The 68,198-nt window shown below is 34.1% G+C and overlaps 1 protein-coding gene across 1 annotated transcript; it reads left to right on the top strand.

Annotated features, from left to right (window-relative positions):
* The first annotated feature begins 7,469 nt into the window (after positions 1 to 7,469).
* Positions 7,470 to 58,957, top strand: Caap1 (caspase activity and apoptosis inhibitor 1). Its single transcript, XM_027931066.2, has 6 exons — positions 7,470 to 7,868; positions 9,490 to 9,690; positions 10,471 to 10,555; positions 11,928 to 12,003; positions 38,032 to 38,105; positions 56,981 to 58,957. The coding sequence occupies exons 1-6, from the start codon at positions 7,554 to 7,556 to the stop codon at positions 57,325 to 57,327; spliced, it is 1,098 nt and encodes a 365-aa protein (XP_027786867.2). The 5' UTR covers positions 7,470 to 7,553; the 3' UTR covers positions 57,328 to 58,957.
* Positions 58,958 to 68,198: the final 9,241 nt, after the last annotated feature.

Genomic DNA, 68,198 nt, shown 5'->3' with positions numbered 1-68,198 from the left:
TTTATGGCACCTTTGTCTAATATGATATAACTATATGTATTTAAGTTTGTCTCTGTATCGTCTATTCTGTACCATTGGTCTTCGTGTTTGTTTTGGTGCCAATGCCATGCTGTTTTTGTTACTGTAGGTCTGTAGTATAGTTTAAGTCTGGTATTGATGCCTCCAAGAATCAGGGCATTTTTAATAACATTCTTTATAATTGTAATATCATTGCACTTAAGAAAATTACTAATTTCATAATATCTAATATCTAGTTCATATTTCAGATGTTCTTGTTTGCCCGAAGAATGCCTTTTGCAACTTATGCTTTGAAAGGATCTAACCTAAATAATCAAGACTTATTTATTGTATTAGTTATATAGTCATATGTCTCTTTAGTCTCAATCTAGAACAGCCCATCTTGTTTTTAAAATATTATCTTTGAAGAGCCTAGGCTACTCTAGAATGTGAAGCCCCACAGTTTTTATTTATACTATATACTTCTAAAATCCTTACGTATTATCTATTTTTGCTTAATCAATCACTCCAAAAATTAATGGCTTAAAAAATATGGACTGGGAGGTATAGTTCAGCCACAGGCTACTTGCCGTACACACACAAATCCCTGGGTTTGATCTTGAACACTTAAAAAAAAAAATTCCCCCCACTTATCTCACAGCTGCTAGCCGAATCCTCTCATTTGTTTCACATGACACTAAATCAAGGCATCAGTTAAGGCTGATAAGTCACTTTTAAAGGCTCTGGGGACAGATTTATTTTGAAGCTCACATGAAGCTGATGTTCATGTCTTCTTGGGTCCTTGGACTGAGTTCCCAGCTAACTGTTGGCCAGAAGGGTTGTCCTTGTGTTTTGTTTTTCTTTTTCTTTGGTCAACACGACAGTTTGCTTTATCAGAGCCAATAAGAGAGAGTCTGCTAGCAGGACCAAAGTTGGAATCTTTAAAACCTAATCAAAAAGTCATATCTCAGTATTAAGTATTCTGTTGGTTGGAAACAGGTTACTCAAAGAGGGTGGATTACTAAAGGCTCTGAATACCAGAGATAGGATCCTTGGACACCATCTTAAGAGTCTGCATATGAAAACTGTTTCCTATAAACTGAACTGAAAGCTACAGCCAGAGACTTGGTTAGATTAAGAGGAAATTATTTTGGCAAGAAATTCTATAGGTGATATGTATTCTTTTTATTATTATTTTTATTTATATGTGACAGCGGAATGTATTACAATTCTTGCTACACATATAGAGCACAATTTTTCATATCTCTGGTTGTATACAAATATATTCACACCAATTCGTGTCTTTATACATTTACTTTGGATAATAATGTCCATCACATTCCACCATCATTTCCAACTCCATGCCCCCTCCCTTCCCCTCCAACCCGTCTGCCCTATCTAGAGTTCCTCTATTCCTCCCACGCTCCCTCTCCCTATCCCACTATGAATCAGCCTCCTTAAGGCCCTTCTGTAAAACAGATATTACCTGGTATTCATCCTAGCATTAAAATGAGTTGCTGGGGCTTCACATTTTTCCCTAAAGGAATATTTTAGGGACTTTTAACACAAAAGAGCCAAAATTGACTCAAGGGACACCTTGAGGAGTTAAGCTCATGAGCAGAACGTTTGACTCACATTCCCTTTGGTCACAATCAAAAGACTATAGGAAACTGCTCATGGGAGCATGGGCTTTCTCTTAAAGAACATCACCACTCCCCCACCCCCGCCAAAACTCCAGGTGGATTTATGTAGCATACTTAGGACAATGGGCCCACAAGATGTGGGACAACCCCAAATCACAATTGCCCAAATGGGGTCTTTTGAACCCAAAATTGATATATTTGTGCAGTCAATTGCAAAAAGTTAGTTTTAAAAACAGTGGGAAAATTACTTTTAGTGGTACCTAGAAGTATCCAAAAGAAATTCAAAGAATAGTCCTTCTCCAGGAAATGAAAAAGAAATTGTCAGAATTTATTTCAGAACCAAAAAAGGGAGATACCTGGATTTTAAAAAGTTCCAGAAACTTCTACCACCTTCGATGCTCCTCTTGCTCCCCTCCCAGCTGCTCCTTAAGCACCCCTTTTACATCTCTTGTTAAAACTTTCCATACCAAATCTACCCTGTTCTCCATCTCTTCCTGAGGTAATACTTCCTTCTTTTTATCCTCTTCCTCTTCCAGACAAAACCCAATCTGCTAGAGTCAGCCAACCAAGACTTGTGTTCTGGCTGTTCCTTTCAGGAAAAGTCAGTAACTGGTAGAGGAGCACCAACCTTAATATTATGAACTCTGGAATAAATCTGAATTTGAAAGAACTGTCAGACTAGGTGTGATGGCATATACCTGTAATTGAAGCTACTTACAAAACTGATGTAGACGGATCACAAGTTCAAGTCCACTTGGACAAATTAGCAAGATTCTGACTAAAAATAAAAAGGGCTGGAGATGTAGCTCAGTATTAGAGTGTTTGCCTAGCATGCACTAAGGCCCTGGGTACAATACCCAATACAAAAAAAAAAAAAAGAAAAGAAAAGAAGAGTATTGTTAGGGATTTTCCTGATCCAACCAAGGCCCCCATAGGATTTGCTAGAGAATTTGACCTAAATATCCAAACTTTTGATCCAACCTTTATGGGTTGGTTCACATGTTAGTTTCTGAAGGAAGAGCTAAAGAATGGTTAAAAAGGCAAACTGGTATAATCCATTAGAGGATTTTAACAATGTAGATGCAAAAAGCTGTAACCAATCTTGCACTTTAACTTTTCCAAAAGGTGGTAAATTGAAAGAGAGAATGAGAGAGCAATGACAACAAAATGCAGACAAATCTGTGCTTATTACAAACTTTCTTTGGGAAAAAAACTTTCAAAGGCTATTTTGGAATGGCTGATGGTCAAGTTTTAGACCAATTAGAAACAATAAAAAAATCATTGACTATTATACATTCCTGGACATTCAAAAGTAGATTCCCCTGAAAAGAAAAGCAGCCATCTAGTAGATGTTATGCATCCTCGATCTAAAGGACAAATTTATTGAACAGCCTTCATAGTTACTATTAAAAGAGGTACAAAAGTCCCTGAGAAGCACTTACAAATACAGAATAGTAAAGGAACAACTATCCCCTTTAAAATTACTGTATGGTACCCCAAATGACAGACCAATTCTCCCCGTGGGATTTTAGTTACACTTCTTACAACATATCCATGAGTGAACTCATTGGAATCCTGACATAATGATAACCTGGGTATAACAATATTATTGGAAAACATCTATTATAGTTGCTCAAAGGGTGTATTCCCATTGCACTGTCTGTCCCAAATGTAACCCTGGAAAGCTATTTATGGGTCACAAGGACAATTCCTTTGCACCTGGGACCTTTTGAGATATGACAATCAAAATTTGTTCATTTGCTACCATATCAGGGATATGAATACACTTTGGTAATGATTTGCACTTTTTCTCATTGGGTTGAAGTACTTCTATGCTACAGAGTCATGGCCCAAATGGTAGGAAAAATCCTACTAGAAAAGAATATTTCTTCTTGGGGAGTCCCTTCTGAATTCCACTCTTAATGGCAAATACATTCCTTTAGCTAAATAATTCAGCCTATTTGTAGGCGAATGGCCAATGTTTCAACATTTTCATTATGCTTATCATCTTCAGTCATCGGACATGGTAGAATACATAAATGGAATAGCGGAATTGGTAGAATAGATAAATGAAATAGCAACAATCCAACAGGCAGAATTGACAGTTTTAAAAAATGTTTTATTAAGACATTGTACATAATTGTGGGGTTCATTTTGACATTTTCATACATGCATGGAATATAATTTGCTCCATTTTAGTCCCCAGTAATTCCTCTCTTCCACCCCCCACGTTCCCAATGTTCCCCTTCCTCTACTTCACTGGTCTTCTATTTTTTTAAATTGATGCTTTATAGATATGCATAACGGTGGAATTACTGTGGTATATTCACATATGAATGTAGCATAATTTGCTCTTTTTCATTCTGCAGTTCCTCCCCATCAAACCCCTTCCTATACCCCTTTGATCTCTCTTCTGTTTTCATGGAATTCCTGCCCTTTCTTCTCATATTTTGCTTTGGTTTCCTCATGTGAAAGAAAACATTTGACCTTTGACTTTGAGTCTGATTTATTTCACTTAGCATGACATTCTCCAGTTCCATCCATTTTTCAGCAAGTGACATAATTTCATTCTTTTTGGTGCCTGAGAAAACTTCATTTTGTGTTTGTGTATGTGTGTGTGTGTTTATGTATGTGTGTGCATTACATTTTCTTCATCCATTCTTCTGTTGATGGGCACCTACACTGGTTCCCTAACTTGTGAATTGTGCTGCTATAATCATTGATATGCCTGTTATCACTACAGTATGCTGTTCTAGTTCTTTTGGATAAATACCAAGGAGTAGGATAAATAGGTCCGCTTCTGTCAAGGTCATACTAAAATTCTTGCAAAAAAAATTCAAAGTTGAGTAGTTCCATTCCTAGTCTTTTGAGGAATGTGTATACTGCTTTCCACAGTAGTTGTACTACTTTGCAGTTCCACCAACAATGTATGTGTACCTTTTCTCCCATATTCTTACCAGCATTTATTTGTATTTGTGATGATTGTCATTCAAACTGATGTGAGGTGAAATCTCAGTGTTTTTTTTTAATCTTTTTCTTTTTTTAATATTTTATTTATTTTTTAGTTTTTGGCTGACACAACCCGGGCCGCACGCATGCCAGGCGAGCGTGCTACCGCTTGAGCCACATGCCCAGCCCCCTCAGCGTGGTTTTGATTTGCATTTCTGTGTTTGCTAGGGGTGTTGAACATTTTTTTTTTTTTTGTATATTTGTTGGCCATTTGTGTTTCTTCTTTTGAGAAATTTGACAGAGGTTTCTAACCTTCCCTGACCAAAGACTATCCTGCTGAATTTATTCAACCTTTGTTCCACTCCATTTGGAAAACACCAACTTTCTCTTTGAAATAGCAGGGAACCTCACGAACCTACCTTAATATATCCAGGTCTTCTCAAAAGAGAAATTCTCCATTACTGTCAAGGTCTTACAAAACTTCTTACAAAAAAATTGCAAGTTAACTAAGGATTGTTTTAACAGACAGTTCCTGGGAGACAAAGATATTATGAAAGATCACAATTTTCAACCTGGAGAGGTTTTCTACTGGAAGTGAAATCAAAAGACTCTGTATCCAACTTTTTAAGAAGGGACACAATCAGGTATGGTTATACAGTTCCTGTGTAGCAAAATTAAAGGGCATGGACTGGATTTATCTTTCTCATATAAAAAATGGACCTCCTTTGGAGTGGACCTCCATACTCACCAGAGACAATGAAAATTAACTCCTAGCAGAGTACTTTTAAAATTAAAATAATGTACAATTTAAAATTGTTTAATTGAACATATTAATTGTAATGTGAGGTTTCTACACAGGTATATATTGTGTGGTATTTAAATCAGGTTAAGCATATCTGTCTGTCACAGGTGAGTGGGGTGCTGAAGCTCCAAACTTTAGTTCTTGTCCGGATGAAAGAAAATCTAGAGTCAGACACTAAAAACCAAGCACGAGAATTTTATTTTAAATGAAAGTAAAGCTCAGCAAAGATTACTCTCAAGAAAGGAAAAGAGTGGGTTGCCTCTGAGCAGAGAACCCAAAGCAAACTAAATACTACTTCCAAATGTATTACTTATTTGTTGCCCTGAGAACTGAGGTCTGCCTTCTGCAGCTTTCTGCAGCAGTCACCAATCAGATGTCTAACTCCTCCTTCACATCAAGCAGTGGAATTTTTTACTCTAGTTGATCCTTTCTGGAACTATCATCGCAAGCATCCCATTCAGGGGGGCTTCATCTACAAGCAATTAAATGTTAATGTGGGCTCTGGGGTCAATAACTGGGCAAATTTCATCTTAGTACATCTGTGCTACTGAAGAAATTTTCCTCTGATACACACTGATAAACCTATGGCCATAAATCCTAACTGTACAATGATCCCAGTTAACCCTGTCAGGAGTTATCCCCATCACGTTTCTTTCTTGACGTATTTCTTAATTGACTCCCCTCTTTTGCACCTGCCCCTGGCTCCAGGTTAGTATTTCTGTTGTTTTTCTACAAGTTGTTTGATTATTCATTAGTCTTCAAAACAATTTAAAGAAAACCGTGATCTTATGTTGTAGGTTTGCTTCTAATGCTGATTACTAATTACTACCTAACACCTTCAAACAGTTATCATTTCTTCCTGGTAGATTATGATTAGCTCTACACGAGGTGAAACTGCAATCATCTGGTATATTCTGACCTAATTTGCATGTTTCTACAGACTCCATGATACTTTTTTCCTTCTTACCATAATTCTTAAAAGGAATGTATAACATAAGTGAACAACCACCAATTGATGTCCTGTGTTATTTTTGTCAATCAGTGCAATATTTGAACAACCTGTTTGCTGTAACCTTTTTGTTGTTGGTCTATAAAAACCCAGGCTTCACTGGGTGTGGTGCCTGCCTGTTGTCACACTCCTTGGGAGGCTGAGGACAGATAGTTTGAGTTCAGGAGTTAGAAGCTAGCCTGGGCAACACTGTGATACCTCTCAAACACAAAAACAAGCAGCAAAAACCCAGACCTCTCTTACGCCATTTTGGGAATACTTACTCTAGATAACTAGAATTCACCGCCACAGGTGGCCATCCTAATTTTGGTCTCTAATAAAACTCTCCGTTCTTACTTTCAGTGTGCCTCAACTTAACCTTTAGGTTGAAATACTATAATCAAATGTCTTGCCTTTTGAATGTCTTTTTTCTAAATGCCTCCCCACCCCCACCCCTGGTACTGGGGATTGAACCAGGGACACTGAGCTTCATCTGCAGCACCTTCGGCCCCATCTTCTTAAATTGCCCGTAATGGCTTTGGAACTTGCAATCCTCCTACCTCAGCCTCCTGAGTAGCTGGGATTACAGGCATGCGCCAACCCACCCGGCTCTGGGCACCTTTCGAAGTAACGTGATAATATGCCTAGAAATGACTCCTAATGAAGAAAAAGAAAGGAAAACAAGAGGCCCAAGATTCCCATTCTTCTACAATTCCCTGAAGTACACTTTCTAAAAAAAATTTGCACCAGTGACGGCAACAAGATGAAACTATTTTTCCCTAAAATTTGTTATACCGTTATTAGTGTACAATTTAGAGACCAATGGGGAGCCAGCAACTACACCGTTGCTTTGTACTAACACCGAAAAGAGGTATCCAAAAGGCAGAGCAGCTGCAAAGCTCCACCTTCTGTCCTTTGTAGACGCAGAAACTCAAAAATAATCCCAACGAGGTCGCAAATACTGCGCCTAACCCGCACCAGTTTATCACCGCAATTGGCGTGGGCAGCGCGTCAGGTCGCGACACCGCCTCCAGGAACAACACACCACGGTCTGCGCCAAGGCCGGAAGTGACGCAAACCCGCGACGCCAGCGCTCGCCGTCCGCTGCTGCTGGAGTCAGATTCAGTAGCTCCGGAGACGGCGGGCTTTCCCGGATGGTTGCAGCGAAGGGATCATGACGGGGAAGAAATCTTCCCGGGAGAAGCGGCGCAAACGAAGCGGCCAGGATGCGTCCGCGGCACTCGCGGCCCCCGCGGCCCCGGACCTCGTACCGGTCCTTGCCAGCAGCGGCAGTGGAAGCACCAGCGGCTGCGGGAGCACCAGCGGTTGCGGGAGCGTCAGCTGCTGCGGCAACGCCAGCTTCAGTGGAAGTGTCACCGGCGCCGGGAGCGGAGGCAGCTGCTGGGGCGCTAGCGGCGCGGATCGCGGCGAGCGCCGGAAACGGAGGAGCACCGACTCTTCTTCCAGTGTCTCGGGCTCTCTGCAGCAGGTGCGTGCTCTCCCCTCTCGCCGCTTCCCGCAGCTGCCGCTGCTTCGGAAGAGGGAGGGCTACTAGACCCGGTGGGGCTGAAAGCCCTAGGGTCCACTGGTTCCCGAAGTTCACGGTCCTGAGCCATGGTGAACCCACTCCGATGTCTTGAACTTCCAAGTTTCCGGGTTTAGTGAAACAGTTAACTTTGTTATTTTTTGAACTTTAGGTTCTTTCCACTCGTGGTTTCCTTTTTTTCCCTAAAGAGTATGTATGGGTCAGGAGCTTGGTGGCCTTCAATGCCCTTGTGAGCCAGACGATTTATTTCTCTATCTTCACCTTTTGGGTTAAGATTAACTCCACATGAGAAAAATTGAGGCCCAGAGAGGTTAAGGAGCAGGAGTCGTTAGTAGCTCCTAGATTTGAATCCAATGTCTGGCTCCACAAAAGCCATGTTTTTATGCACCATATTTTATGCAGGTTTACTAACATACCGCCATTTTTAAATTAATTTATAATTTATTAAAGAACAAATGAATTCATACTTAAAGAAAAAATATGCAAGGCTCTCTTTGTGCCTCCACTATAATAGTTGATAGGCAGCCTGTATGAGCTGAAGGAAGAACAGGTTATATTTGAGTAATTCAAAGGCCATTTTTCTGAACGGGCCAAATAAATAGTCTGTATGATCCCAAGGGCAATGTGAAGTCATTGATTTTGTTTTGTTTTGGAATTGGGTATTGAACCCCAGGGGTCTTTTATCACTGAGCTACAACCCCAGTACTTTATTTTATTTATTTAGTTTTGTTTACATGGTGCTGGGGTTTGAACCCAGTGCCTCTCGAATGCTAGGCAAGAGCTTTACCACTGAGCCCCAGCCCTTAATTATTACTTTGAGATAGGGTCTTGATTATTTGCTGGGACTAGCTACCAATTTACAGTCCTCCTACCTTAGCCTCCTAAGTAGCTGGGATTACAGCCTGCTTCACCTGTAACTCTTGAGACTCTGGAGGCTGACACTGGAAGATGGCAAGTTCAAGGCCAGCCTAAACAACTTAAGGAGACTCTGTCTCAAATTTTTAAAAATATTTTTGAAAAAGGGCTAAGATTGTAGTCAGTGGTAGAGCACCCCTGGGTTCAATCCTCAGTGGTGTCCCTTCAACAGAAAAGAAAATGAGTGTTTTAAATTACTGAAATTACTTGGTTGCTTGGAATATGATTAAATTATGTAACACTTTTAGAAATAGTGGCTTATGGTAAATTTACTGCTTATGATATTTATGATTCCTAACATTGTATTGCTATTTTATTTATGTGCATTTAAGGAGAATGACAATGCTTACATGAAACTTTTGAGTAATAGCTACTTGAAGGAATATCCTGATTCACCAAAAGTCTAAAAGTATACTAAATGTTGACTGTGTTTTCATTTGTGTGTCCTGCTATATGTTTCCTTCATAGCTATTTCTTGAATTAATTGTGCAATAATACTGAATATTTAAATATTCTTTCCTGTTTTACATAAATGTGCAAAGAGGAATTTGGAAATGTTTAATAAACAGTTAAAGTGTTATGATGTTATGTACATGTTCTACATATTTTAAGTAGTATTATTGAGAGTTGTATATTCTTTTAATTTTAGGAAACCAAGTATCTTTTGCCAACTTTGGAAAAAGAATTATTCTTGGCAGAGCACAGTGACCTTGAAGAAGGTGGACTGGATCTGACTGTGTCATTAAAACCAGTTAGTTTCTATATATCAGACAAAAAAGAAATGCTCCAGCAATGCTTTTGCATTATAGGAGAGAAGAAGTTACAGAAGATGCTTCCTGATGTGTTAAAGGTACCTCATTTCATTATCAGACTGTACTCATACATAGATAAACTTTGTAGCAATCATGTTACTGAATACAATTTATAATTGGGTGATACCATTTAAAACAAGCTACTAGAAGAGGTATAAGAAAAGGAATTTGGAGAGCCATTGATGGCCTTGTATATTTAAAAATGTGCTGAGAAAAAATATTTTAGAAAAATTTTGACACTATGGAAATAATTCTGTTAAATGCAGGCAATGGTAGTAACTACATAAGAAGTAAACAAATCTTTGTGGTACTTCAAGAAATACTATTGTATGACAGTATACAATGATTTTTGTAATAACTTACATTTCATTAAATTTTCAAGAGTTTCCATATATTTGTTTTTTAATATTTTTTAGGAAATATGTTATTTTGATTTTGCAGTTATAAAAGAGGATTTGAACAAGTTAAGCCCAAGATCATGTATCTAAAGTATATAAAGAATTGAATATTTAAACCTTTAGAACAATTAGACGTAACATAAATAGGCTATGATTAAGAATATCTAGAAACTGAATCACACTTTAGTTTCTTTAACAAACATGGTTTTATTACCATCAGGTGTCTCAAATGCATGAGTTAACTGACAGTTTTTCAGATTTCCTCCTATAAAAAGATATATGTGAATCTACTTGGGGCTTTAATAATTTGTTTTATTTTAATATTTCGTTGAACAAAAATTTTCTCACGATAGCGGTTTTCCTGTTGATATTGGACCTATAGTACGTAAATGCAATTTTTTAAAATGTCATTTTCTTTAGAACTGTTCAATAGAAGAAATTAAAAAACTATGCCAAGAACAATTAGAACTCCTGTCTGAAAAAAAAATCTTGAAGATTCTTGAGGGTAAGAATGCATATTTCTACATTCTGGTAACTTTTTATACTATTTTCAGCATAAGTCTTGGGTATTCTTTCTCATAAATGTAACCGTAAATTCATTTTTGGGGAATCACTGAAAAATATCTTCTGTTTGTACTGAGAAATATAATTTACAGGGATGTGGCTCAGTGGAAGAGCACTTGCCTAGCATGTGTGAGGCACTGGGTTTGATTCTCAGCATTACATAAAAATATATAAAAAAAGGTATTGTGTCCATCTACAACTAAAATTAAAAAAAAATATATAATTTATATATCAGAATAGAATTTCAAGAATAAATTTGATATTTTTTTCTAAATCTCACATAGATAAGAGCATAAATTTGTACACTGTAATAGATAAAATTTAAAATGTCTGTAAAAATACCATTAAAAATTACTGAGAAGATAAAGATTTTCCTTAAAATAATTTTTAATTCCACTTTATATTCTTTATAACTTTTCGTGACATATTGCATGTTATTTCTGCTCTGATAAGACCCAGATGCAGAATTAGAAGAATTCATTGTGATTTGCCAATACTTGTATATCCCCTTGAAGTATGACTACTCTTTGTGATGCTGATTCTTCTAGAATTTTGGATTTTCAGGCATTTTTTTTTTCTTTTGGAACATCAAAGATTTTAATATTGGCATCGCAGAAAAATAAACAAAAAATGGATGTGCAATTTTAGACAGAACAACTTTTTAAATGTAAAACGTTTAACTGTGTGTGGTGGCACACTCTTATAATCCCAACAACTCAAGAAGCTGAGGCAGGAGCATTGCAAGTTGGAGGCTAGCTTAGACAACCTAGCAAATGAGACCTTGTCCCAAAATAAAATTTTAAAAAGGGCTGGGGAGGGCTGGGATTGTAGATCAGTGGTAGAGTGCTTGCCTTGCACATCTGAGGCACTGGGTTCGATCCTCAGCACCACATAAAAAAATAAAATAAAATAAAGGCATTTTGTCATGTACAACTAAAAAAACTTATGAAAAGGGCTGGGGATGTAGCTCAGTGGTAGAGTGCTTGCTTAGTGTGCATGAGGCCCTGTGTTCAATCCATTGTACTGCCAAAAAAAAGAAAAAAAGGTTTAATGGATTTTATAGCTCTGGAAATAGATGTATAGGTAAGTATGTAGTCTTTAAGTAAATAAAAATATGTTATTGTGTGTATGTGGTGAAGGGAAGGAAATGAGAAAAAAAAGCATCCAGATTCATTTTAAATACAAATAATTGAAAATGTAAACTTGTAACAACTATAAAGTTTTAAAACATGCATCACTTTTAAAGGTGACACTTCTGTGTAAATGATTCTGACATTTTAAACAAGTTTTCAATAGTGTATTTCATTTACAAGGTGACAATGGTATGGACTCTGATATGGAAGAAGAGGCAGATGATGGCTCTAAGATGGGATCTGACTTAGTCAGTCAGTAAGTTAAAAAACTTTCATTTTCATTTCAAAATTTATTCTTTTGGCAGTTCCTAACATCAAGGATATGAATAATTTTCTGTGTTTTATTTATATTAAAATAATTCAATAATGCAATTGTTTACTTGTAATAATTGAGTATTTTAGTATATATGAAGATTTACCTAATTGCTTGTCAGGATTATAGTAATTTTTCATTAACTATTATACATAGATATAGAACAACAGTGATGCTAATCTGAAGCAGAATCACATCTCTTGTTTGGATTTTGAGTATACTATTCACGTTACTCGCGATTTATTAAATACCTACCCTACCAAACACTGTAATGTCTATTAATTTTGGGTGACAATAGTCTGATTTCAGAGATGAGCTTGTAAGGTTTATTTTACATATGTTTACGTAATCTTTTACATATAGGTTTGTGTGTATACATACATATTCATATTTACATATATACATGCATATATTTACTTATAAGTATGTGTAATTTGATTATTATGATGACAAAAGTGCCAGAAGTCTTGGGAAGCTTACTAATCAAGAAGCAATGTGCTGATTTTTTTTTTTTTTTATTATTCTGCTTTATTACAGCATATCAAACTTTCATTCACTAACTTTAATATCTGTTGATGATTACTTCCTAAAAATCAATTATTGTCTGGTAATTGCCAAAGACCAACATGTATCTCTCTTTGCAAAGCCTGACATTTTCCCAGAAGTGTAAGAAAAGCTTTGTTGTACAGGCAGTATCACAAATACAAGATTACCAGAAGCAGTGATATAAATAAGTAGTACATACTTAAGCTGAAATCTAGAATTTTTTGATTTTTAATAGAAGACTGGTAAGCATCACCAAAAAGAACAGTTTCATGTTAAAACTTAGCATCAAATTATTTACTTTTCCTAAAGGATTAAAAAGGTGTTACTATATTGTTTGATTGCCTCATAATTAATTGATGGCTTTTGGTCATCACATGCATCTTGCTTAGGGTGTTCCATGGTGATTTATACTTAAATAGAAAATGTGCACATTTTTAATAGGTCTTATTATTGGTTTTCCTTTAAAATACGCATGTCTGTAATCCCATTTACTTGACTGAATCAAGAGGTTTGCAAGTTTGAGATCAGCCTCTGCAGCCTATGGAGACCCTGTCTCAAAAAAAAAAAAAAAATTGTGCTGGGATGTGGTTCATTGGTTAAGCACTCCTGGGTTCAATCCTCAGTACCAAAGAAATAAATGAAATACTTAGCTGGGAATACTTTATATAATATACTAAGCTTCATCAGTTAGTAGCATTTTACAAGGCCTGTTACTTTTTAGTACTTTTGAGTTTCCTTTTTCTCTTTTGTGGAGATGGGGATAGAACCCAGGGCCTCATGCATGTTAGGCAAGTGCTCTACCACAAGCTACATCCCCAGCCCTAAGTTTCTTAAATCATCTTCATCATTTTGTTTCTTGATGTTGCTTATAGAATTCTAAATTGAATTTTTATTTGGCTGCATTAATTTTTCCCTTTATTCAAATCTATTTTTCCAGTTTGGGGATATTAATATTTAATACCTTTTTTTTCCCCATACTTGAGCACTCATGCCACCTTTTCTACTGTTGAAAGCCATTGAATGGATGCCTAGTTAGAATAGAATCTAATTCTCTTAAACATTACAACAAAGTACAGTACAGTGCTTGACTTTTGAATTATTGTAATAAAAATCATTTCTGTCTGTCTGTCTCTCTCTCTTTAAAAAAAACCATAAAGGTATTCAGCTATTTCAACAAAATTTATGGGCTGGGGATATGGCTCAAGCGGTAGCGCACTCGCCTGGCATGCGCAGGGCGCTGGGTTCGAATCTCAGCATCACATTAAAATAAAAATGTTGTGTCTACCGAAAACTAAAAAAATTCTCTCTCTTTAAAAAAAAAAATCATGAATTAATTCAAAATGACTGTTGAGAAGAACTCATTCATGCAATGTAGTTATAAGACAGGTCACATGAACTTTTTTTTTTTTTTTTTTTTAATGTGGTACTAGGCATTGAACCCAGGAGCTCTCTACTACTGAGCTAAATCTGTGCCCCATTTTATCCTTTGTGTGTGTGTGTGCGAGTGTGGTATTGGAGATAGAACCCAGGGCCTACCCCCATCCCCATTTTTTTTTATTAGTGTATTATACATAATAGTTGGGTTCATTTTGATAAAATCGTACATGCATGGAATTTGATCCACTTCATTTCAGGGCCCAGTGCCCCCTCTTTTTCTTCCCTCCCTCCCTCTATTTTCCTTCCTTTACTGGTCTTCATTTTACTCATTTATTTATTTTTCTATTTATTTTTGGTACCTTATAGATGTACATAAAGGTGAAATTCACTATGGTATGTTTATACATTTACATAGTATAATTTTGTTAAATTTATTTCGCATTTCCTCAGCCCTTTTTATTTCTTATTGTGAGACAAGGGTCTCGCTAAGTTGCCCAGGCTGGCCATGAACTTGCAATCTTCCTGCTTCAGCCCCCTAAATTGCAGGGATTACAGGCATGCACCATTGCACCCAGTGACATTAAGTTTTTGAGTGCTATAGTGAGTGGGTTGAACAGTCATAAATACAGGTTGAGCATCCCTAATCCAAAAATCTGGACTGCAGAATCCAGACTTCCTGAATGTCACATCAGTGCTCAAAAAGCTTTGAATTTTGGATTTTGAATTTTCAGATTAGGGATGTTCAACTGGTAAAGTTTATGTAAATATCACCAAATCTGAAATACTCTGAAACTTGAAACACTTCTTGTCACAAGCAATTTGGATAAGGGATACTCAAACTATATTTCCAAAAGCTTATGGAGCTCCTACAAGCCAGATCATTGAGATTCTTCTGAATGACCTGAGAATATATATATATATATTTTAAATCAAACTTCTAAGCTACAGATTATTAAGAAAACAACACTAATAGCTAACATTGAGCATTGTGTGCCAGGCACTATTTTAATTCTTTTGTATGCCTTCATTCATTGAATTTGTTACAACAACCTTACAAGGTGGGGAAGTATCATCATCATTCTACAGAAGGAAAAAAGAGGCCCTATTTGATTTGTGTGCCTTAGATTCTACAGTTGCTTGTGAAAGGTGGAGGCAGTGTTATTCATTTGTAAAGTGAAGATAACCCTTGTTTCTTAGAATTATAGAGATTAAGTGAGCTAACTTGACTAGTTTGTTCTTATTAATAATATGTTAATTATGAATGAGGGAAATGTTCTGCAAAGTGAAGCAAAGAAAATGGTAAAAGGAGATGATATGGAAATATAATGCCTTTAACCTGACTTTTCTTTTCCTCCTACTTCCTGGAGTAGGAAAATTACCTAAATGCAGCCAAAAAAGGAAACATGAGTTTTTCAGTTGTCCTAAGACATCTTAGAACAAGTTTAGGCAGGGAACTTCATTTACCTTGGCATTGAGCAAAATCTGAGGCATGGGGTAAAGGCAGGTTTTTTTTCTTAAAGCCTTAGAAGCCTGCTTAAGAGGCCTTAGCTGGCAGAATCCTTTGAATCCTCTTGGAATGTATGACACTTTCCTGTTTGCTTTTGTGCTTAGAGGGACAATTCAGTCCTCAAACCTCCTTCCTGTACTTCAACAGAAGATTCAGTTTAACAAGTTTTGTGCTTAAAATTCCCATGTTTTCCATAACCTGATGCTTTTCCACTCAAAACAGTAGTCTGACCTATCTGGATGCTGAGGGAACAGTCAGTCTTAAATAGGCAAAAAATTAATTAAAGGAATTGAATAACTTGGGTGTGGAAAACTAAACTGAATAGCTAGAACAGGCAACTTCTGTTGGGCCCTGAATTGATAGAATATAGGAAAGAAAACTTTAATAAGGTAATGAAAACCTTCAAGAAAATAAGAACACAAATATAATTTCAGAAACTAAAGAAATTCTGATTTCTAAATTTAGTAGACAGACTGATAAAGAGATTAGTGATGATTAGGAACTGAAGCATTGTCCTGTAAGATCAAATTGTTTAAATAGATACAGGGTGATAGAAAAACCTCAAGGAAAAAAAAAAAAGAATGTAAATCATTATGTGTAGTTCATGGGAGCCTGGAAAATAATTTTAGAAGACCTATCACGCAGGTAAAATAGCTTGGAAAGTCATGATGAAATGATAGTAAATGTTTTAAGTTAAATACTTGCCTTTAAGACTGTAAGTGCAGAAATAATGAGGAAAGATCTTGTTACGGACTAAATTGTGTCCTCTCGAGATTTGGTGTTGAAGTCCTGTCCCCCGGCAACTCAGAATGTAACCTTATTTGGAGATTAAAAGGAAAAGATGAAATTAAAATGTGATCTGTAGGGGGGAATGCCAATCCAGTATGACTGGTATGTCCTTATAGAAAATTTGAATACACTGATAAGACACTAGAAACTAATCTGTCTGTCTGTCTGTCTTTCTGAGTGCTTACACTTCTTAATTGGGGGAACTGCCTTGCTGGTGCAGGTGGTCCTATGAAGCTAATAGTGCCACACAGAAGCTTAAGAGAACCAGCTATTGCTGTCAGACTGAAAGAATGTAGCTAGGAAAGCATTGACAGAAATAGCAAGCAGATAGAAAGGAGAAAGTCCCTTCATCTTTTTTCTTCCAAATCTTCTTTGACTATATCTTCAACATTTCAACACAAAGGTAAAAGTTAAATAAAGGAGAATATAAGAATAACAACAAAGGATAAAAATTCTGTAAACTTTATCTTTGTAAAGATCAGAATATAGAGAAACTCCTTTTGGATTTGATGAAAGAAATAGGTAAAGAATAGTTTTAATTGTGATTAAGAAGGAAGGAGACATACCATAGGTATGTGTGAGTTTGAAAGAATAATGAGAATCCACATGTAGAATTGTGTACACAGACATGAAAATAGCAAATAAATGTGTTTTTTTTTAGCAAAATACAATTTAAATTGATCCTTTGCAGAAGTGGAAACTTGAAAAGTTTAATGTAGAAGAAATCAGAAAGGTGGCTACGGACCTGTTGAGAAAAGCACAAAGATGAGAAGGATTCACATCTGAATTAATACTTACATGAGTCAATACACGTAATGTGTTTACAACTAATAAAATGTTTAATAAATGCCAGCTGTTGTTATTTACAAACAGGTCACACGTGTGTCATCTAAAATAGTCCCATTCCTAGGAAAAGATGAAAATGTCTTCAGTTACAGTTTCTGTAGTTTTAATACTAAAAATCTCATAATGTTGTAAACATAGAGAGGATTATAGTCCATCTCTTTGAGAATATAGATTTGTAGATACAAAAACGATAACTTATATAGAATCTAGCAGTGTATCAAGTGAGTGATTACACTGCTAAGTACAATTTACTCCAGGAATTTACAAGGAGACTTAATTAGAAAATTTGTTAGCATAATTTATCAATAAATAAAAGAAAATTACATGATCATAAAAGTAGATGCTATGCCTTTGATAATATTACTTGTTGTTTTATTGTATGTAAAGCGTACATGATATTTTGATATACATTGTGAAATGACTACTCCCATCAAGCAGATTAAATTGTCCATCATCTTGCACAGTTATCTTTTTGTGTATGTGGATATGAGCACCTAAAATTATTAGCAAATTTCTTATATACATTACAATGCAATATTATTAACTGTAATCCCCATGCTGTACATTAAATCTCTAGACACATTCTCCGTAACTGCATCTTTGTACCCTTTGACCTATAGCTCCCCATTTTCCTCTTGTTTCTCCCTGCTATGACCACCATTTTACTGTTTCAATGTATTTGAGATCATGCACTACTTTTTTTCTGTATCTGACTTTTTAAACCTAGCATACTGTCCTTCAAGTTCATATGTTTTCCCAAATGACAGGATCCAATTTTTAAAAGCTGGATAATTCATTATGCAAATATGTATAAATATGTTTATATGAATATATAAGTGTATATTTGTGTAAATGTATATAAATATATATTAATATATATTCCATACTTTTTGTTGTTGTTTGTTTATTTTGGTTCTGGGGATTGAACCCAGGAATACTTAACCACTAAGCCACATCCACAGCCCTATTTTTTGTATTTTATTTAGAGACAAGGTCTCACTGAATTGCTTAGGGCCTCACTAAATTGCTGAGACTGGCTTTGAACTCACGATCCTCTTGTTTCAGCCTCCAGAGCTGCTGGGATTACAGGCGTGCATCACTGCGCCCAGCTCACGTTTTTTTTTTAACCACTCATCTTCCAGTGGACATATAGGTTGTCTCCATATCTTTGTTGTTCTGAATAAGACTGCAATGAGTATGGAAGTAAAGAAATATCTGGGGCTGGGATTGTGGCTCAGCGGTAGAGTGCTCCCCTAGCATGGGCGGGACCAGAGTTCGATCCTCAGCACCACATAAAAATAAAGGCATTGTGTTGTGTCCATCTACACCTAAAAAATAAATATATATATAAAAAAGAAATATCTGAAGTGACAACTTCATTTTCTTTGGATAAATACCCAGAAAATTGGTTTACTGTATCACATGATAGTTCTATTTTTTACATTTAAAAATTTTTTTTCTATAGTTGTGAATGGACAGCCTGCCTTTACATTACCTGTTTTTTTTTTTATGTGGTGCTAAGGATTGAACCCAGTGTCTCACACATGCTAGACAAGCCCTTTACCACTGAGCTAAAGCCTCAGCCTGCTAATTTTAAATTTTTTGAGGAATCTTCATAGTCTTTTCCATAATGACTGTCCTAATTTATATTCCTACTAACAACATACAAGAAAGGGTTATTTTTTTTCCACATCCTTGCCAACACTTACCTTTTGTTTTTTCATAATAACCATCCTATCAAATGTGAGGTGATAACCTCATGGTTTTGATTTGCATTTTTCTGTTAGTGAGGTTGAATACTTTTTCATACGGCTGTTGACCATTTTTATGTTGTCTTTGGAAAAATATTTATTTAGGTCCTTTTTCTTTATTTTATCGTTTATTTTGCTATTGAGTTGTGTGAATTCCTTATATATTTTAGATATTAACCCATTATCAGACATATGATAGCTTTCATTTATTTTTTATTCTAATTTGTTATATATGACAGCAGAATGTATTACAATTCATATTTCACATATAGAGCACAATTTTTCATATCTCACAACATAGAGTCATACCATTGATGTCTTCATGCATATACCTAGAGTAAAGATAGTCATCTCATTCCAACATTTTTTTATCCCCATGCCCCCCCTCCTTTCTTTTCCTCCCCTTTGCCCTATCTAGAGTTCGTTTAATCCTCACATGCTCCCCCTCCCAACCTCACTATGAATCACCCTCCTTATATCAGAGAAACCATTCGGCATTTGGGTTTTGGGGATTGGCTAACTTCACTTAGCATTATATTTTTCCAACTCTGTCCCTTTACCTGCAATTTCATGATTTTATTCTCTTGAATTGCTGAATAATATTCTATTGTATATGTATGCCACATTTTCTTTATCCATTCATCTACTGGAAGGCATCTAGGTTGGTTCCACAGTCTTGCTATTGTGAATTGTGCTGCTATAAACATTGTTGTGGCTGTGTCCCTGTAGTTTATGCTGTTTTTTAAGTTCTTTGGATATACACTGAGGAGTGGGATAGCTGGTTCAAATGATGGTTCCAGTCCCAGCTTTTCAAAGGATGGTTCCTTTCCAAGGAATCTCCATACTGCTTTCCATAAATGCTGCACCGGTTTGCAGTCCCACCAACAATGTATGAGTGTGCCTTTTTACCCACATCCTCGCCAACACTTATTGTTGTTTGTGTTCTTAATAGCTGCCATTCTGACTGGAATGAGATGAAATCTTTGATTTGCATTTCTCTAATTGCTAGAGATGTTGAACATTTTTTTTAAATATATTTGTTGATTGATTGTATATCGTCTTCTGAGAGGTGTCTGTTCAGTTCCTTGACCCATTTATTGATTGGGCTATTTGTCTTTTTGGAGTTTAGCTGTTTGAGTTCTTTAATTACCTTAGAGATTAGTGCTTTATCTGATGTGCAAGTGGTAAAAATTTGCTCCCAAGATACAGGCTCTCTGTTCACCTCACTGATTGTTTCTTTTGCTGAGAAGAAGCTTTTTAGGTTGAATCCATTTCATTTATTGATTCTTGATTGATCTGCCTTGTTCTTAGATAGACAGAATTAATATTGTCAAAATGACCTTACTACCAAAAGCACAATGCAAATTTAATGTAGTTCCAATCAAAATTCTAATGACATTCTTCATAAAAATAGAAAAAGCAGCTATTTCATCTGGAAAAATAAGAGACCAAGAATAGCTAAAGCAATCCTTAGCAAGAAGAGTGAAGCAGATGGCATCACTATACCAGACCTTAAACTACACTACAGAGCAATAGTAACAAAAACAGCATGGTATTGGCACCAAAATAGACCAGTGGTACAGAATAGAGGGCACAGAGACTAACCCACACAATTACAGTCATATTAGACAAAGATGCCCAAAACATGCATTGGAGAAAAGACAGCCTCTTCAACAAATGGTGCTAGGAAAACTGGAAATCCATATGCAACAAAATGAAATTAAACCCCTGTCTCTCACCATGCACAAAACTCAACTCAAAGTGGATCAAAGACCTAGGAATTAAACCAAAGATGCTATACCTATATAAGTAAGCCCAAATCTCCATCATTTTGGATTAGGCCCCAACTTCCTTATTAATAAGATTCCTTTAGCACAAGAATTAAAATCAAGAATCAATAAGTGGGATGGATTCAAAATATATGATAGCCTTTTTATTTTGTTGATTGTTTCTTTTCTTTGTAGAAACTTTTTAGTTTGATAGTCTTATTTGTTAAAATTTGAGCAATAGTTCCTGTAGGTGAAAAAGATGGAATAGAAATGACTTAGAAATGCTAAACACCATCTGTCTAAAACTTTACTACCCACATTTGAATTAAAATGAAGAACCAGATAGGAATCCTGTTACAACCATGATTTCAACAGTTTCTTAGAGATTCTAGTGAATAATTACAGTAATATGATAATTTTTTGAAAAAAAAGAAATAAAAGTATCTTCTTCCAGCTTATAAGATTATAAACCTAGAGTACTTGAGAGTTTTCAGTTTAAAAAAGATTTAGATAAAATGAGCATATACAAAATGTGTGTAAGAGAAAGTAAATGTTACTCTTTTCTAGGAGAAATCAGGAATTGGAAAAATATTCTGTTTATAATAACTATAAAACTATGATATACTTTCAAGTGCATTTAACAGAAACATAGAAAGAAAACCATAAAACCTACTTTAAAACAAAAAATAGTGGTCCTAGTTTGTGGCTCAGTGGTAGAGAGTGCTCGCCTAGCACGTGCTAGGCCCTGGGTTCGATCCTCAGCACCACATAAAAATAAATAAATAAAATAAAAGTATTGTATCCAACTATAACTAAAAAATAAATATTTAGATAAAATAGTTGTCTGAAAAAGTACTTTTCTTATATAATCTATGGCAGGGGTGGAGGAGTGATATTCTTAAACTAAAATCCTAGAAACTATAAAAAAGTATTTGTGTGAAAAATGTTAAAAATGTTTGAATGTCAAAATATGGCATAAAGTTAGTAACCAGAGAGATGATCTTGAAGAAATGTAGACAGTTCCTGACTTAACTATGATTTGACTTTATTATGGTGCAGAAGTGCACCTCATACAATCCTGGTTTTCACTTTTTTCTGAATACTGAGTTATACTTAGGAATTATCTGGTGTGCAGTTGCACAGGAGGGTGACTATATATAACAGTTATATTGTAGGTATTTCAAAAAGCTAGAGAAGAAAGGGTTTTGAATATTTTTTATCATGAAGGTAAATATTTGAGGAGATATGTTTTAATTGATTTAACATTATGTATACATGTATGGAAACATCAATACTCCAGTAATATGTGTAGTATTTATGTTTTTATGTATCAGTTTTACATAAAATCACACGAAAAAATAGTCTTTGTTATAGATGATTTTGCCTAAACATAAGTGGCCCAAGCACAAGTTTAAGGTAGGGTAAGCTCTGATGTGCTGTGATATGTTAGGTGTATTAAATGCATTTTAAACATATTTTCAGCTTACATTGAGTTTGTTGGGAAGTAACACCATCATAAGTCAAAGAGCATCTGTACTTGGCAACAAGAGATAATCAGTAATATTAAGCAGAATTGGATTTGGGAATGGAAACACAAGTTGGAGTAATGTGCTTAGAAGATTCTTTTGGAAGGAGCCATGAACAGTGGAATATAGGCAGCCTTTTAGGAGCTGGAGAAGATAAGGAAATGGATTTTTCCTTGAAGCCTCTAGGAGAAATGCAGCATTATTTCCACTTTCTGGTTCCTTTAGATTTATGACCACCAGAATGTCTCTAGAATTAATTTGTTGTTTTAAGTCACTAAATTATTGTTTGATAAAGGGATAACAGAAAAATAATACAGCATACTTGATTCAGAAAGACCTGGGCAATAAGCCAAAATTATAGATTGGTTTCCTAAATCCATAGGAGTTTTTGTTTGATCTAAACAATGTTTACAACAAACATTTAAAAGCCTAGTGGCATCACACCAAATTCTGGATTTCTGAGTTGCCTGAAAAATCAGATCAAGCAACTTTTCCTTGAAACGCAAAAAAATTATTTGGGGCTAGTACTGCTACTCTTTGTATGATATGTATATTTTAGTATGCTGCATAGTACTTTACTCACCTAAACATTTAATGTATAAAATGTCTAAGATGAAAAGAAAATACACAAAGGTGGAGGTTGGCTTTGGAAATAATTATGTCAGTTCGTCAGTTTCTTGTTTCCTGAAAAATAAACCTTTATTTTCTTGTCCAAGTTTTAGTGAATAAAAATAGTTTTTAAAATGTCTAGATAAAGCAGTCTGTATTATTAATACATAATTTGATTTTTTCTGTTAATAGGCAACCTATATTCCTTTAGTTTTAATCAGAAAGGATATAACATAAATAGAATTGTCCAAGAAGCTGTAAATTGATATCTTTCAATATGAGGTAAACGTATAAGTGTGGAATATTGAGTGTGACCTATATATATTAGTTTCCTTTTAACCCATTAAAGTTTTGTTTGTTTGTTGGTACCTGGGATAGAATTCAGAGGCACTTGACCACATCCCCAGCCCTATTTTGTATTTTATTTTGAGACAGGGTCTCACTGAATTGCATAGTGCCTCACCCGTTGCTGAGGCTGGCTTTGAACTTGGAATCCTCTTGCCTCAACCTCCTGAGCTTCTGGGATTACAGGCATGCGCCATCATACCCAGCCCATTAAAGGTTTTAAGATACAGAAGTACACACAATCGCTTGTGCACAAATTATAAAAATTCTAAAACTGTCTTTGCATTTTTAAGTAATCTTATTACGTTTCCACCTTTATATATTTAAATAGTATTTCTCCTCTGAGGTCAGCTTTCAAATATATTTTCTTCCCAAAGTTCTCTGATCTCTACTACTGTTTAAAAGATTATTTGCTTACTTTTACCTTAATTTTTTTTTTTTTTTTGGCTACCATAAGTAACAACAACAACAAAAAAACAGTTTTTAAGAATAGTTATAAGGAATTTTTGACAGTATGCTACTTAAAACTCAAAATTAGTTATGAATTTTAACTTATAAAAATGTAAAGGAAAATGATATTTAGGAACTGTGAAGAATAATGTTCATAGTTTCTAAATATCATCACTTTTAAAAAGGTGAGTGATGGTATTGTTACCTTAGGGAAGCAAATGAGCTAATTTTTATTGTATTGCACATAGTCTAAAAACTTTAGCATCTCTAATTTTTCATTGTTTTTAAACTATTAGGATTGTGACATGACTTACAAAAGTCACAGACTAAGATGAATTGCTTTAACAAAAATAACATTCTTAAGAAAATAAGATAATACATATCCCTGGATATAGAGTGTTGTATCCTTGGAGATGGGCTGGCAAAGAAGCTTTATTGTAGTTAAAATAGCACTAAAAATGAGAACAGGTATTTGCGCTATAATGTTAGATGATTATGCTCCAAAGAATGTGTTTATAATGAAATTTAAGTCTGGAATAGTGCAATGAACTAATCAGGATTGAGATTTTATAGGTAAAGAATAAAAGTACAAACACTTTAGGGAAATCTTTGCAATGTTTTAGAATTGCCTTCTCTAAATGCCTTTTTATGAATTTTAAATGAATGTGCTTTTGTTGAGTGATATTGAGGGAGATATCAGTGGAAATGAATTTGTATTTCCCAATAGATAGTAAGCAGTGCTGAGATATTATAGTTTTAGATAATAAATTCAAAAATTTAGATTCTCAAAATAAGTTATACTACAGAGTAAGTTACATGTGAGTGTTCCGGAACTGTTGTTTCTGGCTGCTGCTACTTTCTTAGCTAATTTAGAACCTGCCTATTGTCTGCTATCAAATTCAAATTTTGAATGATTACCTTTTTAAAAAATAAGATACTTCCAAATGGGCCTTAAATTTAGGAAATACATATGCCAAATAGAACCATTTTTACTAAACTATTTAAATATCTAGTGAAATTTATAGGAAATTGTTTTGTGAAGTGAAAAGTTCCTTGTAAAAGAATTATTTTAAAATCTCCATTTAGGTTGTTTAGTAAATCTAATATATGGATGCATTGTTTAAAATAGAACACATGGATAGTCTTAAAATACAACAGCTAAAAAGAGCAAGTTACTACTTAAAATTTACAAGCTAATGGTTACTGGTGATACTGGATTAGTTTTGTGTAAAATTTCTTAGATAGTCTATAGTTATTCCACTCTTCAAAAGAAGAATTGTTTCCTGCACATTGTTTATGGTCAGGATAGGTACTCTAGAGAAGGTAGAACAAAAGAAAAACTTACAGGGGATTTGATGACTGATTTGCAGTAAGATGTTTATTCTTGAGAATTGTGCTATTCCTTTGGCTTGGTCAATTGTATTGTCGAAAGCAGCAACTAGAGTTGTTTGTATGACCATTTTCAGTTGCTGAATCCTAGCAGTAACCTGTGGTAGAACTCTATTGCTGTTTATTGGTTTAATAAACTTTCATATATACAATTTATAGTCCATCTAGTTTCATGGCCCAGTTAGTAGCCAAAGATTAACAGCCATGTTAGTTTTCCTATTGAACTTCCATAACACAACTACCACCTTTTGTTTTTAATAATAGGAAGCATCCATGCCTTTTTTCATGAGTTGGAGCTGCCCAGTCATTAGAGTACTGAGTTTGTTTCAGTTTAAGCAATGTGTATTCCTGGACTGTGTATGTATAAATAATTTTAGAAGGACTGTATTATTCAGCCAGGTGCTGTACTTGAATAAAACTTGAACTTGTTGGGAATAAAAGAGTCCTCCATGAATGGCTGTTATTAAAATTAAAGCCAATCCCTAAAAAACAAATGCCAAATGTCTTCTTTGATATAAGGAGAGTAACTAAGAACAGAGTAGGGTCGAAGAGCATGAGAAGATGATTAACATTAAACAGGGATTAGAGGTGGGAGGGAAAGGGAGAGAGAAGGGAAAATGCATGGAAATGGAAGGAGACCCTCAGAGTTATACAAAAGTACATACAAGAGGAAGTGAGGGGAAGGGGAAAAATAATACAAGGGGGACAAACGAATGTCAGTAGAGGGGGCAGAGAGAGAAGAGGGGAGGGGAGGGGAGGGGAGGGGGGATAGTAGAGGATAGGAAAGGCAGCAGAATACAACAGACACTAGTATGGCAATATGTAAATCAATGGATGTGTAACTGATGTGATTCTGCAATCTGTATATGGGGTAAAAATGGGAGCTCATAACCCACTTGAATCAAATTGTGAAATATGATATATCAAGAACTATGTAATGTTTTGAACAGCCAACAATAAAAAATTAAAAAAAAAATTAAATGCAATAAAGTATTTTGAGTATAGTTTGCTGTTCCCCCGGAGAACTGGATTAATCTATAGTACATACTTAATTCATACTTTTACCAATGAATAGAAAAATAAGCTTCAGGTAGACCTGAGACCTGAGACCTGGACTTAATTGGGAATGAGAGACTTGGGAGTTTGACCTGTGGTTAAACAGTCAGCTCATATAACCACTCTGCAATGCATGTGGTTGTTGAGTGGCATTTACTCATTTTGTTTAACTATGATAGAAAAATTTTAACATACAAAAAAGACAGTAATACCATTAATGCTTGCATTTCTATCACCCACTTTATCCCTTCTCATGTTATTAGTTTGTTGTTGTTTTTGGTACCAGGGTCACTTAGCCACTGAGCCACAACCCCAGCCCTTTTTATATTTTATTTTGAGACAGGGTCTTACTAAGTTGCTTAAGACCTCGTTAAGTTGCTGAGGCTCTGGTTTTGAACTTGTGATCCTCCTACCTCAGCCTCCCAAGCCCCTGGGATTACAGGAATGTGACACCATGCCCAGCTCCTTCACATGTTATTTTAAATCCCCACCTCTCAACTTTTTCCCAATGTGATTTTGAAGCAAATTGTGACCTATTTACTTCTAAATGAGAAGCAGGTAGACACCTTTCCAAAGTCTTTGGAGCATACCCTTAGCATAGGAATGAGCTTCCAGAGGCACCAGGTGGGATCTTCATTTTAGTTAAAGTATACAATCTGCCAATGGTGTTCTCTGTGGGAAACTTTGAGGGATGTAGAAAGCAATGTTTTCTGTTTTGGTAGCTACCTGTACACAAAATAGTTACATATTCTTTTTATACAGAAACCTTAATTTTATACTGTGCCTATTGTCATTTTTCATCAATTAATTAATTGAGTCATCCTGCTGCTCAAGCACTGAGTTAGATGATTTACAGGTTATTTCTCTGTTTTTTATTCTTTCTCCATCACTTGTTTTAAAAATTGAAGTTATTCTTAATAACTTACTTATTGTATTTATTGTCCTTTCCATCTCATTTGAAAAATAAACTCAGTGGTATTAAAAATGTTCTAAATTGGATATTAAAGACTGTTCTCTAATATGCTGTGCATTTTTCCTACCATATGAATTGTTTGCTTACCAAGAATCACTCATGTTTCTTTCTAACGCAGTTATTATAATTGTACAGTTTATTTAAATTAAAGAGAAGGAGGTGAAATACTAATATGAAAAGAGTAGTTGATTAATTTGAATGCTTTGGAAATACAAAAAGTTGAGATGTGGAAAAGTAATCAGTGGTGGGGAAATAATAATAAAAGATGGGAAGAGACATTGTACAAATATAAACTATATTTTTTTGCATTCAGATTTTTTCATTTTAAATAAGCCAAAACTAGAAATATGACATTGGTTTATGTGAATTGGATGATATAAAACTATTCTGTGAAATTATGTTAAAGGCAAGGCCATGGCCCCATATCTAAAGATTGGTGAATTTAAGGAGTTTTTCTGTTTGTTTATTTTAACCTAAAACTCTTAAAATTATGTTAAGTAACTTTAAAAATTATTTTCCTGTGTTAATAAATTTTTTTTAGGTTAGTGACATTTCCTTTCTATATTAGGGAGTTTCTGTTTTGCTTTTTGCTTTTTGTTTCAAAAAATGTCAAGCACATAGAAAAGTAGAAAGAATAGTATAATGATTTTTCATATTTCTGTTGCCTAGATCTAATAGTTATTACAACTCTTCATATTCATGTCATCTATTTTGTTGTCTTTTCAATAAATGATAGATATTTTAATTATAAGTATTTTTAATTTTTGGAAAACAAAATTATAATCCCCATATAACCATTACATCTTTATAATACTCAACAAATTTTGCAATATTTCTCTAATATTGTATGATGTCCATTTTATATTTGTATTTTCCCACATGTCCAACAGGTGTTTTACCTATCTTTTCTCCAAAGCAGAGTATAATCAAGGTCTATATTTTGTACTACCTTTGATTTTTATATCTCTTAAGTCTCTCTTAATTCTGAACTGCCTCCTCTTCCTTTTTTTCTATTCTTTTTTTTTCCTGGAAGAGGTGATGGTGCTGGAGATTGAAATCAGGGCCTCCTGTGCTAGGCAAGTGCCCCCTCCCACCTTTAAAAAAAGTTTAGCTTTTTGAGGAAATAAGATAAGTTCTTCCTATTAATATCTTATCTGCTGGCTTTCCCTAATTTCTTCTTCATGATTTTGTTTGTCTTGTTCCTATATACCCTGAATTTTCATATAAAATGGGAATAATTTATTTTAATTAGTAAATGTGTTAGTTTCCTATTTTTTCTGTCAAAAATTACTACAAACTTAATGACTTAACCTGGACACAGATTTATTTTCTTATATTTCTGAAGCTCAGACAGTAAAATCAGTTCTACTTAGCTAAAGTCAAGATGTCAGCAGGATGGTTACTTTGGGAAGCCCCGAGGGGAGAATCCTTTTCCTTGCATTTTACAGCTCCTAGTTGCTGCTTGTATATTTTGGCTTGTGGGCCAGTCTCTTATCTTAAAGTACAAGACTCCAGTCTCTGCTTCCAGTATGACATTGCCTTCTCTAATTCTGAGTCTTCTTGGGGCCGTCTTACAGTGACTGCTGGAATCACAGTGGACTCACCAGAGTTATTAAAAAAAAAAAAAAAAACAACTTCCCAGCTCAAGGTCTTTAACTTAATCACACCTCCTCCCCTTTACCAAATAAACTAACTAACATAGGTTATGGAGATTAGAAGGTGGGGTTATTTGGTGGTCCTATCATTTAGCCTAGCACAGGGAAAATATGAAGCTGAAGTGGGGTGTTGGCACACACCTGTAATCCTAGCTGTATGGGAGACTGAGACAGGAGGATTGCAAGCTGGAGGTCACCCTTGGCAATTTAGCACGATCTTATCTCAAAATTTTAAAAAATTAAAGAGACTGGGTTTGTAACTCATTGATAGAGTGCTTGCCTAGTGTGTGTAAGACCATGGGTTCAGTCTCCAGTAATATAAAGTGAAGCTGAAGATAATAGTTGACCCTTACTGAAAGCAATGGTGTGTGTGTATATATTTTTATGTGTTTCTGTGTACATTTGTGTCTATTATATATATGTACACACATACACATATACTCACATTAAACAAAGGTCTAAAATGAAAAAAAAACCTTTGTGTTTTACCTTCCCATCCCATTCTATCCTCCTTCTATCCTTGTCTTTTCTCCAAAGTAGTACTTCTAAACCTTTTGCATGTCAGGAATCCTTTTGAGATCCTTCCTCAAAATAATGTTTCTTTAAAAAATTTTAATTTACAGATTAAAATATAACCACAAAGGAGGGCTGGGTCGTGGCTCAGTGGTAGAGCGCTTGCCTAACATGTGTGAGGCATTGGGCACAATTTTTAGCATCACATATAAATAGATAAAGTAAAGGTCCATCAACAACTTAAATTATATATATACACACACACACACACACACACATATATATATATTTATATTATACACACACACAAAGGAAATCAATTATTGAAATGGTTAATAATATTAAGATATTTTATAGTATAGTAATAATGTATGTACTTATAAACGTGTTAATAAGACATGGCAGCAGTTCTAGTAACTTTTGTAATTTAAAGTAGTTAGGACTATTTTGGATATCTGTGACAGCTATATACGTGAAGGGATCTATGATTTCTGTTGGTGACAGTGTCATAGGCACTGGTATTGCTTAAAAAAAATGCTTAGTTTCAGTTAGATCTTAGTGAAAGTGTAGATTAATTTCCGTCATCTCTGCCTGGCTGACTAAAGTCCCAAAGATATCTACATTCTAATCCATAGAATCTGTAGATGTTAGTACAGTCAGCAAAAAGGAACTTTGCAGATGTGATTTAAATGTTATGCTGAGGTGGGGAGGTTTTCCAGGATTATCTGGGTGGGCTCTAAATGCATTCCTGTGTATTATATGAGGAGGGCAGAAGTAAATTTGATACAAAGGAAAATACTATATGGTAAAAGCATAGGAAGGCAGAGTCAGGAGAGATGTTGACTTCGGAAAAACTCCTGGAATTTTAATTAATGCTATTTTATGAATGAAATTGATCATCTTACCACAGAGCTGTTTGAATGTTCTTTTCTGTGAACTCTGTCATTTGTTTACCATTTGTGTATGTGGGTTGGGGGACTTTGGGTGTGGGACTTTGGGTATTTGTAGTTTTTCTTTTATGGTTCAGGTTTTAATTATTTTTCCCCTGTGTGTTTGCTTGTTTTGACTTTGCTATGGCTTTTATTTTTGCATGCATAAATATTTCATGTTTATATTGTCTAATTTTATCAATCTTTTATGGTTTCTGGCTTTTATATTTAGAAAACGCGTTCTTTATACTTTCTTTTAGTACCTCATAAGAGCTTTAAAATATTTAATTCTTTGACCCATTTGGAATTTATTTTGGTGTAGGTTTTAAGATGGGGCTTTAAAGGTCCCTTTTAGCTTTCATCTTACCATCTCTCTCTTAACAAGTATCATGGATAAACTCAGGGTATTTTTTTTTATAATTCTTAATTAGACTGCTAAGTACTAAATTTGTTCTATGTATTTATCTTCTTTCAGCTGCATTTATTGTTAATTCCCTTATTTGTTTTGTGTTACCACTTTGTGTGAACCTGTATGTTCATTAATGTTTTCTTTTAAGTGGAAAGGCTAATGACATGGATGTGATTACAAAATCCACAGTACAGAATAATACAAAAAATCATACTGTTAGAAGTAAGTTTCTTTCCCATTTTTTGCCCTCTGTCTGCCCTTGAGAATTATTAGTCTTTTATTCCTTTTGTTCATGTCTTTGTTTTCATTGAAATTTTCCACTTTTAAAATCGTAATTCTGTTTTGATGAATTGAGAGCACATACTACTTTTTCTAGTAAAGAAATATTTTCCTTCTGTGGCTTTGAGGTCAAATTCTGAATGAAAATTGATTTTATGCTTTTATCTACACAAACACACATACGATATAAAAGCCTAAAGAAAGCAGTGAAATAATTTATGATTTTTAGTTGGTCTTTATTATTAATTTTTTAGAAAACATTCATGGCTTATGTATTATTTTTTATATTTATTTCCAAATTTTTTCTTTTAAGCTATTAATGCATTAGAGGATTTTTCTCACAATGAGATCCATTTGCCATATTGACATTCTCTATAAGCTTTAATTCTTGTAGATGGACATACACACACACACACACACACACACACACACATACACACCACATATATACTTAAAAGTAGCAGACTGAGTTTTGAGCTGATAAAGGATAATAAATTGGTTATCTGGACACACTTGTGCTCTCATTTCCTTTATAAATTGCTATTAGGCTGTAATAGGTAGAATATTCTACATAATAGCTAAGTTTATCTGAAATAATATAATAAAGTTTTCAGGAAATCTTTGGAGAAAGTATTACTAATTATTGACAACATCTTGACTTATAATTCTTAGTATGCCACATTTTCAGTATTAGAACCTGTATGTTTTACCTTTAGAAAGTGAATTTATACTGAATTTTTGAAACTGGAAAACACATGAAAACAGGATTGTATGGATAGAGCAAAGAAGAGATAATCACATCTTTAATTTTTGAAATTACTTTAAAATAGAATAGGTATAGAAAATTGTTTAGTCATAAGTACTTTAGATCCCCTGGCATCGTGTGATGCACACCTGTAACCTGTTACTGGGGAGGCTGAGGCAAGGTTCTCAAGTGGGCAATTTAGTGTTTAGACTCTGTGTAAAAATAATACTACAAAGGGCTAAGAACACTTGCATGGAGTGTGCAAAGCCCTGGGTTCACTTCCCAGTCATGGAAAAATAAAAAAGAAAAGAAAAAGAAACTTGAATTACAGGTTGGCAGTTTATACAGTGAATCTTTAAAGAATCATAATGTGAACCAGAGAAAGATAGGGAATCATAACGTGAACCAGAGGAAGAACTGGGGTGTGTTAACTAATTCTATTATATTATTTGGGAAAAATAAGTGGAGATGTTTTTCTTTAGCAGAGATAGTGTTAAGTTTTGATGTCTTTTGTGGAATGGAACTGATGAGGAACTCAAAGGTATGAATTGACTTTATTTACTGTTTGAAAAGACTGAGAAAAATTAGGATTGTTTTTGTCTCATTACATAGGGTTTGAAGTTTACAGTTAGCTACCATATTTATCATTGTTCTGAACCAGTTCTAAGGCTTTTATATGCATGATTTAAAAAAAAACATGAAATGGTTTTATTTAGCATAGTAAAGTTTATCTTTTTAAACGGAACAGTTCTGAAAGTTTTAATAAATGGATAGATGTATGTCTACCACCATAATCACAGTACAGAGTACCAGTGAGTTTGTAGTCAATTCCTTCTTGCATCCTTACACCCAGCATAACCGACCACTGTTCTGATTTCTGCCCCCTTGCTTTTTCTTTTCTTTTCAGCACATCATATACTGTAGATGGAATAATAAAGTATATGGTCATTTGAATCTAACTTCATTTAGTTAGCACGGTGCATTTAATAATCATACATGTTGTATATTTCCCTCATTGAGGTACTCTAGAAGGCAGAAGAATAGTGTCTTAAAGACATTTATCCTCTAATCTCCAGAACCTGAGAATATATTACTTTACATTTATAAAAAGGGTTTTTGCAGATATAAAATTAAAAGCTTTGAGATTGAGAGATGATCTTCTATTATCCATGTTGGCCCAATTGAATCACCTATGTTCTTAAAAGTAGAAGAGAGAAAAATGGGTCAGAGGGTTGTGACATAAGAATTTTAAGCTGCGAATGGTCTTCAGCTTAAAACCATCAAGGAAACAGGGACCTGCCACCTTAAAGAACTGAATCTGCTCAAAACACAAAGGAATAGGAGGTGGATTTTTATCTAGAGGCTCCAGATAGGAAAACTGCCTGCAGATGTTTTGATTTTATCCAGTGAGACCCATCCCAGACTTCTGCCCTTCAGAACTGTAATCAAATGAATTTATATTCTTTTAAACCATTAGGTTGTTGTAATTTAAAGCAACAATAGAAAACTAGTACAAAGGCATTAAAATTGTTTCAATTTTTTATTGTATGGACACACAAATTCATCTTACTTAAGCAAATATTTAGGAGAAGGATTGCTGGCTCCTGTATCCTTGCTGATACTAAGTATGAGAGTTTCATTTGTCAGCTGTTTTTATTTTAGTCTTTCTAATTTATAGTGGTAATGCACATTATGATTTTAATTTCTCTAATAACTTTTCATGTGGAATTTCTTACTGTTTATTAGATATCTGTGTATTGGTGAAGTGACTTAATTTTTTAATCTATTTTAAAATTGTGTTGTTTTCTTATTATTGTGATCTCACAATTCTTTATATATTCTGGATTTTTTTTATTTTAAAGCAGGTCTCACTGTTGCCCAGGCTGGCCTTAACTACTGGGTTCAAGTGATCTTCCTGCCTCAGCCTCCCAAGCTGGGATTATGGGTGCATGCTACTGCACCTGACTTGATAGAAGTTCTTTATCAGATGTGTGGCTTGCAAATATTTTCTCCAGTCTGTTTTTGTCTTAATAGTCTCTTTGGAATAGTAGAAGTTTTTAATTTTGATGAAATCCAACTTACCTGTTACTTTTATTTATAGCCTAAATCTGATGACATCCTTGCTTAACCCGAGGTCATAAAGATTTTTTCTATATCTTAGAAGTTTTATAAATTCACACATGTCAGTTTCTGTTTCATTTCAAGTTAATGTTGTCATAAGGTATAAAGTATAGGTTAAAAAATCATGTCCATGCAGACATCTGATTTGTTAATACTACTTTTTCAAAGACTAATCTTTCTCCATTAAATTGCCTTTGAAACTTGGTTGAAAATCCACTTGTTCCTATATATGTAGTTTTGGAATCTAATAATATACATTCTCCAACTTTTTAATTCTTTTTAACCCCCCTCCCCCCCTTTGACTATTTCTTATTTTTAATAGTAGAAAAGATAACTTGGCTTCATTCATTCACCTGTTCCCCTCTCCAACCTCCATTCCCTTGTACTAGGGATTGATCCCAGGGCTTGAATGCATGCTAGGCAAACTTTGTACCTCTGAGTTACACCCTCAGCCAGCCAACCAATTTCATTTTATTTTGGGACAGGTCTCACTAAATTGCCCAGGCTGTCCTTGAACTTGCAGTCCTGCCCTGGTCTTGGTCTCTACATAACTGGGATATAGGCCTTGGTGCTGCTGTTTTGTTTTTGTTTTTACTTTCAGGAATATGGAGAAAATAATCCAGAATTATACCTTTTGTTATGCCAGTTTATCTGATTCGTTGTCAGTTGACTTTTGCCAAAATGAAAATGATCAGACAGGCTCGGTCCTGTTTATCATTTTGTTGAGGTACTTTCCTAGTATTTTTCATTTGGACAAGAAATTGACGCTCCTCCCTGACATTTAGAAATATACGTATGTTAAATCTTTATAAATTCCCATGTGTTATTTTTTTAATTAAGTCTTTCAGTGTGTTACTTTGATTTTTTTTTAATTCATGGATTTATAAGAAAGGATAGCATTAGGTAGCTAACTATTTGAGTAAAATAAAGTTTGGAGTCTGGGTATGTAATTCATTGATAGAGAACTTGCCTAGCATGAGGCAAGTGTGAGGTCCTGGGTTTGATCTCTAGGAAAAAGAAAGAAAAGAAAGTTGGACTAATGCTAATTTGAGAACTTAAATATCTGACTTTCTTATAATTCAAGTCCATGCTTGTAAATTAGGCTGTTTTAAAGAAAGAGCATTCACTTGAAAGAAGGGAATTAGAAAAAAAAAAAAAAAAACAGTCTTATTCTCTTGTTTTAAATGGAAAGGAACACAAAGATCATTGCAGAATTTTTAACCCAGACTGGCTTTGGCAATGTGTTCCCTGTCTTGCCCTATCGTTCCAATTTTTTGTTAGCAAGTTCTTAAAGTGTCTGCTAGAAAAATTTAAATGCCATTTAAATATAAATTGGGGTTTTCCAGTTCTGGCTTTCCTATTTTAGGTTTTGAGTATGTCTTCTCACCTGAGAGTAGACTTTTCAATTTTTATAAAACTAGAAATAAGAGACATAGATTTTGTAGTTTTCTCATACTTCAAGACATTTCCTTTTTTTGTAAATATCTTGCCTTTCATGCTATCTCATGGAGACAGTTACATTATATTAGAGAACTTTAATCATAATTTTAAGAGTAAAGTCTATATCTTAGAAAAATTAGTTAATATTTTTAACTTTATTGAAAACTGTTTCTGGGTTTTTTTTTTTTTTTTCTTTCTTGTTCCCCCACACCCATCCCAGATACTACTGGTATAAAAGCATGTAGCTTTTCATTTTTCTGCCACAGGGTGGTGTAGTATACCTACTGTCTGAAATTCTCTTGGTGGCTTCAATAGCCTGATTAAATCCAAGATAAAATTTTATATAAGTTCATGTTGAACATGCAAATAAATAGTTTATGACAAGATAATCTTTATAGAGGAATCTAATTTTATTGGGGGGATGTTTAAGGGACACTGACAGTTTTTAATACATTTTTTCTTTTCTTTTTTTTATCGGGGATTGAACTCAGGGCCACTCAACCACTGAGCCACATTCCCCAGCCCTATTTTGTATTTTATTTAGAGACAGGGTCTCACTGAGTTGCTTAGTTCCTTGCTGTTGCTGAGGCTCACTTTGAATTTGTGATCTGCCTCAGTCTCCCAAGCTGCTGGGATTACAGGTATGGCTACTGTGCCCGGCTTTTATTGCATTCTTATTGCCTAAATTATTTGAAAATAATTTCAAACTTACTAAAGTGTTGCAAGAATAATACTGCTGTAAGAATCATCTTTATAACCATTATCTGTATTTACCTATTAACATTTTATCCCTTTTGCATACACAATTACATATGCAAGTTTTATTGTTGTTGTTTGTGAAACATTTGAGGCTAAGTTAAATACATCATTGGCACTTTGCCCCTAAATATTACGTTGTGTTTTTCCAAAGGATAGCAGTATTCTGTGGTGTAACCACAACAAGTATCAACTTTGGGAAATTTAACATTGATTAAATCCTTTTGTCCAATCTGCTGTCAGTATTTGAGTTTGTCTTTTGATTCTGAAATATCTTTTATAACATTTTCCCCTCCAGTTCTGTGGTCTCAAATCAGTTATAACGTTCAGTTTTCATGACTGTTTGGCCTCCTTTAACCTGGAATATTTCCACAGCTGTTTGTCTTTCATAACATTGACATTGAACTTTTCTTATTAGAATACTGCTTATTGATGTGTAACCGATGTGATTCTGCAATCTGTATTTGGGGTAAAAATGGGAGTTCATAACCCACTTGAATCTAATGTATGAAATATGATATGTCAAGAGCTTTGTAATGTTTTGAACAACCAATTAAAAAAAACAACAAAAAAAAAGAATACTGATTATTTCCATTTTGGGTTTGTCTGATGGTACCTTATAATATAGATTACACATTCTCAGATAGAATACATAGCTTTATGTTACATATGTCCATCTTCCTCTTATTGATTATGTTATATTTTGTTTAAGTAATTTTTATAAATTTATTTATTTTAATTAAATTTATTTGAACTGATACATAAAATGCAAAATTATACGTATTTTTTTATTAGTTGCTCAAAACATTACAATGATCTTGACATCATTTATCATACATTTGATTCAAATGGGGTATGAATTCTTATTAGTTAATATTAATTAATATTAATGGGGTATCATGATATTTTGGTACATGTGTACATTTTTGTAAATTTAGATATATGTATATACATAAAGAATTAAGTGCCATTCAAGGATGTATAAAGCAAACAAATATTTTCTCTAAGGGGAACTACTTAGATGTTCTCAGTAGGTAATATCTAATTTGATTAAAGGCTTGAGGTAGCATATTTTAACTTTCCTTCCAAAGTTCTTTATTTTGTCCCTGGATTTTCAAGAAAAATTGTTGAGATCTTATCTGGGATCTCCCTATTATTTGGTGAAAAAAATAAAATCTGAGTAGGTGATATTAGACAATAAAGAAGCATAAAAATGGAGACATGACAATTATAAATCATAAATGTCACAATTAATACCAAAACCAAATAATTTTTTTGTTTGAATTCATAATTGTATTAGTGAAGTTTTACTATAAAATAAACAAATGCATGCCAAATATGTTGACTAGAAAGAATATAAACCTTTCAAAGAACTTATCATACGTCTTTTTTAATCCTTATTTTGAGGGATTTGGTGCTGCTAACTAGATAGAAATAGTTTTGTGACTAAGGAAATTTTCTAAATATTTTAATATGTTAACCTTAAGGTATATATACAAATTTTCCAAAGGCAATGGCTACATATTTTGAGTAAGATATACATTTATTTCATTTAAATATTTACAGTTTTTTGATTTTCTATTTTGTCAAAAAGTATTTCTAGCATCAATATTAGATAGTATAATGCTGTCATAAGAAAAGTATCAATTTAATTTGCAGCTCTATTACAGAACATAGTGAAATGAAACTTTTTTGCATGATTTTATATTTAATCCATTTACTTTGATTACATATGTACATTACATATAAATTATGCATTTTCTACATACTGTAGACATCAAAGCATTTGAGGTATGAAATTAGATGAATATAAAGTAATTTGAATTCCAAAATGTCCATTAAATTTAACAGTGGAACTTAAAAAATTATTGGATACTGCTGTGAGTTGTGATTTCTCCCATCAGCTATCCTGGAGAGTATTGGAAGGCAGAAAAAATTACCTCCATGTTCTTTCTAGGTGTGCACTTTGATTTTACAAAGAAATATACTGCTTAACTTGGTAGTTGTTTGTAGCTGCTCCTTTTGACACTAGTGTACATGTTTTTGAGTCTTTGGAGTGTACTAAACGTTACCTTGGGGCTTAGAAGGATTCATTATATCTTTCTTTGTACCTAACTTAATTCTAAGAACTTGGACCGTAAATATTCAATTGAATATACTTTAAAAATTCTTATTTATGTTCATTTCTCAGACAGGACACCTGTATAGATTCTGCTTCGTCTCTGAGAGAGAACAAACAATCTGAAGGTTTGGAATTAAAACAAGGTATGATTCAGTACTTACTTTTTGTTTAATTTTTTCTGATAATGAATTTGCACTGTTCCAACTTGTCCCATTTTACAGATAGGAGAACAGAGAAATTTATTTGGTTGAGGATCAAAAGAAGAAAGAATTTTCTTTGTTTTGTGGTTCCTTTAGTTATTAGAGTATCAGGTTATACTTTAGTTTCACGTAGTTGTGTAGAGATGCCATCAGAAAGATATTGTCATCTTGAGTAGTTTTAATTCAGTAATTTTTATTATGTATTCTCAGGTATGAGACTATTAGGGATACATTTAGTGAGTAGCTTTGAGTTGTATACAGAAAAAAATATGATAAGTTTATAGGATAAAATTTCCCCCTCAGATATTTTGTGCTTATTTACTCTTAAAGAAGAAAGTGTTTTCTTTAAATTGATAGTTTTTTAGGTAACCAGGTAGTATAAATAAAGAGATTTTAATTTATTTAAACCTCATAGATTAATACAGTTAATCTTTAAAATGTCGTTTTGGAAAATGTCACTAGGAAAAATTGAAAGTAAAATAAGTTTTTATTAGTTACACAAATACCACCTAATAATTTTCATTTTTCTTGTGAAATCAAAGAAGTGAGAATATTTCAATCAAGGGGATTGGATTATCTCTCTCTCTTTTTTTTAAAAGCTACTGAAGATTGAATCCAGAGACATTCTGCTACTGAACCTACATCCCCACCCCTTTCTACTTTTTATTTCAAGGAAGGATCTTGCTAAGTTTTCTAGGCTGGGCTTCAACTTAAGATCTTTTTCCTCAGCTTCTATAGTAGGCTGGATTATAGGCATGCAGTACTCTGCCCAGCAAATTATCTGTTATCTTGAATGACTTAGAATGGTTTGTATAAAATTTGAGTCACAGGGACTTCTTTGGTAAAGAGAAATAGGCCATCAGTATTTTTTTTTTCTTAACTTGTCACATCTGGGCATAGTGGCACATGCCTATAATGTCAGCTAGTGGGGAGGCTGAGGCAGGAGGATCACAAGTTTGAGGCCAACCTTAGTAATTTTGTGAGGCCCTCCCTACATAATTTAGTGAAACCCTGTCTCAAAATCAAAAGGGCTAGAGTCATATAGCTCAGTAGCAAAGTGCCCCTGGGTTGAATCCCCAGTACCAAACCAGTACAAAACTAAAAAAAAAAAAAAGAAAAACAAAAAGCCAAAACTGGTCTATTACTAATGGTAAATTAACAAAGTGAAAACAATTGGATAATTAATTGAATCAATTTGTTCATTTTTTTTGTAGTGAAAACGAGATTTAGATTTTTCTATAATTCTAATTTATATGCAGAGAGATTTATTAATGTTTCTGATGGTTTTGAAATTCTCAGTGCTTTTCAAAAGTCCTCTTTTGTTAGCCTTATAAATAGACACAATTTATCTTTATCTTAAGTACCCCCACAGAATAAACTCAGATTTATAGTTTTATTGGCATTTATCATGTGTAAATTACATGTCAAACTTATTATTTTCATCTAATATCATCACAGTCACCCTCTTATACTTCATGTATACTTTGACTATACTACTATTATTTCTTTTCTTCCTTTCTAAACCTCTTTGTATCAAATGAGCTGGCAGTATGCAAAATATGCTATTAGATCATCTGGGGAGAGAAAAACGTCACATACAGGACAGAAAAAGCTAAAAACAACAGGTTGATTCCAATTTTCTATGGGGAGGGATGGAAACTTCATTGTACAAGTTAGCCAAGCTTCCTTCTAAGGGAAGGTGTTTTTCTGCTTCTGTGCTCGGGTATCCAGAGTTCTTCAGAACTACCTTCCTACTGCCAACAGCCTATTTTGCTGTGATTTTCTTTGGTAAATTTAATTATTGGAAAATCAACCATGGAGGTACAAGGATAAAGGAAAAGATTTCAGAGTAGCCAGATGGCACAAAGTCTAGGCCTTTTATGCTTACAAAAGCCTGCAGACTCTACTAAGGTTCTCACCTAAGGCATTAGCAATCACAAATGCACTGCTGGCATCAAGTAGAGATGGAAGACATAAGATCCAAGTGTTAACAGTACCACTGCACAATTCATGCTCACATTGTGACTAATCTGTAGAAAATGTTAAGTTTCAACATAGTTTTAAGAAAGCATGAAGCTAAGATCTTTAGAAAAATATTTATAAAGTAACTGTAATGTAAAATAGTTTGTCATATAATTATATAAGCATGAATTATCCAAAATGTTTGTTTATGGAGAATATCTTCCAGATAAATAGCAGTATAGCTGAAATCTGGACCAGATAATAAGTAACCAGATAGTAAGTTGCCTGGAGTTAACCAAGAAGCTGAGGTGTATCAGGAAATGGAAATCCTGGTCAGCTCAATAAAAATTATTCCCCTTTTTCTAAATGAACTAATTATTATCTACTTATAATATGCAAAACTCTCAAAATCTGAGACTCTATCTCTAACTTTCTTTCATAAGTAACAAGTCTTGCTCACATTGAGCCTAATAAAAATATTATAATGCTTCTTGCAAATGCATTGTCATTTTAATGGCTTGACCATTTAAGAAAATTAACTGAAGCATATTTACTACAAAAGTAACCCTATTTTTAGTAGATCAGAATATATAGTAGCATTTAATTTTTCATTACTTTTTCAGGGAAAACCTTATTATATGACTTATTGGCATATAATACTGACAAGTTATTTAAATTGCATTTTAAGTTTCTAAAACGCTTAAGTGTTGCTTGAGTGATTATTCAAGTAATACTCAAATATTAACTGAATTAGTTAAATTGAAATTGTCCTTTCTTTGTCTAGTACTGGTTGCATTCATTTTCTTGATAGGAAATGTCTGAAACTGGCTATACTGAAGAGGAATATAGGAATATACACTAGCTTCTACCAAACTTAATAATAGACGAATATCTAAAGATCTTTTACTGTGAAATATTACCTAAACGTAAATATAATCTGTTGGTTATTTGGTTGGTACTATTGCAAAATAGAAACTCCTTTGTTAAAAATAGTTTCTTCAATCATTCATTGTCAGCCAAAGGCCATTTATAGGAAACATCAGTTATAGTTTTATTCTTTAGCACAACTGTGTGTATATTCACATGGCATATTTACCTGTGCAAGCTCACTGCAAGCCTGACATCTTATGGTTAATTTCCTAGGATTTTTAGAAATTGTGTTATTAAAAAGATTTAGTTCCCCTTTTAAAATAATGATGGATTGTTTAATTTTTAAGTGGTCATTTGTGCTATAATTAAAAAATGAAAAGCACTATTTGAGGTATTTAATATATGGAAAATATTTGTTAAAATATCAAATGAACCTATGCTAATATTAGTAAGTTACCTTCCTATAGACTTATTTGTGAATAAGTTTGCTCAAGACATTCAGCAGTATTAAAACACAGGTCTGTATTTAAATTGTTTACAATTGAGAATGTGTGTAGTTGTGTGATTTACTATAACTTTAAATATTAGATTCTTATGTTTGAATTTCTTCTTGGGAGGAAATTAGAAAAATTTTAATACTATACATAGCAGTAGCTGGGTTAAATTTGTACATTTAGATTGAAGAGAATAGTTGAAATTTCTGGTAATTACTTTAATATTTGAAGGGTTATTAATTAGAAGAGTTATTAAGTTTGTTCTACATGGCCCTCAAGAATAAAAATAGTCAGTAGATAAAATTATTACTAGACAAAAATTTCTAGTTTAGTTTATTTCAGATAATCAGAAGTGTCAGAAAATGCAGTAGACTAAGTTCCTTATTGCTGAAGAAGCTCAAACACAGGTTACGTAAACCACCACCTGGTGATGCTGTTGTACAACAAATTCAAAGCAATGGTTGGATCTTTGGCTTTGATGCTGAAATTCCTTAGAAACTGTAAGGTTTTATCAAGACAGTGCCTAGTGTATTATTTGTACTCGGGAAGAGTTCTGTTTTCCTAAGTTGTTTAGTGAAAGCGGAGTGAAATATATAAACTTGTTATCTCTATTGTTTTTGGTCTATCAGAGTAAAAGAAAATATGCTTGATTAATCTTTAGGCTTTTTGATAGTTCTTTGAAACATATTCATTTGAATGAAGACATTAAGTGATATTAACCACATGGCATAGAAATTGATCAAAATCAGGTGTCTACTACATTTTACATTAATTTTCTCATGAAAATCCTTTCTTGTTAGAGAATAACATGCAAACACAAAATGTGCACATAGAGATTTGCTTTGGTTAGGCTCAGATCTTACCAGTTAAAAAAAAAAAAAATGATTTTGTTGCTCCTGAAACTGTGGTTTGGCCTTCAAGTTCATGAATTAGTGAATGTCAGACAACTTTGAGAGCTGCCTCATTGAGTTAAGGGTATAGCTCAGTGGTAGAGCAGTGACAGCTCAAGGTCATGGATTGGAACTCCAACAACGCAAACAGAAAGAAAGAAAGAAAGAGAGAGAGAAAGAGAGAAAGAAGTCGACAGATGGACTTTAATAGGGGAGAATGTTTGTTGAAGTTTAACTAATGTGATGAAAACTTAGAATAGGTATTTTTTTTTTTTTTAATGGACTTCTTTCAGCCAGTCAGACCAGTGGTCACCAAAGTGTGATTATCATACTCCAAGGAGATGCAGAAAAAAAAAAATACTAGAAATTCTAAAATAAGTAATATAAACATTTATTTTTAAGTTTTTCCCTTTAAAAAATTCTGATTATATAAATATGTAAAATGTGTGATAGTATATATACATCAGTTTATAAGTAAATAAAATATATATGCTCAGGTGGGTGTTTGAAAATGTTTTCACTGAGTGGTTCACAGAGGCTTTTTAGACTATCATAAAGAATACCAGGGATTAGAGAATGGAAAGATGTTGGACTATGTGGACAGAGTTTCAGTTAGATGGGTTCAGTCAGTTTTAGTCTTAGGATAAGTTCTAGAGATCTCTTATATAGCATCATGACTGTATGATAATAATATATTGATTATATACTTGAAAGATGCTGAGAGAATTGATCTTTAATGTTTTCTCACAAAACAATAGGTATGTAAGGTGGTAGATATGTTATAGCTTGATTCAATCACATCCTAATGCATACGTATACCAAAATAACCACATTATATACCATAAATATGTATTAATTTTTACTTATCTGTTTAAGTAGGTAAAGACTAGAATCAAAAAGAGTGAAGAAATGAATTTACACTTAAAAAGAGTTGAGTTTTGCTGAAAAGAATCTCACAGCCTTAGACAAGGAAAAAGTGCTGTTAGGAAAAATTTTTTTAAATAAGAAAAATGCCATCAGAGAATTTATTGCTTTTTAAAGGAAAAGAGTGACCTTCAACTAATTAAGCAGCATTTGTAGGCCAAGAATTTTAAATGTCTGTCTTGTATGCATTGCCATAGAAATTTCTGGATTGGTGAATAAACTCTGTTCACTTTTTCTTTGAACACCTAGATTGCAGATGTGAGTGTTAGAGAGCCCTAGGGAGACTGAAAAGAAAGTGTTATATGTATCTGGAGTTGGAAATAGAGAGATATGTACAACTGTTTTAAAAGTTTTGTCTAATTCCTTTTCTTACAAGCCCTTGATATATCTCCTTAACTGACTTTACCAATTAAGTAGTCATAAAATGCAAATTCTGAGCATTAAGTTTTAACATCTTTAAAGGATTTTAAAAACTCTTTCTGGGGAAATGATGTCCAGTTCAACAGTTGAAGAAATAACAAAAGATTACGGTATAACCATCATTGAAGCTTAAGAATTAACATTTCGCTGAACTTTTTTCACAAGCTAATGGCATCAGTAACCCAAACAGGATCCTTCCCATTTTCTAATTTGTCTTTTTCTTTGAGTAGTATTTGAATGAAAGGCTGAAAATTCTATTTGGTATGGAAAATTAGCCCATACTGTTTTTGTGCCTTTAGAAGGCTTCTGTGTTGCTTTTAAATGTAAGATTTTTTCCTAAGATTAAAGAAGTCACCAAGCTCAGTGGAACATACCTGGAATCCCAGTGACTGTAGGGAGTGAGGGTGCTGAGGCAGGAGTATCAAAAGTTTGAGGCCAGCCTCAGCAACTTACACTCTATCTCACAATAGAAAGGACTGGGGGTGAACTCCTGGGTTTGATTTCCAGTACCCCAAAAAACAAAGAGCTGTGGCATGGTAGTGCACACCTTTAATTCCAGCAACTTGGAGGCTGAAGCAATTTCAAGGCCATCCTTGGCAATTTAGCAAGGTACTGTCTCAAAAACTAAAAGGGATGGGGGTGTATCTCAGGAGGAAAGAAAAACAAAACAAACAACCCTTGGTTTGATCCTCAGTACTACAAAGAAAAAGAAAAGGTAAATTTGCAAGGTTTTGGGGTGCATAATGCCCCATGTCTGTTTTTATCCTGGACGAAATTACAAGCCAAGTGCAGTGGTGCATGCCTGTAATCCCAGCTACTTTGGGAGGCTGAGGCAGGAGGATACAAGTTTGAGGCCAACCTCAGAACCATAGTGAGCTCTTTTGCAAAATTCAAAAGTGGGCCAGTGGACTGAGGATGTTGCTAAGTTGTAGAAATTGATTCATTATATTGAGAGAAATGTTTAAATTCTGTCCATTTTAACATTCTGTCCTGTAATACATTTCATTGGCTCTTAGGATATACTTTTAGGGCAGCTACTTCAGAGGTTGTATAGTTCAAATCTTCAGTAGGTGTTTGGGCCCCTTTGGGACACTGGGTACTTTTCAGTCATTACATTCTTGTCCAGTTCATTAGGAGTACCTTTTTATCAAAGTGCTTCTAGGGGAAGATAGTAAATACTAGGCCTGAATTAAGATTTTTGCCTAGTCCCTAATTTAATTATCAGTTTGAGCTGCAACATCATATTGTTGATAATGTGTTTTTCTTACAGAAAACTAAAAATGTTTAATTAAAATTAAAAGAGGGTTTTTTTTTTTGAGGAATAATTTTAGGATTACAGAAAAATTGAGCAGAAATAATAGAGATTTCAAATATATCTGCTCACCACCTCTCCCCCATTGAACCAATTAATGCATTATTATTAACTAAAGTTCATAGTTTACATTAAGTTTCCCTCTTTGTATTGTACATTCTGTGGATTTTGATAATTGTATAATGACATGTGTCCGCTATTACAGATCATACAAACTACTTTCTCTTCCTTAAAACTCCCCTGTGTTCCACCTGTTAACTATCACTCCCTTCAACCCCTGGAAACCACTGATTTTTTTTCCCCCCACTGTCTTAATAGTTTTGCCTATTCTCGAATGTCATACAGCTGGAGTCACTCATTTTGCAGTCTTTTCAGATTGGATTTTTTCACCTCACAATATGCATTTGAAGTTCCTCTGTCTTTTTGTGGCTTGATAGCCCAGTTCTTTTTATCAATGAATAATCTTCCATTTTATGGATTATTGCAGTGTTTATCTGTTTGTCTATTGAAGGATATCTTGGTTGCTTCCAGGTTTGGGCAGTTATGAATACAACATTAGTGTGCAGATTTTTGTATGCACATAAGTTCTCAATTCACTTCGGTAAATACCAAGTTTAATTTTCCAAGAAACTGCCAAATTCTGTTCCAAAGTGTCTGTCATTTTGCATTCCTACCGACAATGAATTGAAAGTTCCTGTTGCTCCACATCCATTTTTTCATACATTTATTTGCCATTTTATTTTATTTTTGAGTCAGGGTCTCACTAAGTTGCTGAGGCTGGCTTTGAGCTTGCAATCCTCCTGACTCAGCCTCCAAGCCTCTGGGATTTAGGGGTGTGCCACTGCAATCAGGCCACCTGTTCTAATTCTAATACTTCCTCCAAAGAACATGTTGCTCCCAAGCTTGTTTTTCTTTCTGGTCATACTGAAACTGAGTCATTTGTTTTCTGTTTCTCTTAGCCTTTAGCTTTGTTTTTGTTACTTGTGTAGATTCATACCAGTCTTCTATATTAATCATCGATTATGTGCTCTTTTAATGTGGTCCATTATAGAGAGTCTTCTGTAGTTTTCACATTTCTTTGAATATTTCATCATTTGGATAATTAGTTACATAATTATTGTACTTATGCATCTTTTTATAGACTGTTCTTTCCCATGAAAATACCTTTTTATTGATCTTTCTGAAAAAAAAAACAAAACAAACATACAGGACATTTTAAAATGTGATCTCCCTCTTCAGTATTCTAAACTCTTTAAGTTGATACAGCTATTTTTCCTAGAGGTTCCCACTACTACTACTTCATATATCTTCTCTTGTGGAAAGAATTAGGGTTAAACTGACAGCTTTTATTATTTTTCCTACTTATTCAATCAAAATGATCCTTGCTTTAAGGAAAGGTTTCAGTATGTTTAATGAAATACACTGCTACTTTTTTGTATGGTGATGATATCTGGCTGCTTACTATATGTATATGTCATGGGTACTTTCACATTTTCTAGAATTTGAATCAAGCCTTTAGTGTATCTTTCTGAGCTTATATATTAAACAAGGAAAAGAATACCATAGGAAATGTGATTTTTTGTGAAATAGACAATGATGTTGAGCTTGTCTTCCTTGGTTGGGTGGATTATAGAGCACTGAGATGTTACTAGCAGAAAATGTTTGAATGTGAGACTTATTGAGTAAGTTCCAACAGATTATTGGTGGGAAAAGTTGCATGATTCTAAACCCCAGTACTTGGAAATAAGGGTCCTGAGAGAGCTAGTCTATCTACTTTCATTTTTTTCTGCTTTCACGTTTCCCCCTTTGGGTGTTTTCATATGCCTTCCTATATTTTGATATTAAACTTTTGTTTAATGGCATTTTAAGTGTTTTCTTCCTGTTTACCTTTACTAGAGGAAAGGTTATAGTGAGGATCTATCTCATACATCAATTTGTTACTGTGCCCCAATGGTAGACGCAAAATATTTATCTCTTGTAAGAGTGTTACTAGACATTCCATTGTGCTTTTATCCTGGAATGGCGATGTCTTCAGAAACATTAATTTTGGATACTATGCTTTATATATTATCATCTGTGCATTTCATTTTTAGGCTCACACTCTTCTGTGTGGGTTTAGATCTGGCACTTTGCCTGCATCCGTGTGTTCCTGACATTTGAGTTTCATCCTCTGTTAATGTCACCTGTTAGATGGTACTCATCTTAAAGATCTATCCCATATCACATGTCTATGAGGATCTTGACTTTTCCCTGTTGCCTATATACTGTGAAAGTCTACTTCATACTGCATGATTTGACACTTTAAAGTATGGTGCCCATACTTTAAGCATACCATAAGCACTATGACAGCAAAAGCTATATCTTTATCATGCCATAAATATTTTGTTACCTTACTTGTAGCATTTTGCAAGGCCTGCCTCTTCTGTGGCCTTTACAACACCATTATGGCATATGTAATGATACTAAGTGAATATAAATTGTTTCTTGGAGCAGTCTCTTAAAGGGTTAGTTAATGGATTTGTTATTCATAAAAGTTGGGTTTGCAAGCTAGTGGATACTAATGTTATTTGCAAAATCAGTGAGGGTAAAATAGAATACTGGGTAAATTTTCTCTACTTAATTGTTTACATTTTCTTCTTTCCTACTACAGTTAGTTATACTAGGATTAAATCTTGAAAATCATGGTCAAAACAATGCAGTTAAATGGAAATCAATAGTTTCATATGCTAGATGGAAAAAAGGCCAAGTCCTGTTAGTTTTAATGAGAAGATTGAAGGCCATTACAGAAAAGTTTGTTTGTTTGTTTATGGGTAAACTCAGAGGTACTTGATCACTGAGCCACATCCCCAGCCCTATTTTGTATTTTATTTGGAGACAGAGTCTCATTAAGATGCTTATTAGCACCTTGCTTTTGCTGAGTCTGGCTTTGAACTGGTGATCCTCCCCCCAGTCCAGAAAAGATTATTCTTACATATTAAAAGAACAATTGTTGGGCTGGGGATGTGGCTCAAGCTGTAGCGTGGGCATTGGGTTGGATCCTCAGCACCACATAAAAATAAAATAAAGATGTTGTGTCCACCAAAAACTAAAAATAAATATTAAAAAGATTCTCTCTCTTTCTTAAAAAAAAAAAAAAAAAAAAAAAAAAAAAGAACAGTTGTTTCCTGCAGCTCACTCAAACTCCTAAAAGTCATCAAATGGACTTTCCACCATTAGAATACATTTGAGATGTGTTCTTTGTAACTTGAAACTTAGGAAAATCAAAATTATCTGTTCTCTAAGAAAAGAAATCCATGGAGGCATGTCATTGCAGCCCAATGTATCATAGACTTTGCTACTAATGAAATGTTCCATCAGGTCAATAACACTGGAGGCCTTGGAGAGTTGAGATTCAGAATCAAGAGGGAAAGATGCTGAAATGTGTCATTATGAATGGCATCATCATGGAACATGAATTATTTAAAATCAGGTGGGAAAAACTAATTAAAGGGAAAATCAAGTAAAATAGCTTAATCCTTTTAATAACCAGGTCTATGATTGCCTTGTAGGAATATTTGATTTTCTTTTTTTTCATGTTGCTATTTATACTCCTACCCTTTCCACACCCATTATATTATTTTAAAGTAAATCCCAAACATCTGAAGTTCATTTGTACATATGATCCTTATTTACAATGGTTTGACTTAGAATATTTGACTGTACAATTGTGCAAAAGCAATATACATTTAGTGGAAACTATGCTTTGAATTATGAAGTCTTCTTATTTTCTAGGGCTAAGTATATACAGTATAATATTCCTTCACACTCTTGCTGTAGGTTAATGAAAATGTTTGAACACATTTAAAGTAGGCTAGACTAAACTTTGATGTTTCGTAGGTTAGATGTATTAAATGCACTTGCAACTTAACTGTATTTTCAGCTTATTATAGGTTTATCAATATGTAACCCCATCATAACTCAAGGAACATCTGTAGTGCGTATCTGTCAGAGTTAAGAGTTGTCTCTTTAAAATATAACCACATTACCTTAAATAGCAATAGTGTCTTAATATCCCCAGGTAATTAGAAAGTGTTCAGAGTTAACCCGGTTATAGTCAAAGCTGGCATTTTCATATTAAGATTCACCAACTGATTCAGGTGTTGTCAGCCTTACACTTAATGGTTATAGTAGCTATTGATTATTGTCTAGATCCATTATTTCATTAGGGGTTACAGAATAATGATATTTTAATATTCAGATATTCAAAGTTAGGTTTGCCTCTGATTGTCTTATAATATTTCTTAAATAGTGTTTATGAATTGAGATCCTAATAAGGCCTTCATATTTAATTGGTTTGTGCTAAGTATTTTTAAAATCTATATGTTCCTCCTTTTTCCTTTCTCCTTGCCTTTGCAGTTTGTTTCTTGAAGAGGCTGAACTATTTGTCCTTTAAAGTTTTTCAGTTTTGCTAATTGCATTCCAGTATTTCTGTCTCATATTTTCTATAAATTGTAGTTTTAGAGGCATTATATGATTCAGATTCAACATTTTGGCAAGAATACTTAGAAGCAATATTGTTTTCCTCCCATGAGGAAGTATATAATATGTCATTGCTTCTCTTTTCATGATCCTGTTACTAGCCATTGAAATTGTGCGTTTTCCAGTCATTGATGATAGTACTTTTTGTTCTCTGAAGCTAATTGCTGTGGTTTGAGTGTGTCCCCCAAAAAACTTCATGTGTTTGAAACTTAATGCCCAAATTTGTATGTTAATGATATTTGGAAGTGGGCCTTTGGGAGGTAACTGGGTTAGATGAGGTCAGGATCATGGCCTCCCTGAATGGAATTAGTGGTTTCATAAGAAAAGGAAAAGAGACCTGAGCTAAGCACACTTGATGTATCTCTGCCATATTATGACAGAGCAAGAAAGATCTCCCCATATGCCAAGCAGATGCTGGAAGGTAGAGTTTATTTTGGCTCATGGTATTAGAGTTTCAATCTATAGTCATCTGATTCATTGCTCAGGGCTGGAGTTGAGGCAGAACATCATGCGGGTAGGGCATGGCAAAGGGAAATTGCTCCTCTTACAGCAGCAAGGAGGCAGGGAGAGGAGTGGAAGGAGTCGCAGAGAAGATGCACCCTTCCAGGGCACAACCCGAATGACCCACCTTCTCCAGCTCTGTTCCATCTGGCTACAGTTACCGCCCAGTCAACCATTGAAACTAAGATGGGCTGATCAGGTAGCAGCTTTTATAATCTAATCATTTACCACTCAGTAATCCTGGGTTAATAGGAGCTTTGGGGGGACCCTTCATATTCAAACCATGATACCCTCAAATTCTGATATTTAACAGGTGATGCTCTGCTCTTGACAAGCCCTTTCAGGATGAAGACCTTCACCCAAGATCAGTTTTCTGATTTATTTTTCTTTTCCATGGTCTCTACTTGATTTCTGACTTACTCTGTCATTTTATTCAAGTCCCTGCTCAAAATGTTGCCAGATCAGACCACAGTGATCATTGTCTGTGAAAGTATCCCCTGCTACTGTCTGCTTGTCCTGCTTTCTTTTTCTTCACAGCATCTGACATATTTGTGTATTTTCAATCCCTCTTCCATGACTTAAAGGTAAAGATGTTTTTGTTCACTGCCACTTCTTTAGTGCTTAAAACAGTGAATATCCATAGTAGGTGTCCAGTAATTCTTGGTGAATTAATTATATTAGGTTGATGTTGAACTTCATCCTCATCTCTTAACCTTTATTGCATATTTGGAATCTGTTTTTCATTCTCTTCTACCTTTTTTTTAAATTTTTTTTCTTAGTTGTTGATAGATCTTTATTTTATTTATTTATACGTGGTTCTGAGAATCGAACCCAGTGCCTCACACATGCCAGGCAAGTGTGCTACCATGAGTCACAGTCCCAGCTCATTCTCTCCTACTTTTTGAGAGATTTCTTTAACATTATCCGTTATCAACCATTAGATATTCGCTTTTGAGAACTGTATTTTTAATTTCTAATAGTTGTTCTCTGGTTCTCTTTCCCTTTGCATCCTGTGTTGTTTGTGAGTGCAGTGTGGACTTTGTAAGAATGCTAATAGGCTCCCTCCCTCAGTGGATTATTCTGATCCCTGAATTTATTTCTTCCTTTATTCATCTTGGTACTTCTTTTGTTGTAACTGGGTTTTTGTGGTAGCTGGTTTGGGTTTCTTTAGCAGCTGTTTAGAAACGTCGGTAAATGCTCTTTCTTTGATGGAAAAGTAGATGGGATAGTAGCAAGGAAGGAAAGGAATGGAGTTCAGTTGGCTCCATTGATTCTGAGGGAATTTAATTTTAATTTTTGTGCCATTTTTTCCACAGTTAACTTAACTCTTCCTTGCTTCCAAGATTTGTAAAGAAGAATTGCCCTCTTCTGTGATTTGGTTTTGCTTTGCTTTTATTTTTCTGTCAGTTGGATCCTGTCTATTTATATTTTGTAAAAATCCTGCAAAACTTTTTTTTTTAATTTTTAGATGGTATCTTTTCTTGTTAACTAATACTGATTTTTTTTTCTTTTAGCACTTTTTTCAAGATTGTATTCTTTTAAAAATAATTCATGTAGTCTACAGTAAAATTAGAAAATTCATTTTCCTCCTCTACTTTTACCCCCCCCAACACCAGGAGTAATCACTATTAATAATCAAAAATGCGTATATCATTTTTAGTAAAAAATATGATTATTACTCTTTGGTTTACTTTTTGACTTTAAAGATATATATCTTGGTAATTTTTCTCTCTTACTAATAATGTACTATCTTTTTTCCAGAAAAATTAAAATTCTGTTTTTTACTCATAGTAAAAAGTAATATCTTTTTAAATTTGCATTTGCCTAATTAGAAACTGGGTAGAGCATTTTTTGCTTATATTTATTGGCCCTTTGTTTTCCTGTTTTTTGAAATTCATGACTTGTTCCTTTGTTCATGTTTTTTTCCCCTAAAGACATAGATGTTCTGTATATTCTTATATTTGCATTTTTATAAATGTATTTGATAATATTTTTTGTAGTTTGTTCTTAAAATTTTACTTGTGTTTTTCCTTTTTCAAAAGTCTTACCAGTTTTATTTAGCTAAATCTGTCTCTGTTACTTCAGTGGGTACTCTGCAGGAAAGTCTCTCTGAAGTGTCTTAAATGGTACATAATATTTTAGGGATCAACCCATCTTACTGGAGGAACAAAATTAGTGTAAGGAATATATCATATCTTTTTTTTTCTTTGTGAAATGTTTAGTTATTTTGCTGCTTTGTGACATCAGCAACTTGAATCTAATTTTTTATTTGCTCTTTGCTGTGCTGCTTTTGATTATTATGTCTTTATTTTCTTTTTTCCTTTAAGTCTTTAATAAAGCTTGAAAAATTAAGTGGACTTAAGCCCACTAAATAAGTTTGCAAATTTATTTAGTTTACAAACTGATTTTTAAGATTTTTATTACGTTATATGATTACTTCTAATTATTATCAGAGTAATTTTTGAATGTAACTTTGTGGAAACGAATTCTAAAGCTTCATTAAAAATAGATAATACAGGTAATGTGATATCTATTTTTGTGTATTATCTTTTATTACTGGTTAGGTTTTATTTAAAGGAGTAGAAATGATTTGCCTTTTAGTTGATTTGTTACCCTTATTCATCATCATAAACCTGTGTGAAAACTTGATGATGCTTCTTTGTGGAATTCTTTTTTAAATTTTGAAATATTTGTTAACCTATTTAAAAATAAAACTAAGCCCACTATTAAATAAAATTTTTATGAAAATAACTTCATTTCTTAAAACAAAAATTGATGAGAAGAATGGCATAGTTTTTACATGTGTGTAAATCTCTGTTAGCTTCTATATTCCTTCTCTGGGTTATAGTGTTTTGGTTAAAGGATATGGAGAAAATCCAACCACGCAGAAATATGTAGTTAGAAAATGGAGAAGGATTTTAATAACCATTTCAGATAATTGTGAATATTCTTTAATACTAAACCCAAACTGGTAGTTTTTTAAAGGACAGTTGAAATTTGGGTCTGAAACCATATCAGTGAATATTTCGTACTCTAGTTACATTAGAATTCATTGGTTAATTTGTATTCTGGATTGATCTTTTAGTTACACATAGTTTTGTACCATCATGCATTTGTTACTTAGAAGATATTGGTTCACCAACTATAAAGATCTTCGAAACATTGATAGATTTCATTATACAATACCAAAAAAATCACGTTTATTAATATACCATTAAATTAATCACGTTTATTAATATACCATAAAAACTTTTTTTAAAAGAAATTTTTTTATCCCACATAATAGTGGGATTGTGACATATTTGTTATTTGTGGAACTCTTTTTTTAATATTTATTTTTTAGTTCTAGGTGGGCACAATATCTTTATTTTTATTATTATTTTATTTTTATGTGGTGCTGAGTATCAAACCCAGTGCCTCACGCATGCTAGGCGAACGCTCTACCACTGAGCCCCAGCCCCAGCCCCTATTTGTGTAATTCTTTTATAACTTAAGAGAATACTCATTTCCCCTGAAAACACACACATACATACAAATGTTTGTGTATATCCTCACATGCATGCAGAATGGCAGATCTGAAGCACAGCACATAATGACACTGAAATTCTAAGCACTTGGAGGCATTAGGGATAAAGATATTTCTTTAAAAAATGTATAATGTTTACCCTTTTTACTTTGAGTATCATAATTGATAGAAAAAAAACCTATGATTTTTTAATGCCAATGATGAGAGTAAATTATTTTTGGAAATGTATTCATGTTTGCACATGATGCTTTTAAACATGTGAGTTACTAATTCTGCTAGAATGAACTAAATTCAGCAACAGTGGAAAAGACCTGAGGTATGGTACTAAAATCTTCAAAGAATTTATTGTGTCCTAGTATATAAGTCATGTCACTTGTTCTCAAATTTGTAAAATAAAGTGCTTTGCTAAGTCATTTCATTTGTATAATTCTACAAAATTTTGGCATGTGTGATATGGTTATTTATGGACAGATGGAATCTATGAATATGTTTAGAATTACTGTATTACTGACAACTTGGTCATTTGGATTATGAATTATAATTTTAAATGTAAACAGAACACCAAATGTATAGGGCATCATTTCTTCAGTGATAAGCTAGATGTACTATTTTTTTATATAAAAGCAAAAAAATGAAGCAAAACCCACTTTCTGCTTACTGAAATGTTTGAAACATCCATAGAGAACATAAATGAAAAAGAGTGTCCAAATTTTTTTTTCTTTGAAATATTGGGCTTGTATACTTAAATATTTTGATCCTGAATCTTTGATACCAATAATTTTATAAAATGAAGATTTTATTATGTAAGCTTGGGAAGAGTAGTTCTTTAGCTGGGATTCATTTCTAAAGAAGCTTACATAAACAGTTTTAAAAATGATCTGAATTAAGTGATAGTATGTATATAGCTTGGTGCTTCTTAGCCACTTAGAAAGTATTTGAGAGTATAGACTTCCTCCCCAGGAAAATAAAATAAAATGAACTTAATAAACATTTATTTCCCTTTTAAAAAAATTACACATACTCTTATAAATCCCTGTAGCCTCTTTGTAGAATTATAAGCTGGTGGTATGTGACAATGACAGTCAAATTTACCCCCATATAAATTCAAAGCAAATTAATTTCATAAGAATGTTTCTACTTTTAATTTTGTGACAGCCTATGTGGGATTGTGTAGTTGTGCGTAGTTTTGTCATTAGATACTGGTCTCTGGACTCATGGAATAATAAGTAAACCTCAGTTATAAAGTTGAGACATTACTTTTCTCTAAAATATCTTATCAAAAAAAGTTGGTAAAAAATAATAGAGCATAATTTACTTAATTTTTGTGGCTACGACTGTCAGAAATTTTTTTTGGCATAATCTATATGATGGATATGTTAAGTGAAAAGTGAGTGGTAACCATATCTTAGGGGGAAAGAGAGAACAGTTTACTCACTGTATATTTTTCTGTTGATTTAATTTACTATTATGTTATGACCTTGGTCTTTAAAGATACTCTTGGATAATTTTCTTTCTTTTTCTTTTTAATTTTTATTTTGAGATTGAGTCACACTAAATTGCTCAGACTGAGCTCAAATTTCCCATCCTCCTGTCTCAGCCTCCCAAGTAGATGGAATTACAGGAATGCACCACCATGTCTGGCTTTCCTTCATTTTCATAGCAGAGAAATTGAAAAGGTTTATGCCCAAATGGCATACTTAATGGCAGTCTAAGAATTAGGACTAAATTATCCCAACTTTCAGATTTTCCCTCTCTCGGTCACCCATTCTGTTCATTATCTATTCTGTTCATTATCTAATAATAGAAAAATAAATCACATTTTTAAAAAATTTGTATTTTAAAATCTTTTGAAAAGTCTGAAAATTTTCATTTCAAATTAGTGACATCAGATTTAGAATTAGAATGTTAGGTTAAAGCTTGCTAGGCACTAAAATTAATTTTCTGCGCTTTCGACAGCTCCGCACATCTTTTCTTGAATTTGTTTTCGACTTAAATTAGAATACTTAATATAAAGCATTATTTCTTTTTTAAAAATTGTTCTTTTTAATTGTACATGACAGTAATAAAACATTATATCTTAAGACAAAAGGCAATATTCATTTTTCTGTAAATTTTTTCTTGTTATTTGGAAATACTTGCTGCTTTGGGGAGATACGTAAAATATTCCCTGGCATCAGATAATTAAAATTCCAACTATATTTTATACATTTTATTTGTAGATGCAAAATAATTTATTGATTTATTTTCCACTTTAATTTTGGAATAGGGAGTTGTTTTTTAATTATAAGAATATAGGAAGGTGGGGCTGGGGTTGTGGCTTAGTGGTAGAGTGCTCTCCTAGCACGCCCAATGCACTGAGTTTGAGCCTCAGCACCAAATAAAAATAAATAAATAAAGGATTGTATCTGACTACAACTAAAAAAAAAAAAATTTAAAAAATGTAGGAAGGTTGGTCAAGGTCAGTAAATTGTTTTAGAACAGTGGAATAGAATTGTTTGTCCTTCCTATATGTTCTATTATTAGCATTTTCCATCTATTGATCTGTGTTTTGTAAATAAGGTTTCCTTACTATTAAAGAAAGTTATCAAAGCCAACATTTTGAAAATCATTACTTTTCAAAAAATTAGGTACTTAAGAGATAAATAAATTTGAGGTATAAATGAGTACCTAATGTTATAGATGATGCCTGGATTTAAGTGGTATTCAGCATGAAGGCTGAGGTGGTTGAGATTCATAATCTATTTATAATTCGAGGTCTTAATATCAGTTATAGAAGTTTTAGAACAAATGCATTTTTAAAAATCATGCTGTATTAATTTTATTAATTAAAAACTCTCTTCATGGAGACTTATTTTATCTTAGAAAATGGCCTTAGGCATTCTCTTTTAATTTATTGATTCAGAACCAAGTGTTTGAAAAAGCATATGAAAAGATTTAGGATAATTGCAATGCACAAAGTGTCCAGCTTGCTGATGATATTTTCCTTTTTTTCGTAGTTTATAAAGCAAAAATTTTAAATACCTTCTAGAAGGAAATTTTACTTCTTCAATAATAAGTACTCTATCCAAAGAGTTTTCCCCATCAACTTACAGTTTGTAATGTGGAAGCCTCATTGTGATATAAAACATTACAATATTTTTATTAGGAAGAGAGATCATGGGTGCTCCACATGATGGAATGTTTCCCAGTACTTCTGTGTTGTAATAAATTGCAGTAAAAAAAAAAAGAATTTATATGAAATTTGATCTGTTTTGAAACTTGAGCCAGTGGGATAATGGATTGTGCTTTGGACTCCAAGGTGGGAGGTGGGGTCCAAGTAGCCCTTTAGTCATGCATAGTAAGGACATTTCAACGCAGGGCATTTAGGTTACAAGGTTCTTTCCCATTTTTTGTTGTTACAGGCAAAGGGGAAGATAGTGATGTACTCAGTATAAATGCAGATGCTTATGACAGCGACATAGAAGGCCCATGCAACGAAGAAGCAGCTGCTCCTGAGGCCACAGAAAATACAGTCCAGAGTGAAGCTGGTCAGATAGATGACCTGGAAAAAGATATTGAAAAAAGTGTGAATGAGATTCTGGGACTGGCAGAGTCTAGCCCAAAGGAACCCAAAGCAGCCACCCTGACTGTTCCTCCACCAGAAGATGTTCAGCCTTCAGCACAGCAACTAGAACTGCTAGAACTTGAGATGAGGGCAAGAGCAATTAAGGCCCTAATGAAAGCTGGTGATATAAAAAAACCAGCCTAGTTATTTAACTTGAGTTTGAATTTTAGGTGTGTTTGATGAAGCCACATCCTATAATTTTGTATCTAAAGTTTATTTGGGGTCTTATGTGGTATTTCTTATGTAATCCTATTAGGTAAACTCATCCTAGGCCTAAAATACTTATTGTTTTTGTTTTGTTTTTTAAACTTTTATATTATAGATGTGTGTTTGAATTCATGGCACATACGAATGCTATTTTAGATGAATAGCTATGTTTGCAAATACTATCTTCAAAGCCATTAGGGAAGAGTCATGGTATTTTTTTCCTTTGTTTTTCAATGTTTGGCAACAGACCCAAAAGCTTTAAGAAGGATTGACCAAGCATGTTTCTCTTAAGGCAACTTCTATTTTGCAATAAATATTAAAATTTTTGCTTCTAGATTTGTTAATGGTTTAAGAAATTTTGTTTTGTGTATATGTAATTTTAAAATATTTACTGTTTTGAAGATGCCATCTGTGAATATGGATTTCCTGGTTAAAACTGAGTAGTAGTTTTTGTTGTAAGGCTTAGAGATCTGCTCTTCATGACTGAGTAAAACTTTTTTTTATAAAGAAAAAAAAGACTCAGTTTAAGGCAATTTTTAATAATATAGAATTAATTGCCCATATTAAATTCCAGCAGACAAGCCATCCTAACAGGTATTTGATCCTATTGAACACTTTGTTCAATTTTTTTTTTTTTTTTTTCCTTCAATAAAAAGGAACAATTTTGATTTACATTCCAAGCTGTCAGGAAAAGGAGACTGTTTTATTCTACAAGGTTCATCTGGTGGTGTTGCCTGAAGATCTGATGTGCTATAATTTTATGAATCAAAAATAATAAAAGACTTACCATTCTGGATCTAAAGACTTTTGATACTTTTCCGAAAGTAAAGTTAATTTCAAGAACTTTTGATAAGTTGATGTTATAATTAGTCTAATTTTGTATAGTTTTTGTAAACAAATTAGCATCCTATCACAATTACAAATGTTCCCCCCAATTGGTAATTGCAGTTGTTTGATACCAAAATAAATTTAGATAGGGTCCCTTAACTTAAAATAAATTAATTTTTTTCTAAAATATAAATCTGGAGCTGTTTTTATATTTGAAAACAAATGTAGTATATTTTATTTATGTCATGTTCTACTGATATGAGGATTTTCCTTATACATACCTTGCAGGGATTGTTTTACTAGCTGACTTAATTATATGTTTATTTTAGAGGGTATTTTAAATGGATATAGAGGACATTTGTGAAACATTGGTGTTAGAGTTACAAATTTACATTTTGCTTCTGAATACGTCTTTAAATAATCCTGTCACTATCTTCCTCTCCGAATCTAACAAAGCATAGAAACCTGTGTCACTAGAAGTGTTTCTTTTAGGCTGGTAAATGTGAAGATGACTTAAATAGTGCTCACAGTTATCACTTCATCATGAGAAAGCATTGATTATGGTAAAATAATTCTTCTAGTCCAGCTTAAGCTAAAAGTTAAAATAATAAAGTAGTACAAACTAAACTGTATTGCTGCTTACTAATTATAAAATGTGATAAATGGCATTTGTGTGATTAAACGTAAGAGTAGGAAAAGGTCTGAGTGTTGTGGATTATTAAAGCCCTCATCTCTTGAAGTACTGTGTGTCTCTTCTGTTCAATGTGCAAAATGCTTTGGAGAATATTTGATTGGAGTAGATATGTGTGAAACAGAATGAACTGAGTGAATTAGAGACTACTGAGATTCCTAACTTTAAAAAAAGAAAAAAAAAAGGGGGAAACAGCTTTTTTTCCTCTCCCTGTCTTTTTAATGTGAACAGATTTAAGAACTTTTTGAAAATGACGGGCTTTAGAAAATAGGAATAAGTTTGTTTTAGAAATGCCTAATAGGAAAGTGCCTCATTGATCTGAGGCTGCCATTTAAAAAGTTAGTTCACAGGTATTTATTGCTTCTAAGGTCTTCAGTCTTAAAGACAAATCTTAAACCCAGAGATGTTATAGATTTTAGCATGGGACAGATTGATGAGTAAAGATAAACCTGTTGCTTCTTTTTATGCTTGATTCTTTCCTTTTGTTAAGGTAAGGAAAATGTTTGGTAATAATTAATTGGTAATTAAGCTAAAAGAGAAAAAATGGCAGCCAAAATTTCCACTTAATGTCAAATAATTCTAGTATTTGAATTGGGATTTGACCCAAAATTTGAATGTTGTATGGCAACTGATTACAGGTCCTCTGCATTAATGAGCAACTGTCCCAAGCAGTAGGCCTTGGATCACTTTGAAATGTTCCTATATATTGATTGACATGTATTTTGAAAACTTATTGCCCAGTTACTAGTAAAACATTGCAATTATGAAAAATCACCCCAAACCCTCAAATCTTTCTATTGAACACCACCAGTTCCTTAAGATTATCATGCAGTGTATTCTTTCATTATAAATGTTTTTGCCAAAACCAGTTTTCAGCAAAATGTTAGATCCTAGAGCATGATTAGTTATCAGAGTAAAGGCATGCTGAATCACTGGAAGAGTAATACAAATTGCAAAGAAATATTCATTTTTCAGTGTCATTTTTAATGTAGATAAAGCAGGAGTGAACCGATATTTGGGTCACATATTTAGACAGTCTGAAAGTTTTTAAAATTCTTAGTTCAGTGCCATCATAAAAAGAAAGAAAAGAGAGTCCAGGCATAGATACTTTGCTTTGATCATATCTAATTCTGAAAAAGACCAGTGCTTTAACTTAAAACTTCATTTTTAGTTACTTTTAATTTTAATTTTTATATTTAGGTAGACTCCCTTTTTAAACAAGTGCTCTAATGAGTATACCAATAGAAATTCAGATATATTTCCTTGATATTTGATAACTATTTACAGGTGCTCTGAGATGAAAAGAATGTGTGAGTTAAGAGCAGAGAGTTCTGATTCTGCCCTAACCAACTGTATACAAATGACTGTAAAATGAGGGAAGTAAAATATTAGCCAAATATATGATTTCTTTCAGCTATATTGGTCTGTGATCCCAATACACAATATAGTAAAATTTATGAAAACAGAATTCTTTTGATATGTATTTTTTATATCCTCTAGTCCCTCCCCCTCCAATTCAAAATGAAGCAATTTTATTTAGTCTCTGTTCCTTGCTCTTGCTGGATATGAACATCAATCGAGTTTCCATTTTTTTCCCCTTACTACAGTCTTCACTGTCAGGATCTCTTGGTAAGTATACTGCCTATAATTACTCATTTTGGTCCATAAACTTAGTTTATTTTAACTTCTTATTTTATTTATTTCAAAATAATACATAAATAAATTTAAGGTTTTTCCCCAAAGAATCTAGTGAAAAATAGCACTTTATTTCTCTGTCCTTTTTATATGTAGCTATTGCTACAGAGAGGTAACAATTTTCAAGTCTTTAGCTATTTCTTATAGCATTATCTCTGTCTGTTGCAAAATAACATGATTATTCTGCTGCTTCCTGATATTTTGGTTTTAGATTTATCTGTTTTATATTTTGGAATATGAAGACTAAGCTCTAGTTCCTCTGCCTCTCCCCGAAACATTCCTTCCTTTATCCTCCCAATATAGTGCAGTTACATTACACTTTCTGGTAATGTAAGTGTTCAACAATTATAACTGCTTTGACCCTGGGTTTACTGTGCACAATTGAACTGTGTGTATCTGTAATTGTATTTCCTTCTTTGGTCCAATTTTGTTTTAAATTTTTTAGAATTAATATAATTGCCTAATTATTTAATTTGCTCAGTATTTCTAATAGCAGACATAACTTATACCCAGGCTGTCCTCTAGAAATACAGATCTCTTAATAGGTTCGGATACATTGCATAATCATTTTTTTTTTCTTTAAAGACATTCCTCTGGAACATTGTGTTCTTTGGTAATCTGAATTGGTTTCTCTTTACCTCATGTTGGGGCCCCCATTTCCTGAATTCTGTCGTCTTCTTTTAGCTTATTTCTTTATTTTGACATTCTTCCTATGAAGGACTGCATGAACAATAAATTGTTTTTTGATTTATTTGTGTGACAGCATGGCTCAGTTCTATCCATTGAAACTTTATGTGAGTGCAGATGTCTAGGCTGGAAATCCTTGGGAGCTCTGCACCAGTGCCTTCCAACTTGCACTGATGCTCTTGAGAATTCATTTGTCATTCTGATTTTTGATACTTAATGTTTTGTCCTATTTATTTCTCTTTGGAAGTTGTCAGGATCTGATCTTTATCCTGACTCTTCTGAAATTTCTCCATGTGTCAGGGTATGGATATATTTTCATCCAGAAAGTTAAATATTGTGAACTCTCAGGGGGGAAATTGAAGTCATTCAGTTCTGGGAAGTTTGTATTATTTCTTGGGTAAGTTTTTCCCCCTTATTTTCTTATAATCTATATTCCTGATTCTCATTCTGATATATCTAGGCCAATTTTAAATTTTTATTGCTTCTACTTCCTTTTTCTTCCATTTTCTAATATTTTTTCTCAATTTTGTTTTCCTATGACTTTTTAAAAATTTCATATTTTTAATATCCAGAAGATCTTTTTGCTGTTTTTATTTTCTGACTATTCTCTTTTCAAAGCAGCATTCTATTCTTGTATCTATAGGGCAGTGGCTCCAGCATGGAATCCCAGTGACCTTGCACATATCCTGGTTGGCCATGCAGTCAGAGCTTGAACTTCAGATTGACCTAAGTCTTGATGGACATAAACCCTGTGATCCTCCCAAGAACATGGCAAGACAGTCTCAAGAGGAGCCCTTACATGACCATTTTCTCATTTGCCTTTATTCTGGAAGTCTTCCTGTCTTTCAAGAGTATGTCTTGAGGCTGTTTCCTACCTGCTTTTCTGGGTCCTTTGAGACCTGAGACTTTCCACCTTTCCCCTGCCTTAGGGCAGAGCTATTAATAGGCTATAAAATTGCTTAGCTGCAGCAAAGCATTAGCTGCACAGCAGCAGGTGTCACATCACTCCCATAGTGTTGTCATCTGGTCCCTTTTGTGATGATATCACACAGCACAAAGGCTATGCACTATTTCATTATGTATTTTCTCATTATCTGTGTAAGTAATAAACTTTCTGAATCAAAAAAGCACTCTTGCTTCCCCTACTGATTGAACCTGTCAGGACTTGCTTGGCCCTTGCCTAGGCCTTGTGTTTAGCAATTTCATGGATAAATATTAATTTTAATGGTTATTTTCTTTGGCTTTTTGCCTTCTGTTTCCTTCAAGTTAATTTTTTCTTATTTGTTTTGCTATTCAATATTTTCTCAGTTTTTTAAAAAAATGCTTGCTAATGTTTTACTGCTTGCATATATGAGTAAGACGCTAAAAAGCTAGTAGGAAGTTTGTGACTAAGGCTCTGTAATGGTGGAATTCTCTCTCCAGCTGGATATCCACAATATGAAGACTTTTACTTAATCCACCTATTTTCGATAGGCTAACCCTGCCTTTAATTCTTCATGCCTGTAATCTCAGCGATTCTGGAGGCTGAGACTGGAGGGTTGAAAGTTTGAGACCAGCCTTAGCAACTTAGACCCTAAGCAACTTGGTGAGACCCTGTCTCAAAAAAATAAAAAGGCCTGGGGACATGACTTAGTGGTTAAGCACCCCTTAGTTAAATAACTGGTAACAAGAAAAACAAAAACAAAACAAAACAAAAATTCTACTTGGTATATTTGAGTTTAGAATCTCTTCCACTTTGCCAAAATCTTGAAGCTGATGAATGAATGCTTGTTGCCTATGTGTGTGGAGACCAGCTTTCATGTTCCCCTTCCACTCTGAGGAAGAACCTGGGATCCTCATTACTGTGCCTTACTTGAGTTTATGTTAGAATCATGTTACTTCTTACTTTCTTCTCTCTGTGCACTTAGCTTGTAACCATCTTCATCTACTAAGTCATTCCCATTCATTTGTGTTCCAATTTCCAAAATTTTCTTGACCCATCTCTCATCTTTTTACTGTCTAAAACGGATTATTCCTTTTAATCTCTTTGCCATTTTAGTGGGCTTTCATGAAAGAGCCATGACAAAGCTCAGTTTTAATTTGAGTTAGTTGTTTCTTCTTAGTGTAGGTCTCTGTCCAAGAGTCGGGGTTGGTTGCTTTAGGGAGTTCTCAGGGGATACACTGCTCCAGCTCCTTTTAGATTGTATTATTAGACCTCACTTTGACCTGCTATTATTAGAGACAGAACCCCTCCCAGTTTCAGCTGACAGCCTCACATTGGCTTGCCATGATTTGTACTGATTTTAGATGTCTCCTGTGTTCAGGTTGTTTAGCTGTCCAGATGGCTTCCCTTTCTTTCTCCCACAGAAGTGCTGATATGGTTTTATGACTTGTTAGTGGTTTGTTCTAATCTGATTATATTAAGGAGTTTGGGGGTATACTTAGTTTTAAATGTGTTGGTGTTTCTATTGCTTTGCCTAGTTTTCTGTGGGAATTTGAATAGATTCAAAAACTGTCATGTGGAGAGTATGCGTATATTTTTATTTAAAAACACTTAGTCTTATTTGTATATGAATAATATTTTATATCCAAGAAAATAATTTATATGTAAATGATATTATTGAATTATTTTCAGAATTTTCTTAAAATTATTTTGTTAATTTTGATGAATTTTCCTTGATGGTAAAAGTTATTTTTCTTTTAAAACTAAAGCCTGCTTTTGTTATCTTACTTAGAAGAAGTTGTTAGTCTAAAATAGCAATTTAGCACTGCTCATTAAGAGCACAATTTAATTTTATTAGATATAATTTATAATAATTGTTGTCAGTTGAAAGATTATTTATTTATTTATCTTTTGGTACTGGGGATTGAACTCGGGTGCACACTACCACTGAACTACACCCCCGAGCCCTTTTTATTTTTTGAGACAGGGTCCCACTGAGTTGTCCAGATCGGCCTGGAACTTATGATCCTCCTGCCCCAACCTCCTCAGTAGCTGGGATTATAGGTATGTGCCACTACGCCTGTCTGAAAGATTTTTTAAATTATGAAGTAGAAAGTACTGTATATTAAAATGAACACAGAACTTTTTTTCCCTGTAAAAGTATGTAACACTTTTTTTATTAGAGTTTTATAGTTATACATAGTAGTTGTATTCATTCCGACAAACTCATACGTGCATGGAATTCAATTTCAGTTCATAATCCACCCCTATCCTTCCCCCCTTTTCTTCCCATCCTCCTTCCTGTCTCCCATATTCCTCCCTCTATTAGACTTCCTTTCCCTCATCTATTTCTTCATATTTGATTGGTTCTTTTGACCTATGTATATAGGTGAAGCTCCCTGTGGTATATTTATGTATGCACATAACGTTATGTTTTAAGAATTCATTCTGCTTTGCCTCTCCATACCCATTCCTCCCTTCTGCCTATCACCTTCTTTCACATTACTAATCTTCCCTTTATCTTTATGGAAACATAACTATGGATTCAGAAGGACCAGTATTTTAATGTTCTTTTAAAAGTTTTTTTAAAAGAGAGAATTCACTGTGTCACTTTTAAAAGAGAAGTTGTTTCCTGTGAACAATTTATATTTGTTCATTACTTTTCTGTTTTAGTATATCTTTCCCTGAAACATTCAAAGTTCAGAAAAGAGCTAGAAGTTGTGGTAATTGATCCTTCCCCTTCATCCTCCAGAAATATTTGACATGAGATTTTTAAAATAATATTCTGTTTTTAGTGTGATATTCTAAGTCACCAATAATGAAATAATGAAAATTTGGTATTACTGCTATTATGTTTATCGGTCTATATAACATAGTCTCAAGAAAAACTAAAAACCAACTTAACAAAAAACTTCTCTGCCTGAAAAGAGATTCTGGAAGCATCAGTAAATATAGTTTTTGTCTTTTAGTGGAAAAGATTGCTTGATGTAGTTTTAGCTATAAAACAATTGTTTTGGTGTTAAACATCTGTGTAATAGCTTTTTGTGGAATTTTTCTATTAGTAAACATGGAAGACGAGAATATAATATAAAGAATGCTATGATATCAAATTAAAATCTGAATATGATGTCTTTTGACTTATTCATGATTATATAAACCTTCATGTTTATTTCTACAACAAATCTGCAACATGCAGAAAGAAAAAAAAAGTTTTTTTTATGTTCCCTTATTTATAGCCAAATTTAAATGTTAAAATACTGCATTTTCTTGTCAAGTTTCATGTTTTATAGTTCTTTCTTGCTATTAACATTAAAATATGTAAACGGAATACTTCTGTATTCTGAAGCCTGTAAAAAGGTTTTTGTGGGGTACTAGTTAATCTTACTGCTGCTATAGTCACCAGAGAAAGAGCCAAACTGTAAATACTGTATAGTTATGAAAATGTAGAAGAAAACCAGTCATTCTTGTTTTTTAAAAATACATGTTCATATACTCAGCTGTTCTCTAAATGTACCTTAGGATGTCATTTTTTTCCTACCTGGTCTCTAAGTAGAAAATCTCTTGTCAGGATGTGAATTTTAGCGTATGGCAAAATTCAGGCTTATGTAACTTACTGCTTTACATCTTGAACAAATACAATCAATCCTTCCCAATTACAGAATACATAAAATCAATCCTTCCCAGTTACATCAACATATGACAACTCTTAAGAACTTGGTGTTCGTATTTCTATTCATATATTAGTGCTAAATTATTTTTTAAAGCCTATAGCCTTTAGTGAAAGTTAAGAGTCTCATTGATAGCTATTTATTTATTTATTTGGTACCAGGGATTGAACCCAGGTGCATTTAACCACCAAGCCATATCCCAGCCCTTTTTATTTTTTATTGGAAATAGGGTCTCAATTAGTTGCTTAGGGCCTTTCTAAATTGCTGTAACTGGCTTGAACTTGTGATCCTCCTGCCTCAGCCTCCCAAACTACTGGGATTATAGGCAGAGGCTACCATAGTTATTTCTTAAATCCCCCCCCCCCCCCAAATTTGTGCATTGATATAGAATTCAGGAACTTTTAAATTACAGTTTGGGAGTTGTCAACACATTTCATTGTGAATTGGCTTAAAATTATTTTCTTTGATTGTCCCGGCCGGCAGGACACATCAACATGGGCGGCAAACCTAGGTGGGGAGGAATGAAGGGACAAGAGACGCGAGAGATGACAGCAAGACAGGAGTTCTGATCAAGCTACAAACTTTTATTGTTCACACAGGGGTATTTATATGCTGGGGATGGGGAAGCTCTCTTATCGGCAGTTGCTGGATGTCTTCACAAGGTGAGATAACCTCAGGATGTTTCAGGAGGACAGATGGCCGCAGGATGTCTCAGGGAGATAGATGGCTGCAGGATGTCTCCCAGGCAGGATGTCTCCCAGGGGGCTGTTTCTTGTAAGTGTCAGGCTATTCTTTGAGGGAGAACTTCCTTCTAGCCCCTGACATCTCCCCCTTTCTTATATAAAATATTTGACCATACCTTACCGGCCATGTTTTTAGGGGGTGATAGAGGCTCTGTTCCTCTAGGAGGCCTTAGAATATCTCCTGATCCGAGCGAGCGTCTTCACTAGGAGATTTCGTGGTGGCCTTGGCATGTTTTTGGAGGAGACGGCTTTGAGGGGGAAGCATGCCAACCGCCATGCACCAGAGCGTGTCACTCAGAGGTCTTGGGTTTTGGGATCCATGGATCCATCCTCCTGCAGTCCTTCCTGCACCCTCCGTTATTTTGGCCTAACGTCCTCACTCCATGGGTGCGTCCTCCCCCAAGCGGAGGGGCCCATGGAGGAGCGAACCCTTAGGGCAAGGGCAGAAGATGGTTGGTCAGAGCTGTTGCTTATACTTTTATATAAGAAAGAGAGATCTGTGGGGATTTAAACTTAAGAAATAAGCCTGTGAGAAGGGTAGAACATCCTTTTAAATGTTGGCAGCGCGGTCTTCCATCTCCAGATGATGATAGTGGACCTGTATGGGCTTAGAGGCCAAAATATTAATCTGTTCTTTAATAAATTGTACCAGCCTGTTTATAATGCAGGGTCCTATGGACACCATTAAAAGTAAACCCAACAAAGGGCCTAATAGGGGAAGAAGGTAGGGTAGAAATCCATTAAGCCCAGTCCAGAGGGGATTTTCAAATAGTTCCCTTCGTCTCTTTTCTAGATCTTCTTGAAGCTGCTTAATTTTAGTGCGTACTATGCCTGATTTATTGGCATAAAAGCAGCATCGTTCCCCTAAGGCCAAGCAAATACCTCCCTGGTTAGCTGTCAGCAAATCTAAGCCTCGTCTGTTTTGAAGGACCACTTCTGCCAGGGAGTCTATTTGGTCCTGCAAATCTTTAATGGTTCCTGATAGAGTTTGTACATCATTTATAAGTTGTTGAGACAGGCAACGGTAAGAGTGTATAGCCGTGCCTAAGCCAGCTGTACCTGTGCCCACAGCAGCTGTTATTCCAAGGCTGGCAAGGAGTGGTAAGGCCTGTATTGCCCGCCTGTGTCTTTTGACTAAGGTGTCTAGGCTAGGAATGGGTACAGGTTCGTCTCCTGGGACAATAGTTTTATCAGGGAGTAATAAGGCAAGAACACAGCCACCGGTCCAATTCACTGGAAGCCTGGGGAATGCCGAGTTTCCTCCACACACAAAAACTGTGCCATTGGGGGGACAAAGAGGTGGGGTGGGTGAGGAATAATTTTGTACTGTTGAGCAATTTCCAAAGGAAGTAACTCCAACATCAATATCATAGGTATTATTCTGCATCGCGCCTAAAAGACATAATGTAAAAGTGCCTATAGGCTGTACTTTAAAAGGAAATCCGGGTTGGCTTGTATTATCATTGTCTATGATAGAATTAATAGGAACTGCCATAGGCATGATTGCCCCTGCTGTCATGCAGAGCCAGCAATCACCAGCAAGGGTGGGGTTGGAATTATTAAGCAAGGAGAAG

Source organism: Marmota flaviventris, chromosome 13 (assembly GCF_047511675.1).
Source record: "Marmota flaviventris isolate mMarFla1 chromosome 13, mMarFla1.hap1, whole genome shotgun sequence".
In the NCBI taxonomy this organism is placed as follows: Eukaryota; Metazoa; Chordata; class Mammalia; order Rodentia; family Sciuridae; genus Marmota; species Marmota flaviventris.
Note: the sequence above shows the minus strand (reverse complement) of the source record. Positions and strands in the feature narration are given on the sequence as shown.

Coding starts and splice junctions, on each gene's coding strand:
- Caap1 (XM_027931066.2), top strand. CDS start 7,554: ATGACGGGGAAGAAATCTTCCCGGGAGAAGCGGCGCAAACGAAGCGGC. Junction 10,556..11,927: donor AATCTTGAAGATTCTTGAGG/GTAAGAATGCAT, acceptor TTCATTTACAAG/GTGACAATGGTATGGACTCT. Junction 12,004..38,031: donor GGATCTGACTTAGTCAGTCA/GTAAGTTAAAAA, acceptor TTCATTTCTCAG/ACAGGACACCTGTATAGATT.